Source organism: Oncorhynchus mykiss, chromosome 9, assembly GCF_013265735.2.
Source record: "Oncorhynchus mykiss isolate Arlee chromosome 9, USDA_OmykA_1.1, whole genome shotgun sequence".
Classification (NCBI taxonomy): Eukaryota; Metazoa; Chordata; class Actinopteri; order Salmoniformes; family Salmonidae; genus Oncorhynchus; species Oncorhynchus mykiss.
In genome coordinates, this window is record NC_048573.1 from 18,267,227 (window position 1) to 18,339,315 (window position 72,089).

Genomic DNA, 72,089 nt, shown 5'->3' on the forward strand with positions numbered 1-72,089 from the left:
ATTGTATCATATAACATATGGTGTGGCAGGCCAATGCTAGAACAGGCTAAATTGGCAGTGGAATTTAGTGTTAAACATGTGGGTCACACATCAAACAGTATGTAAAGCTGGTAGGAGTTGGCCGCAGGTACGCACATCTACGAGATGCTGCACCCGATGGGGTAAGAAGAAACTACTATCAGAGGCAGAGGAGACCGTTCACACGGTCCCAGAGTGTCTTTAATTTATCAAGCAAGATATTGAGCCCTGCCCATGTCTCTTTGCTTAATAAAGGGTTATCTTTTGTGCCTACAACACAGTGCAACGATTTTGATGTTAAGGTAGACATGTTTAAGTTTTTTAGAAATATCCGTTTAAGGGAATACTTTAGCTCCCCTAATTCTGACACTTCTATTGAACCAGTAGGTTGCTCTCCTGCACATACTCCGACTCCTTTTAGAAGCAAGAGTTATTTTATACCTCCAGCCAATCGCAATCACTCTATCGAGACATATTGCAGACTTGTGGAAAAAAGGGGTCCAAATCTTTCCATAATTTACCTAAGGATGAAAAATAAGCTTTCCTTGATTTACAATACGATATGTCAGTCCTTATTCGTCCTGCTGATAAGGGTGGGTCGGTTGTACTCATGGGTGGGACAGTGTCATAGACACCTGCTTGACAACACCTTTTACAAGAAACTCAGAAGTGACCCTACTTCCCAATTTCAGAATACTATCTTTACTGTCCTAGATGGGTATTCAAGTTCTGGTCAGATAACCAAAAAACAACATGATTTTTTGGCCATTCAACACCCTAAAATTGCCACTTTCTATACTTTGCCGAAATGACCCAAGAATGTTACAAAACCTCCAGGGCGCCCTATTGTAGCGGGCATTGATGCAGTAACAACCCCTATTGTAGCGGGCATTGATGCAGTAACAACCCCTATTGTAGCGGGCATTGATGCAGTAACAACCCCTATTGTAGCGGGCATTGATGCAGTAACAACCCCTATTGTAGCGGGCATTGATGCAGTAACAACCCCTATTGTAGCGGGCATTGATGCAGTAACAACCCCTATTGTAGCGGGCATTGATGCAGTAACAACCCCTATTGTAGCGGGCATTGATGCAGTAACAACCCCTATTGTAGTGGGCATTGATGCAGTAACAACCCCTATTGTAGCGGGCATTGATGCAGTAACAACCCCTATTGTAGCGGGCATTGATGCAGTAACAACCCCTATTGTAGCGGGCATTGATGCAGTAACAACCCCTATTGTAGCGGGCATTGATGCAGTAACAACCCCTATTGTAGCGGGCATTGATGCAGTAACAACCCCTATTGTAGTGGGCATTGATGCAGTAACAACCCCTATTGTAGCGGGCATTGATGCAGTAACAACCCCTATTGTAGCGGGCATTGATGCAGTAACGTCCCTATTGTAGCGGGCATTGATGCAGTAACAACCCCTATTGTAGTGGGCATTGATGCAGTAACAACCCCTATTGTAGCGGGCATTGATGCAGTAACAACCCCTATTGTAGTGGGCATTGATGCAGTAACAACCCCTATTGTAGCGGGCATTGATGCAGTAACAACCCCTATTGTAGCGGGCATTGATGCAGTAACAACCCCTATTGTAGCGGGCATTGATGCAGTAACAACCCCTATTGTAGCGGGCATTGATGCAGTAACAACCCCTATTGTAGCGGGCATTGATGCAGTAACAACCACTATTGTAGCGGGCATTGATGCAGTAACAACCCCTATTGTAGTGGGCATTGATGCAGTAACAACCCCTATTGTAGCGGGCATTGATGCAGTAACAACCCCTATTGTAGCGGGCATTGATGCAGTAACAACCCCTATTGTAGCGGGCATTGATGCAGTAACAACCCCTATTGTAGCGGGCATTGATGCAGTAACAACCCCTATTGTAGCGGGCATTGATGCAGTAACAACCCCTATTGTAGCGGGCATTGATGCAGTAACAACCCCTATTGTAGCGGGCATTGATGCAGTAACAACCCCTATTGTAGCGGGCATTGATGCAGTAACAACCCCTATTGTAGCGGGCATTGATGCAGTAACAACCCCTATTGTAGCGGGCATTGATGCAGTAACAACCCCTATTGTAGCGGGCATTGATGCAGTAACAACCCCTATTGTAGTGGGCATTGATGCAGTAACAACCCCTATTGTAGCGGGCATTGATGCAGTAACAACCCCTATTGTAGCGGGCATTGATGCAGTAACAACCCCTATTGTAGTGGGCATTGATGCAGTAACAACCCCTATTGTAGCGGGCATTGATGCAGTAACAACCCCTATTGTAGCGGGCATTGATGCAGTAACAACCCCTATTGTAGCGGGCATTGATGCAGTAACAACCCCTATTGTAGCGGGCATTGATGCAGTAACAACCCCTATTGTAGCGGGCATTGATGCAGTAACAACCCCTATTGTAGCGGGCATTGATGCAGTAACAACCCCTATTGTAGCGGGCATTGATGCAGTAACAACCCCTATTGTAGCGGGCATTGATGCAGTAACAACCCCTATTGTAGTGGGCATTGATGCAGTAACAACCCCTATTGTAGTGGGCATTGATGCAGTAACAACCCCTATTGTAGTGGGCATTGATGCAGTAACAACCCCTATTGTAGTGGGCATTGATGCAGTAACAACCCCTATTGTAGTGGGCATTGATGCAGTAACAACCCCTATTGTAGTGGGCATTGATGCAGTAACAACCCCTATTGTAGTGGGCATTGATGCAGTAACAACCCCTATTGTAGCGGGCATTGATGCAGTAACAACCCCTATTGTAGTGGGCATTGATGCAGTAACAACCCCTATTGTAGTCGGCATTGATGCAGTAACAACCCCTATTGTAGTGGGCATTGATGCAGTAACAACCCCTATTGTAGCGGGCATTGATGCAGTAACAACCCCTATTGTAGTGGGCATTGATGCAGTAACAACCCCTATTGTAGCGGGCATTGATGCAGTAACAACCCCTATTGTAGCGGGCATTGATGCAGTAACAACCCCTATTGTAGTGGGCATTGATGCAGTAACAACCCCTATTGTAGCGGGCATTGATGCAGTAACAACCCCTATTGTAGCGGGCATTGATGCAGTAACAACCCCTATTGTAGTGGGCATTGATGCAGTAACAACCCCTATTGTAGCGGGCATTGATGCAGTAACAACCCCTATTGTAGTGGGCATTGATGCAGTAACAGCCCCTCTATCTACTTGTGTTGACTTTTTTATTAGATCACTCTGCAGAACAGCTCCTCTCCTTTGTAATGGACACCAGCAGTATGATCTCTATCATTGAATCTCTTGATCCTCTCCCTGAGAATACCTTGTTAGTTACTTTTGATGTTGAGTCATTATACACAAATATTCCACATGAGGGCGGTATTGAACCTATGGAACATTTTCTTCTGCAACATGACCCTAATGAACTACCTTCCAGTGCATGCATTATAACATTGGCTGAAATAGTACTCACACACAACTACTTCATGTTTCTAAATTATTTCTTTATTCAGACGAAGGGTACTGCTATGGGATCCCCCATGGCTCCTAACTAGGCTAATTTGTATGTGGGTTACATGGAGAAACTTTTTTTTCAATCCTCTCAAAAATGTTTTCTTGCCTCACATCATTATTTGGAAACGGTATATTGATGATATTTTTGTTCTATGGAGGGGTGAATCAAAACAGCTCCAGGCATTCCATGCTTTTGTCCTGAGTCTGCACAACTCTGGCAGGACCTAGGATCAAGAGAGACACTCAAGTGTTTTAGTACTATATCTCTTGACACAATGATGAAAATAATCATGGCCTCTAAACCTTCAAGCTGCATACTGGACCCTATTCCAACTAAACTACTGAAAGAGCTGCTTCCTGTGCTTGGCCTTCCTATGTTGAACATAATAAACGGCTCTCTATCCACCGGATGTGTACCAAACTCTTCTACTTCCGGCGCCGACAGAGATGGCCGCCTCGCTTCGCGTTCCTAGGAAACTATGCAGTTTTTTGTTTTTTTACGTGTTATTTCTTACATTAGTACCCCAGGTCATCTTAGGTTTCATTACATACAGTCGAGAAGAACTACTGAATATAAGATCAGCGTCAACTCACCATCAGTACGACCAAGAATATGTTTTTCGCGACGCGGATCCTGTGTTCTGCCTTACAAACAGGACAACGGAGTGGATCCCATGCAGTGACCCAAAAAAACGACTCAGAAAAAGAGGGAAACGAGGCGGTCTTCTGGTCAGACTCCGGAGACGGGCACACCGTGCACCACTCCCTAGCATTCTTCTTGCCAATGTCCAGTCTCTTGACAACAAGGTTGATGAAATCCGAGCAAGGGTAGCATTCCAGAGGGACATCAGAGACGTTCTTTGCTTCACGGAAACGTGGCTCACTGGAGGCGGTGCACACTCCACACTCCAAGACTGCTTCCATCACGTGGACTGGGACATGTTTCGTATTGCGTCAGACAACAACATTGACGAATACGCTGATTCGGTGTGCGAGTTCATTAGAACGTGCGTTGAAGATGTCGTTCCCATAGCAACGATTAAAACATTCCCTAACCAGAAACCGTGGATTGATGGCAGCATTCGCGTGAAACTGAAAGCGCGAACCACTGCTTTTAATCAGGGCAAGGTGTCTGGTAACATGACCGAATACAAACAGTGCAGCTATTCCCTCCGCAAGGCTATCAAACAAGCTAAGCGTCAGTACAGAGACAAAGTAGAATCTCAATTCAACGGCTCAGACACAAGAGGCATGTGGCAGGGTCTACTGTCAATCACGGACTACAGGAAGAAATCCAGCCCAGTCACGGACCAGGATGTCCTGCTCCCAGGCAGACTAAATAACTTTTTTGCCCGCTTTGAGGACAATACAGCGGCCTGCAACGAAAACATGCGGTCTCTCCTTCACTGCAGCAGAGGTGAGTAAGTCATTTAAACGTGTTAACCCTCGCAAGGCTGCAGGCCCAGACGGCATCCCCAGCCGCGCCCTCAGAGCATGCGCAGACCAGCTGGCCGGTGTGTTTACGGACATATTCAATCAATCCCTATACCAGTCTGCTGTTCCCACATGCTTCAAGAGGGCCACCATTGTTCCTGTTCCCAAGAAAGCTAAGGTAACTGAGCTAAACGACTACCGCCCCGTAGCACTCACTTCCGTCATCATGAAGTGCTTTGAGAGACTAGTCAAGGACCATATCAACTCCACCCTACCTGACACTCTAGACCCACTCCAATTTGCTTACCGCCCAAATAGGTCCACAGACGATGCAATCTCAACCACACTGCACACTGCCCTAACCCATCTGGACAAGAGGAATACCTATGTGAGAATGCTGTTCATTGACTACAGCTCAGCATTCAACACCATAGTACCCTCCAAGCTCGTCATCAAGCTCGAGACCCTGGGTCTCGACCCCGCCCTGTGCAACTGGGTACTGGACTTCCTGACGGGCCGTCCCCAGGTGGTGAGGGTAGGCAACATTATCTCCTCCCCGCTGATCCTCAACACTGGGGCCCCACAAGGGTGCGTTCTGAGCCCTCTCCTGTACTCCCTGTTCACCCACGACTGCGTGGCCACGCACGCCTCCAACTCAATCATCAAGTTTGCGGACGACACAACAGTGGTAGGCTTGATTACCAACAACGACGAGACGGCCTACAGGGAGGAGGTGAGGGCCCTCGGAGTGTGGTGTCAGGAAAATAACCTCACACTCAACGTCAACAAAACTAAGGAGATGATTGTGGACTTCAGGAAACAGCAGAGGGAACACCTCGCTATCCACATCGATGGAACAGTAGTGGAGAGGGTAGCAAGTTTTAAGTTCCTCGGCATACACATCACAGACAAACTGAATTGGTCCACTCACACAGACAGCATTGTGAAGAAGGCGCAGCAGCGCCTCTTCAACCTCAGGAGGCTGAAGAAATTCGGCTTGTCACCAAAAGCACTCACAAACTTCTACAGATGCACAATCGAGAGCATCCTGGCGGGCTGTATCACCGCCTGGTACGGCAACTGCTCCGCCCTCAACCGTAAGGCTCTCCAGAGGGTAGTGAGGTCTGCACAACGCATCACGCCCTCCAGGACACCTACACCACCCGATGTCACAGGAAGGCCATAAAGATCATCAAGGACATCAACCACCCGAGCCACTGCCTGTTCACCCCGCTATCATCCAGAAGGCGAGGTCAGTACAGGTGCATCAAAGCTGGGACCGAGAGACTGAAAAACAGCTTCTATCTCAAGGCCATCAGACTGTTAAACAGCCACCACTAACATTGAGTGGCTGCTGCCAACACACTGACACTGACTCAACTCCAGCCACTTTAATAATGGGAATTGATGGGAAATTATGTAAATATATCACTAGCCACTTTAAACAATGCTACCTTATATAATGTTACTTACCTTACATTATTCATCTCATATGCATACGTATATACTGTACTCTATATCATCGACTGTATCCTTATGTAATACATGTATCACTAGCCACTTTAACTATGCCACTTTGTTTACATACTCATCTCATATGTATATACTGTACTCGATACCATCTACTGTATCTTGATTATGCTGCTCTGTACCATCACTCATTCATATATCCTTATGTACATATTCTTTATCCCCTCACACTGTGTACAAAACAGTAGTTTTGGAATTGTTAGTTAGATTACTTGTTGGTTATTACTGCATTGTCGGAACTAGAAGCACAAGCATTTCGCTACACTCGCATTAACATCTGCTAACCATGTGTATGTGACAAATAAAATTTGATTTGATTTGAAACTCACTAAAAGTGGCAGTAATAAAGCCTCTCTTGAAAAAGCCAAACCTTGACCCAGAAAAAATAAAAAACTATCGGCCTATATCGAATCTTCCATTCCTCTCAAGATTTTTAGTAAAGGCTGTTGCGCAGCAACTCACTGCCTTCCTGAAGACAAACAATGTGTACGAAATGCTTCAGTCTGGTTTTAGACCCCATCATAGCACTGAGACTGCACTTGTGAAGGTGGTAAATTACCTTTTAATGGCATCAGACCGAGGCTCTGCATCTGTCCTTGTGCTCCTAGACCTTAGTGCTGCTTTTGATACCATCGATCACCACATTCTTTTGGAGAGATTGGAAACCTAAATTGGTCTACACGGACAGGTTCTGGCCTTGTTTAGATCTTATCTGTCGTAAAGATATCAGTTTTGTCTCTGTGAATGGTTTGTCCTCCGACAAATCATCTGTACATTTCGGTGTTCCTCAAGGTTCCTTTTTATGACTATTGTTTTCACTAAATATTTTACCTCTTGGGGATGTCATTCGAAAACATGTTAACTTTCACTGCTATGCGGATGACACACAGCTGTACATTTCAATGAAACATGGTGAAGCCCCAAAACTGCCCTCGCTAGAAGCCTGTGTTTCAGACACAAGGAAGTGGATGGAAGTTTTATTTTATTTTATTTGATGCTTTTCTTAACTCCTGTTCTGATCATTTGAGATTTACTATGCAATCTGATACACATCAAATCCGTGTTCTTGATCTTCTGATCTTGTGTGAAGATAATGTTCTATACACTGATCTTTACAGGAAGCCTACTGATCGTAACAGTTTGTTGAGGGCTGATTGTTGTCACCCACTTCCCTTGAAAAGTACTTTGCCCTTCAGCCAATTCTGTCGAATCAAAATAATTAGCAAAAAACAATGATAGTATCGGTAATGTGTTTTCGGACCTTCTCTTGGTCGTATTCTCGCGGGGCAGATATCTCAGAGACCAATTGGTACACTCTGATTTACCACCCCAAGATATTCCTGAACAACGTCTATTTGCGCCCCTACTGGATGGAAATTACAAATGTAATGGCTGTGCTCAATGCAAGGGCACTTATAAATGTAGATCCTTCAAACACCCACAAACAGGGAAATCGATCCCAATCAAAGGTGTTCTTAACGCAGTTATTTACCTTATAACTTGTCCTTGTGGTAAAAATTATGTGGGTAAAACAAAGCGCGAATTAAAAGTACGTATCTCAGAGCATCGTAGCACCATTAGGTGTAAAAACTTTACTTACCTAGTTGCGGCCCACTTCTTGGAGGCAGGCCACTCGATTTCGTCTCTGCGTTATATTGGCATCGAACATGTCACCCTACCTAGGAGAGGGGGTGACCTTGATCATTTATTGTTAAAATGAGAGGCTGCCTGGATCTTTAACTTAAAGACCCTTGTTCCCTTCGTTCTCAAGTAGACTTTGATCTGAAGCCATTTTTGTGATTATTGTGACTTTGCCATTGTAATTGTTTGTAAGCTTGTGTAGTCAAATTAATTTATGATCTTATGCTATGATCTTATGTTGTTTGTATGCTGTTCTTTGTATGACATTTTAATATTTGATAATTAACCAATGATATTAGGCCACTCTTGGCCATGATTAGATGCCTGTGTCTTTTGACACTACATAAACGAGTCATCCCGCAGTGTTTGTGATTATACCCTGATGAAGACAGCTTGGCTGTTGGTAATTGCATTTTTGCATCTGAGCTCCTAGAGTGTGCGGCTCTCTTTTATTTTCAAAGCTAGTAGGCAAACAAGCCAGCAGTATTAACTAAAGCAGGCCTTGATTTGCATAAAAACAAGTGCTCGAAAGGGGCAAACAATAACGTGTCAATTACATGTAGCATCATGAAAATTGATAAATGAATCAAAATGGCTGTTTGGCTCGGACTATTAGCATTAACGGCCGAAATGCTACACAAAACAAAACACTCTTGTTAGGTGAATTCCTTTTTCTTTTTCCTTCTTTAATGTGATAAACTTGAGAACACAATGTTTTGTTGACACATACTTTCTTGGATTGTTTTGGAGAGTTTCATCTGTGTGTTTGGTGTGCTCTCACCCAGAGGCGTCATGCCCATAGCGGGTACAAGGGCATGTGCCCTGTTAGATTTGTCCTGTTTTTTTAAATGTATTTGTAAAACATATAGAGTGACATATCAGACAACTGCAACCTGAAAAACGTTCCAATCTTGTGGCTAGCAAGTAGCAACTAATGTCAGCTAAGCATAGCTAGAAATGTTAAGCCCAAAGCCAGCCAGCTAATAACTTTAGCTTGCGTGCTAGCAGCTTGAAATTAGCTAGCTAATTAAATGTGTTTTAAATATACAGTTTCTAGTTAGCTAATTATAGGCTGAACATTTCCTTACTCAAATGAAGTTATTTACAGTTGAAGTCGGAAGTTTACATACACTTAGGTTGGAGTCATTAACAACCCCTCGGTCCAGAAAGCTCTAGTCGGCGCCTGAATCGATGAGAACAGGCAGAGGAAAAGCCTGGCTCTGCCACACAAGGTTGGCCTCAAGCAGGGGTCTGGGAGATGATGGGCAGGCGATTTGGCTCAACAGTATATCCCCCACTACTGCTGAGCCCCCTCTTTTGCTGGACACAGGGAACAAGTGGAGACCAGGTGACCAACCTGGTCACAATATAGACAGCTCCTAGTACTGATACGCTGCTGCCTCTCCTCTGGAGATAGACGGGTCTGGCTGAGCTATATGGGTTCAGGATTAGAACATGCCTGGAGATGTGATGCATTCGGAGAAGGAGAGCAAGGCACTGAAGCAGATGTTATGGGGCATGCAAACCTACCTACCCTCTCCCTCCGATGCTCAAGGAAGACAGTTGTCAATGCGGATAGTGAGAGAAATGAGTACATCAAATCCATCAGGCTCCTCTCTGGACAACAGAGAGGGTCTCAGTGAGTGCGTTCCGGAATGTTCCCTGAAGAGCTTTGTCATTCCAGCCACTCTCTGCAGCGAGGGTGCGGAACTCCCATGCCATTTCAGCCACACTCTGGGAGCCTTGACGAAGGGACAGAAGTTGTTTAGCGGCATCCTTTCCGCGGACCGTACTCATCTCATCGTGAATCCACTGTAGGAGAAGCAGATTGGTGACCGTCTCTCCCACAACTCAGTGGCCCAGGAAAGCGCTGCTCCACGAAGGCAGCCAATCAAGAAATACATCTTGGCTCATTCACTAGCATAAGAGTAGGGCTGTTGCTCAAATACTAGTGAACATTGCACAAGAAAGGCTCTGCAAGCGCCAAGATTACCATCAAAGTGCTCAGGAGTCGCTGAGTAGAACAGGGTAAACAGGTCCTGATGTGACAGATGTAGGGTGTTTTTAGCTCAGTGTGCCCTCATTTTCGAGGTTCAGACCTCCTTCCCCTTGGATTGTTCCAGAATAGCCTACCTCTTCACGCTGATGTCTGAAAGTGCTCTCACCCGGGCTACCACCGTATGGGAACAGCAGCTGACCATATGCATGAGCCTGGAGGGGTTCGTGAGAGAAGAAAGGAAGGTTTTTGATGCCCCGCTCTCCGGGAGAGAAGCTGCCCGGAAGCTAATCCAGCCCGCACAGTGGCCTACTATGCGGTGGATTTCCTCACGTTGGCAGTGGAGAGTGCATGGAACCCGGAAGCATTGTTCGACATGTTCCTGCAATGCGTCTCAGCAGAGGTTAAGGACAAGCTTGCGGCTCGGGAGTTGCCCACGGATCTTGACTCCCTCATCATTTTGACCATTCTCATCGATGGGCGATTGCGGGAAAGACGGATGGAGAGGGAATTCGACGTCACTCGCATGTCCAGGAATTCCACCTCGCCTCCAAGCCATCCCGCAAGTTCCCGACGGTCTCGTGGCCGAGAGGTTACCCGGCCTTCTTCGAGAGTCACCGAAGAGGGCCAAGGCACTATTTTCCGAGTCCATGCAACTATGCAGGACTGGGCTGTTGCCAGCAAAGCGGCAACACAGGATCAGCACAAGGAGCTGTATGTATTGCGGGATTTTTGGTAATTTTGTGTCCTCGTGCCCGGTGAAGGACCAGGCTCACCAGGGAGCGAGTACTTTGGTGGACCTCTCCGCCATTCCCGTGGAGTACAAGGACCTCCGGGAGGTGTTCAGCAAGGCCAAGGCCAATTCCCTTTCGTCACACCTTCTCCCTAGTACCAGGGGACGTCTGTACTCGCTGTCAGTACTAGAGACCAAGGCTATGGAGAACTACATTGGGGATACCCTAGCTACAGGATTTATGCTTCCCTCCTTCTGTCCCGCTGGCGCAGGGTTCTTCTTTGTGGAGAAGAAGGACAAGACCCTTGCATTAACTACCGGGGTCTCAATGACATTACTGTGAAAAACCGTTTTCCGCTACCACTCACTCATTTGAGTCACTCCAGGGGGCCACGATCTTCTCCAAGCTGGATCTACGAAACGCATAGCACCTGGTATGGATATGAGAGGGGGACGAGTGGAAGACCGCCTTTAACACGGCCAAGGTCACTACGAATATCTGAACATGCCCTTTGGCCTCACCAACGGCCCTGCCATGTTCCAGGCTCTGGTGAATGAATTTCTCCGTGACATGCTGAACCAGTTCATCTTCGTCTACCTTGATGACATCCTCGTCTTCTCCCGCTCCCCCAGAACACGTAATCCATGTCTGGCAGGTTCTCCAGCGCCTTCTGGAGAACCAGTTGTTCGTTAAGGGGGAAAAGTGTGAGTTCCATTGCTCCATCAATCCCTTCCCGGGCTACATCATCTCTGCTTGGAGTGTCCAGATGGATCCCAAGAAGGTGAAAATGGTGATGGATTGGCCTCAGCCTACGTCGAGGGTGCAGCTGCACCAACGTTTATCGCCACTTCATCCGGGGTTACAGCACCCTGGCCTCCCCCATCTGCCCTCACCTCTGCCAAGGTTCGGTTCACGTTGTCCATGGCCTCTGTCCGAGTGTTCCGGGACCTTAAACACCGCTTCACCACAGCTCAAATCCTGGTTCATCCGGACCCTTCCCGTCAGTTCTTAGTGGAAGCCAAGGATTTGGATGTCGGAGTGGGGGCTGTCCTGACCCAACGTTCTGCCCTGGACCTGAAGCTGCATCCCTGCGCCTTCTTCTCCCACCACCTCAACGCCACGGAGAGGAATTCCCATGTGGGGAATCGCGAGCTCCTCACGGTGAAGACAGCATTGGAGGAATGGAGGCACTGGCTCGAAGGGGCGGAACATCCATTCATTGTGTGGACCGACCACAAAACCTTGAGTATCTCCGCACCGCCAAGCGCCTCAACCCTAGGCAGGCGAGATGGGCCCTGCTGTTTAACAGGTTCAACTTTTCCCTCTCCTACCGGCCGGGGTCCAAGAACGTCAAGCCGGATAACCTGTCTCACCGCTATAACCTCACGGCTACCACCCTTGAGCCCGAGACCATCCTTCCCACCTCGTGCCTGGAGACGGCACTCAGCTGGGGTATCGGGAAACAGGTCCGGGAGGCGCAGCGGTCCCTAACAAACCTTGGGGGGAGGCCCAGATAACCCGGATGTTTGTGCCTGACGCTGTCCGATCCGTGGTCCTGAAGTGGACCCATTCCTCCAGGCTTGCCTGCCACCCGGGCTCCCGGTGGACCCTGACTTGCGACAATGCATTTGGTGGCCTACCATGTTTCCAGATGTTGACACCTTTGTCGCTGCCTACGCTGTCTGTGCACGGAACAAGACCCCTCGACAAGCTCCGGCTGTCCTCCTCAAAGCTTTCCCATCCCTCCTCGCCACTGGTGTCACATCACTCTGGACTTTGCTACGGGTCTCTCCTCGTCTGGTGGCAACACCGCCCTCCTGACCATGGTGGATAGCTTTTCCAACCAGGATTTCATGACCACTCTGCACTGCCTGGTCTCCGCCAACCCAACCACCTGGAGCCAGCAGCTGTTGATTTGGAAGAATATTAATATGATAAATATCTCACATATTGTTGAACTATCTTTCTTTATCAATATACAAATGTTTAGTCATTTGATAATTTGCAAATAAAAGACAAAGCATTTAAAGCTTCAAAATCATGTCTTGGAAAAAGCGATTTTGTAAAATTATTATTCTGGACAAACTTAGTCTGTGTTTTCACAAAACAATCTCTTCTTGTGTCCTTTGTTTGAGCATAATACGGAACTTTTGACTTTTTGGAATTACCAATGAGGATTTAAAAACACACCATAGAAGAGTAGGGAATATACAGTAAAAGGAGGGACTCCCATTTACAGTATTTGGAAACTCCAGAAGAAGGAGTCGTGTCTATAGGTGGCAGGGAAGTCAGGCGCAGGAGAATCAAACTTAATGAAATGGCGTTGTTTAATGACTGTAAACAAAACATAACTCCAAAACTATGAATAATAATAAAACAAAGTGGGTACAAGGATCCGTCGCGCACCAATACAAACACAAAACTGACCAACAAACAATCTCTGACAAAGACATGAGGGGAAACAGAGGGTTAAATACACAACAGGTAATGAATGGGATTGAAACCAGGTGTGTAGGAAGACAAGACAAAACCAATGGAAAATGAAAAATGGATCAATGATGGCTAGAAGACCGGTGACGTCGACCGCCGAGCTCCACCCGAACAAGGAGAGGCTTCGACTTCGGCAGAAGTGATCCGGATGGAGACGGTGGAATTCTCGCAGCATGGAAGGATCTAACATACTCCTCCACCGGAACACAGCATCTCTCCTCCGGACCGTACCCCTCGCCCGACGCCTCGAATCCAAGATGCATTGAACGGAGTACGCAGGGACCCCCTCGATGTCCAGAGGGGGCGGAGGAACATCCCGCACTTCAGCCTCCTGGAGCGGGCCAGCCACCACCGGCCTGAGGAGAGACGCATGGAACAAGGGGTTAATACGGTAATTCGTGGGTAACTGTAACCTATAACATACCTCGTTCACTCTCCTCAGGACTTTAAACTGCCCCACAAACCGCTGACCCAGCTTCCGGCAGGGCAGGCGGAGGGGCAGGTTTCGGGTCGAGAGCCAGACCCTGTCCCCTGGTGCGAACCCCGGGGCCTCACTGCGGTGACGGTCTGAGCCAACTTTCTGGCGCACTATGGCGCGCTGAAGGTGGACGTGGGCGGCCTCCCAAGTTTCCTTCGCACGCCGGAACCAATTGTCCACCGCAGGAGCCTCGGTCTGACTGATGCCAAGGAGCCAGATCCGGCTGATACCCTAATACACATTGAAAGGGAGAAAGGTTAGTGGAGGAGTGGCGGAGAGAGGTCTGGGCCATCTCTGCCCAGGGCACGAACTTTGCCCACTCCTCCGGCTGGTCCTGGCAATAAGACCTACCCACATCCTGGTTAACTCTCTCCACCTGCCCATTACTCTCGGGGACCGAGACCCCCAGAAGCTCCATGAACTCCTTCCAGACCCTAGACGTGAACTGGGGACCCCGATCAGACACTATATCCTCAGGCACCCCATAGTGCCGGAAGACGTGTGTAAACAGGGCCTCTGCAGTTTGTAAGGCCGTAGGGAGACCGGGCAAAGGGAGGAGACGACAGGACTTAGAAAAACGATCCACAATGACCAGGATCGTGGTGTTACCCTGTGATGGTGGAAGATCAGTAAAGAAACAGGTGCGACCATGGCCGTTGTGGAACGGGTAAGGGTTGTAACTTACCTCTGGGCAAGTGTCTTGGAGCCTTGCACTGAGAAGCTTCGACTTCTAATTCTGCATTACACAGGACTCGAAACACCAGGTGTTTTCAACCTTTTCTGGGTTTGTGCTGCCAGACTCAGCCAAGGTGTTGCACAACTCTTGATTATGTGGTGTTACCACTGTTACTGTAATTTAATTATGCCAATGTGTTTTCATTAATTGAAAACCCTTAATCTATTTTATGATTATTTGTAAGATTCTTGTTTGCATAAAATAGATGGAGACCAGCCATTTCAATAATAGGTAACATAATTTATTCTCGGAGCGCGCTGCCACGTTACCACGAGCAACAGTTTATATACAATAACATGACGTCATTTCATTGCTTAACAGAATCCCCTCCTCTCGACCGGGACAAAGTAAGGTTAAAAGTTCATTCTAACTCACTAACACACTCACAGGTCACACAACATAACTGAATTAACTTTTGACCCCCCAACATTATCGATCACCACTTAGCTGACAGTTCTAATTAACAGCATAGGAATGCACTCACAGCCTTATCTAAAACACCCCAGAGCTCAGTTTCGTCGGTTCAACCATAGGTTAACTACCTTATCAGTTTACTTAATCCACAAACCCTTTCTTTCTTCCTAGTTGGAATGGTGTTCATTAACTTTAATCACGCCTTGTCTGTGTCACACAATCCCTTCTTATGAACTCATTGTCACGCCCTGGTCTTAGTATTTTGTGTTTTCTTTATTAATTTGGTCAGGCCAGGGTGTGACATGGGTTTATTATGTGATGTGTTTTGTCTTGGGGTTTTTGTAGGTATTGGGATTGTGGCTTAGTGGGGTTGTCTAGAAAAGTCTATGGTTGCCTGAAGTGGTTCTCAATCAGAGGCAGGTGTTAATCTTTGTCTCTGATTGGGAACCATATTTAGGCAGCCATATTCTATGAGTGTTTCGTGGGTAATTGTTCCTGTCTCTGTGTTAGTTTGCACCAGAATAGGCTGTTTAGGTTTTCACGGTACGTTTATTGTTTATGGTTATCTTTTTATTAAACATGAATCGAACTAACCACGCTGCATTTTGGTCCTCCTCTCCTTCGACGGAAGAAAACCGTAACACTCCTATTGTTAATCAGATATAATAAAACAGAGTATAAGTTTACTTAGTTACAGTTCCATTTAAAATGAGGATATTGTTTGTTCATAATTATTCTAACAACCACACACCATGTCATGTTTGAGAACACCTCAGGATGAATGTTTCAGTACATCTTAAATCTGCCCCAATACCCTCACAACCATGTGTTTCAATACTCCAGCCAAGTTAAGGTTTCGTCGTCTTTAAGGTGGTGACAGCTTAGTTGGCACTAGTTTTAGTGTCACAAAACACTTCATTTTAACAGTGTACTACCGTTTGGGTGGCAGGTAGCCTAGTGGTTAGAGCATTGGGCCAGTAACCGAAAGGTTGCTAGATCCCCGAGCTGACAAGGTAAACATCTGTCGTTCTGCCCCTGAACAAGGCAGTTAACTCACTGTTCCTAGGCTGTCATTGTAAATAAGAATCTGACTTGCCGAGTTAAATAAAAAAAACTGCCCCTACAAGATACTCCAGTCCTGGGGCACAGTGTATGTCTCCTTTGGGATGAACTCTGACCTCTATACGTCCAACAACAACCTCAATATAGCTCATATCTGGATGGGCCGGCCCCTAGGAGACCCCTTGGCCTTTATGGTGAAGCAGAGTAATAATGGTCACAATTTGTCTCCCTGCCCTCAGTGAGCCGTGATCAAAACATATGCACTGTAAATCTTGGCATGTTCTAAACCTAAGCCTGCCTATCTAACATTAATGCATACCATTTCTAACCTCTTGCTCTGAATCAGAAAGCATTTGACTTTTGTCATTAAAAGAAACAAACCAACAACAAGAAAATCGACAACAACGTCCAAAGTATAACCAATATATTTCTGAAGATAATGGTTTCTTTAAATGTAAAAACATTTTAAGTTTATTTGACAAGGATCACGTACAATTGCAACATACTTCTCACAGGAAATATGATGAATGAAACTCAAGTTGTCAGCCTTTTGTTTTCATCCTCTCATGACTGTGCCATGTTTGTGCTGCCAATGCAATAAAAAGCTTGATATTGAAATTTTGAACTGATAATTCAGTACGTTTATTACATCGGATGTTATGTGGTATTCAATGGAACCTATTTTTCTCTAAATATATCATCATTTAATACATTTTTACATAAGAACTGTTACTACTGTTGGAATAGCCTACCTTGTTTAAAGACATTCATAGCTAGAGTGTTGACTGTAACACGTCAACAAACTGGACCAGTTCAATGACAAACTGTTAAGATGATTTTTCATTGATATATTATATAAGAAAGTGATTAGTTGATTATGGAATATATTTGGTGGGAACTACTTATACAGTAAGAGGCATCAAGATGATTGTGTGTGTACTTCAGTTACAGTATTGTAAGTAACTACACAATCTAATCCAAATATTAAGCTACTACAATAGTACTGATATTTCATGGGGACAATAACGCAATAGACTATAATTATAGTCTCAGAGAACACCACAATTTTCAAATGTAATTGTTTCTCAACACTTTCCTGAATCACCTAAGTGTAAGTAAAATAAAAAGGTCAGACCAAATGCTTGATTTTACCAAACCCAATGAATGTTACAGAGGAATGAAATATGAATCCCATTCACCACTTACATACTGTAAGAACCCACACATTAAATGGCTGCTATTTATAGACAGAGCTGTGGATGTTTGAGGCTATATAGTGTTTGTTCAAATGTTCTTGGTTTACAAACGTTGGAGTAAAACAAGCTTATATTTTGGTTTCTGATGGGACACGACAGTTGAACTAAACCCATGAGGCATAAGTTACTGTATATTCTTCAAGAATCAATGGGTACATATGATGATTAATTTCAAAGGTGAAGTCCAAAAGTGGATATACCAACTGCTGATTACCACTTTAAAGCATTGGAAAACAGATTACTCAATGATCGTTGTCAGTGCCTACCAAGTAAACACATCAAGTTCAAAGACTGATGTATCTTTTGCGAATTGCTTTCAAGCAATGCAAAACAGAGTAAGTGACAAGTAGTTGTGGCACAGTGGTGTATAACAGATTATCATTCCAGCCCCCTTCAATTTAGAGAACATACTGCTCATGAAGCAGATGGCAAGGACCATGATTTGAGTATGAAAACGTGCATAAACAGATTCAGAAAAATTCATATTTGAAATCTGATATTAAATCTGACATTTATTCCTGCAGGTAATGTATTTTATTAGACTACGGCCCGACACCATTGTTCATTATATTACAATTCCTCTTTGAGGTAGAGGCTCTCACTTGATGCTAAAAGACTCTTTGAGGCTTTTTTCTGCCTGTTCCTTTGTGATCAATTTCCAGGCAGGTGGTGTTATTGCTGGGAGTGCGTCATACTTTTTGGCAAATTCATTGTTGAATTTTGCCATTACATATTTCCAGTAGTCTGAGGCCTCGATGCTGGGATCAGCCGGGATATTCCAGTTGGGAAAAATGTCTCTGTACTTTTTGTAAGGATGGTATTTTTGATTTGTCTCGTAGCATTGGAATTGTTGCTCACTGAACACAGAGGAGGAGCAGATATCAGTCACGAGTTTCCTTGAGTACACAAACCTGTACTGACCCAGACCCTGTGGTCTGTGTATTGAGGCACAGTGGTCTGTGTGGGCCTCTCCTCCTGCCTCGCATGGTGCCTTGCAGAATGGACATTGCTTCCCACAGCCAAATACTCTTTTGAAAAGAACATTCTGTGGTTTAATCCTCAATTGTTCCAGTTTCCTCTGTGCATCCACTCCCTCTTGGAACTTGGTCCTCAGGGATTGTTCCATTTCTTCAACAGATGTTTTGAGACAATGGGAAAACTGCTCTTGTTCAGCATTATTGAGAATCATGAAGGCACTCAGAGCATCCTTGGGAATGACCAGTGTATCTCCTAGCTCTGTGCAAATGTCCTGAATTAATTTCTCAAAGTTGCTGTTTTTCTTGGTTTGGGCCTTTGTAATGGCATCCATTATTTTCTTGACGATTGCTTTCAGATGTTTATCTTCCAACTGAAACATTTTTTGCCCCTTTGAAAAGCGCGCCCTGATTTGATCAAATATCCAATTCTTGACAAACTTTTCATACGAACAAATGTAGCTGTCATAGCTCTCAAAGTTAAATTCTGTAAGCAAATGTTTCAAGATTGAGTACTGGAAAAATGCACGAGTGCTGAATTGAAGGGCATTTTTTCCTGTCAGCATTTCATCAACGATATCTGGACCCAATGAATGGGCAACACTTTCTTCCACTGCAGGTCTGAGGCAGAGGCATGTGAATTCCTCTGCTTTTTTCTGACACTGGTCTCGTTCATTGAACAAGTCCTTGAAGTCAGAGCAGTACTTGTCTTTGTACAGATCAAGGCATCGGCGTGGGTCATTAACTTGTATGAAATGTTCATGCATTTGCTGAAATGCCCTGGCTGCAGCTCCACAGATATGTAGTTTTAGTAAGGCTTCAAATAGGACATCCGTCTCAAGATCTTTGCTGGCTTTTAATCTTTCCTCAATCATGTGTAGGATCTCCAGAATATAATTCTCATGGTAATCTGTTTCCCTTTCCACCTTCTCCAACACAAATTGTCTGCAAGTCTCTATGAGGTTGTCAGCCATCAACTGGGTTTTCTGTGTGTGTTGATCAAAGTGAAGCCATTGTTTTACTTTCCTTAGAAACCCATCAGAAGGCACTTTGAATGGCTCTTTTCCTAAATTTTCCAACTTTACTCTAGCTATCATTTCATTCACAGAACTTCCCTTTTGGTACATGTTTGAACGGAGCTGCCGAGAAATCTTTCCAAAAATGTTTTTCTTCTTCAATCCTGGGAAGGACAACTTCTGCACAGTTTCATTCCACATCTGATCAAAATCTCTCTCGAGTTCCTGATCTGACTTCTCAGATTTGCTCTTCCTGCATTTATCAATTAATCCCAGAACACTCTCTTCCAGTCTTGCTGTGTGGGTCTTCTTTATTGTGTCCAAATTGTTCATTCCCTGTCTGATCTCAGCAGCTGCTTCCAGTTGATTCAGCACAGAGTTCTCCATTTCTCGCCGAAGGCTTTTTGCACTGTTTGAGAAGACCTCTCGGTACCCCTCCACTAGATGCACATGGCCTTCTGTCTGTTCATAATACTTGGTCAAGTTGTCAAGAATGGTCTTCTCCCATTTGGAAAGCTCAAACAAAGCTTTGTTTTTCAATTTGCCAATCAAGTCTTTCATGTCTGATGCCTCAGATTTCACAGTGATTGTACCAAAGTTGGAGATCCTTGTTTCAGCATTTGTTACCCAAGTATACATGTGCTTTTTGAATGACCATTCCCATTTGTGGAACTCAGTGCACAACTTCATGTAGGCATCAGCCACCAGGCTGTTTCTGAAGCTAAAAATGAAGTTTTCATACTTCACAGCATTCCACAAGCTTTTTGTCCACTCCAGAAACTCTGTTATGTTGTTTCCAGAGGCCTCACATTTCTCCAAGACTTCAATCATGTTTTTTTTAAACTCGTAGACGGACTCGCTGTACCCGGCGTTGACAGGTGCCATTGGAGGGTTTCCATGCCAAAGTCCAGGGATGTACCAGTTACCAGTCTCTGGGTTGTACTCCATCACATCTGTGAAGATCTTGTTCTCTTCTTTGTTTTCCATGCTGGCTGCTGCCTGGGTCATCTCGTTCAATTGCTCCAAGAGCATTTTCCGGTCTCTCATGTTCTTGTCGTGTGCCGAGACATCTGCCACATTCTGGTGGACGAACTGACACTTGGGCTTCTTTCCCACCTCTTTCATCCGGAGAAAAGCATGGACAACAATTTGAAGGATGTCCTTCATCTCGGTTGAGTTCTCCATGGCAATATTGATTATTGTGACATCACTCAGCCCAACAACTAGAGTGGCTAGCTCGTTGTCGTGCTCAAAGCTGTCATCTAACTGTGCCAGCTCTGGCGACTTCAGCCCTTCTGTGTCGATGATCACTACAAAGTCGCAGTTCAGCTCTTTCTTGAAGTCTTCTTTGACTTTGATGAGAAGCATGAAGGCCCCTCTTGTGCATCTGCCGCTACTGACTGCGAACTGCACTCCAAACATTGTATTCAGTAGAGTGGACTTTCCTGTGCTCTGAACACCTAGAACAGTTACCACCCGGATCTTGTTCTTTGGCTGCACCAAGACATTGAGCTGATGCAGCACATCACTCACCCATCTCAGAGGTATGTTAGACGCGTCTCCGTCCACCAACTCCAGAGGAAACCCATCCAGAAGTAACTCAGCACATAGTCTGGGCAGGTGCTGCAGTTGTTGCCGTGACTCTTCAGTTTCGCTCAGTAAGACCGCAGATTCGTACAGTTGACCCATTTCCCGTAGGAAATGTTCAGTTCCTAAAGAACTGTTTGAAATCTGTCTATCAAGGTCTGCAATTTCATCTTGGTTTTCAGATGAGTTCTGAGACTTTTCTTTGTACAGCTCCCTAAGGCCTGAAAGGTTTTTACGAGACAGATTGTCCAGGTTCATTCGCATCCATTTCAAGAAGTAGGACCTTTCTAGCCCTGTGCTTGATATTGCATGTATGAAGCAGGTCATTGCCTCTGACATGTCATACCTCCTTTGCTGTTCCCTAAGTTGTCTTTTCTCTGCTTGCAGTTCACTTTTGTACGTCTCAATGTTCATCTCCCCAGCTTTCCGCAGTCTGCATTCCTCCTTCTCTAAACGTGCCAGCTCCTTCCAGATCTGCCCTTGCAAAGGAAGCTGACTTTCCTTATACTGTGGGGTGTCATTAATTTTTGACGTGATTGCATCAGCATTTTGCTTGGCAATCTGACATTCTTGGCAGTCCTCGTCAACCAAAATCCCAAGCTCATGTGCCACTTCAGCCATCTGCTCCAATGGCATTTTAGAATATGAACTCTTGATCACCTCACCAACTGTGTTTCTCAGGTTCTTCACAAAGTCTGCATCATTCATCTGTTTGGTTTTCAGGATGATGTTGCTTTTCTTCAAGTTCAACTCTGCTGCTGTTTTCTTCAAAGCATCAATGCTGAAGCTCTTGCTCTGTGGATTACCCACCAGAAACAGCTGTGCCTTGGTGTGTTGGCTGGTCAGTAGCTTGTACTTGTTGTCCAAGTTGTCGAAGAACACAAAGACTGCTGCAGAGGTCTGACAAAGAAAGGAGTACTGGGTCTCAAAGGAACTGATGTCCCCTCTCAGATTGGTTACAGCAACAGCTTCACCAAAAATGTCAATGTTTTTTTTCCCACTTGGGAGGTACCAGCTTATCTCAACCAATCCATTGGATATCCTCCTTGGACTATCACCACATTCCATATCATGGTGGACAAACGTATCGTGATACTGTTGGGGATTACTCAGAAGCTTGTTCAGAATCTGCGACTTGGACAGAGAGCACTCACCCAATCTGACAAAAGAGACCATGGGGAGGTCAGAGAGAACAATCCTGTCTTCAACAAATCCTCTTGGGTCTGCCAATGAATGAGGCCTAAACTTCTTGACAATGTCTCGCATTGCCCAAATCATCATCATGCACTGTTTTGTGTCACAATTGGGGAGAAGCAGGGGCACAGAAAACTGACACATTGACATTTTCAAGACCATCTCTTGCTGCAGAAAACTGTTAGAGCACAGAAAGAGAGCAGTAACAATGTCTAAGGGGTTTACAACATTACTAGAGTCCATGTTATCAACCAGACTCTCCAGATCTAGGTCTATGTTGCAAAATGAAGCATCACAACTTGCCTCGCCTCCTGATGAGATGCATTTCACACTCCTAGCTGTTACATTAACCATCATTAACCTCTTCAAGAAAGTCCATGGTAGGGCTGAGAGGGTCTGAGCGGGTTCATCTGTGACGGTCTTCTCATCGATCTGCAGCACGGTGCTCAGGGCGAGCTTCTCTATGTAGTGTTTCTCCAACCCCAGGTCCAACAGCAAGCTCTCCAGGTGGGTTTCTGTGGGGGAACGAGAAGGGTTTCAGATCTGAGCGCCTTTGTTGACAATCAATCCATTAGAAAGCATCCTGTCAAAGTAACACAGTGAAAATTCTTAATACACTCACTTGTGCATACATATGTCACAGCAGACTTGCTTTGTGTCCCGTTTTTCAGCACCGTAGCGACGTGGAAGGAGTATTTGACACCTGGACTCAGACTGGAGAACGTCAGGGTGTTGGATTCTGTTGTTATCTTCTGCACATCCTCTCCATTACAGGAACAGGTCACGAGACATGCCTCAGGAACACCAACACGTTTGTCCCAACTCAGAGACACTGATTCACTGCTGACATGATCTATCTTTATCTTTTCAGGTGGCACAGGTTCTGCAAAAAGGAAAAAGGACCCAATCCAATTATAACTGAAATAATGAAAACACAAGTTAAACATAATTCTCCCTGTAATGCAAGAGGCCATGTTTGAATCAAAGCACTTACTTGTATACACGGACATTGGGACCGATGCTCTCTGATTCCTATCGTCAGTGACCGATGAGATGCTGAAAGTGTACTCTGTCCCCGGGTACAAGCCTTCCACGTCAGTGCTGTTGGATCCTTGGATGGACAGGATCTCTCTCTGGGTGTAGCAGGAGTAGGTCAATTTGTACCTCCATGCCGGGTCAAAAGGAAGCCAGCTCAGAGAAACAGAGTCACTGCCAACATAGTCAACTGTTATTTCTCCGGGGGAGGACAGCTCTGTGAAAGAGAGTAAAAAGTTCAGTTATAAATAATGTTCATCTCTGGGAAAGAGTTGTAGCAGCTAAGGATGGGCACAGTTATTCGAATATCCAAATGGAGTTTAGTATTCGATTACTTGTGTGAATGTTCATTTTAGGAGAAAATGAATATTAGGCCTATTGTAACAATGAAAAGCTTGTGTTATTAAATGATATTATCATTGTGACATTGTTACACACAGGGATATACCATGACATTTGAAATTCTTAATTGAATAAAACAAGTTTTTATGATGATGGTATGAAAAGGTTATAAATTAATACTTTTTCTGTATACTGTATTATCGCTACTGTTGTTATGCTAGCAGTGAAAAACAGATACAACCGCTGACGGTTATTAACAAATACAACTGATGTAGTGGTAAATCAAATTGGTGGGTAACTGCTTATGGTTGTTCACAGTGAATAAAATAATGCTCCCTATATTTTATGCACTTTTCCATGATATGCGAGTAAACTCTTGAACATAATACTAATCATTTACGTGTGTTTTCCTCCCACTACACCACTGCTTACAACATAATATCACTACAACTCCCTAATATGCATACAGAAGCAGTGTTTTCATGTGAATGGAAAGAAACTGATATTCATTTTATGAAATGATAAAAAATACTCTAAGCTTGACAATAATTCAGAGATACAGTATTTTGTAAATTATATACATTTCTCTAATATTACTGAAGCACCTTCTACAGCAGCCTCCATCTGTTGAGCTGGCTCTACCTCCAGACCGTCAACTTGTACTCTCTGACATGTGTCCTCATCTTCCCCAAGTTTTAAGTCAAGGAATTGATCACTTGCATCATGAAAGTCCTTCAAATGAATAGAAAAACGTTCACAGCTAGAATGAAAGGTTTTACACGTTCAAATTTCTGTCAATGTAATGATAAAAAAATGTCCCCACATTGCAAATTGCAAAGCAAATTACTTGATAAAAGAGGGCACATTTTAAGGACAACTACAGAAATTATTCACACCCCATGATTTTTTCCACATTTTTTTGTGATACAAATTGAGATTGTAATGTATTTAATTGTCATTTTCTGTCAATGATTTACACAACATACTCTGTAATGTCAAAGTGGAAGAAACATTTTAACATTTGTAAAACATACAACATATTAAAAATAATAAGAATATATACAGTGCATTTGGAAAGTATTCAGACCCCTTTACTTTTTCCAAATTTTTGTATATTTGTATTCTTCTTTTCAAATCATCAGTCATTATTGTGGAGTCACTACAATGTGTTTGATCCATCCTCAGTATTCTCCCATCACAGCCATTGAACTCTGTACTGTAACTGTTTTAAAATCACCAATGGTCTCATGGTAACGTCCTTGAGCAATTTCATTCCTGTCCCACAGCTCAATTCAGAAGGACGACTGTATCTTTGGCATGTGCCCGTGGTTTAATTCATAATCTTACAGCATATTAACTTGAACATGCTTAAAGAGATATTCAATCCCTGATTTGTTATTGCTACCCATCCACCAATCACTGCCCTTCTTTATGAGGCTTTTGAAACAGCTCTCTGGTCTTTGTAGTTGAATCTGTGCTTGAAATTCAGTACTTGACTGGGGGACCGTACAGCTGTTGCATGTATGGGGGACAGATGAAGGGTTAGTCGTTCCAAAATGATGTCCACCCCTATTATTTCACACAAAGTCCATGCAACTTATTATGTTATTTGTTAAGCCAAATTTACTCTTGAACTTATTGAGGCTAAGGAATAACTAAACAACGACTACATTTTGGTTATCACATTTTCGTTAATATTTTTTTAATGTGATATGTTCTTCCACTTTGACATGACAGAGTATTTTGAGTAGACAAAAACATACAATTAAATCCATGTAAATTCCACTTTGTAACACAATAAAATGTGAAGAAATCGAAGGGGTATGAATGCTTATGCAAGGCACTGTATGTACAGTACCAGTCAAAGGTTTGGACACACCTACTCATTCAAGGATTTTTCTTTATTTTTACTATTTTCTACATTGTAGAATAATAGTGAAGACATCAAAACTATGAAATAACACATGGAATCATGTAGTAACCAAGAAAGTGTTAAACAAATCAAAATATAGCCACCCTTTATATACCAACCCTTTGCCTTGACGACAGCTTTGCACACTCTTGGCATTCTCTCAACCAGCTTCACCTAGAATGCTTTTGCAACAGTCTTGAAGGAGTTCCCACATATGCTGAGCACTTGTTGGCTGCTTTTCCTTCAATCTGCGGTCCAACTCATCTAAACACCACCTCAATTGGTTTGAGGTCAGGTGATTGTGGAGGCCAGGTCATCTGATGCAGCACTCCATAACTCTTATTCTTGGTCAAATAGTCATTACACAGCCTGGAGGTGTGTTGGGTCATTGTCCTGTTGAAAAACAAATTATAGCCTCACTAAGCGCAAACCAGATGGAATGGTGTATCGCTGCAGAATGCTGTGATAGCCATGCTGGTTAAGTGTGCCTTGAATTCTTAATAAATCACAGACATTGTCACCAGCAAAGCACCCCCACACCATCACTCCTCCACGCTTCACGTTGGGAACCACACATGCGGAGATCATCTGTTCACCTACACTGCGTCTCACAAAGACATGGTGGTTAGAACCAACAATCTCAAATTTGGACTCATCAAATAAAAGGACTGATCCACCTTTCTAATGTCCATTGCTGGTGTTTCTTGGCCCAGGCAAGTCTCTTCTTTATTATTGGTGTCCATTAAAAGTGGTTTCTTTGCAGCAATTCGTTTATGAAGGCCTGATTTCACGCAGTCTCCTCTGAACAGTTGATGTTATGATGTCTGTTACTTGAACTCTGTGTCTGTGAAGCATTTATTTGGGCTGCAATCTGAGGTGCAGTGAACTTATCCTCTGCAGCAGAGGTGACTCTGGGTGTTCCTTTCCTGTGGTGGTCCTCAAGAGAGGCAGTTTCATCATAGCGCTTGATGGTGTTTGCGACTGCACTTGAAGAAACGTTAAAAGTTCTTGAAATGTTCCACATTGACTCACCTTCACGTCTTAAAGAAATGATGGACTGTTGTTTCTCTTTGCTTATTTGAGCTGTTCTTGCTATAATATGTACATGGTCTTTTACCAAATAGGGCTATGTTCTGTATACCAACCCTACATTGTCACAACACAACTGATTGGTTCAATTGCATTAAGGAAATACATTTTCAAGGCACACCTGTTCATTGAAATGCATTCCAGTTGACTACCTCAAGAAGCTGGTTGAGAGAATGCCAAGAGTGTGCAAAGCTGTCATCAAGGCAAAGGGTGGCTACTTTGAATAATTTCAAAAAGAAGGTATATTTTGATTTGTTTAACACTTTCCATATGTGTTATTTCATAGATGTAGAAAATAGTAAAAAGAAAGAAAAACCCTGGAATGAGTAGGTGTGTCCAAACTTCTGACTGGTACTGTATATTGAACTGACAAGGTTTTTGATTCTGTATGATAAGTTATACAATACATATCTATCTTAAAACCTTTTGGTGAAAGAGGAACAGAAAACCCTACCTCTTCATCTGAAGAACTGTCCATTGGCAAGGTGTCTTCAGCCGCCCCACTCCTACCCAGGTCATAGGTCACATCTTTCAGACTGCCTGGCTCTGCAATACATTTGGGATAATAGATGAGCTCATGTTGCAGCACATCAAAAACATATAACATTATAAGATGCTTTATTTTCCATTATAAACTGGGTGGTTTGAGCCCTGAATGGCTGACAGCTGTGGTATATCAGACCATATACCACAGGGACGAGAAAACATGTATTTTTACTGCTCTAATTACGTTGGTAACCAGTTTATAATAGCAATAAGGCACCTCAGGGGTTTGTGGTATATTGCCAATATACCAAGGCTAAGGGCTGTATCCAGGTACTCTACGTTGCGTCGTGCATAAGAACAGCCCTTAGCCGTGGTATACTGGCCATGTACCACACCCCCTTGGCCCTTATTACATAATTATATAGAGTGGGGAGAACAAGTATTTGATACACTGCCAATTTTGCAGGTTTTCCTACTTACAAAGCATGTAGAGGTCTGTAATTTTTTATCATAGGTACACTTCAACTGTGAGAGGCGGAATCTAAAACAAAAATCCAGAAAATCACATTGTATGAGTTTTAAGTAATTAATTTGCATTTTATTGCATGACATAAGTATTTGACACATGAGAAAAGCAGAACTTAATATTTGGAACAGAAATCTTTGCAATTAGAGATCATTCGTTTCCTGTAGTTCTTGACCAGGTTTGCACACACTGAAGCAGGGATTTTGGCCCACTCCTCCATACAGATCTTCTCCAGATCCTTCAGGTTTCGGGGTTGTCGCTGGGCAATACGGACTTTCAGCTCCCTCCAAAGATTTTCTATTGGGTTCAGGTCTGGAGACTGGCTAGGCCACTCCAGGACATTGAGATGCTTCTTACGGAGCCACTCCTTAGTTGCCCTGGCTGTGTGTTTCGGGTCGTTGTCATGCTGGAAGACCCAGCCACGACCCATCTTCAATGCTCTTACTGAGGGAAGGAGGTTGTTGGCCAAGATCTCGTGATACATGGCCCCATCCATCCTCCCCTCAATACGGTGCAGTTGTCCTGTCCCCTTTGCAGAAAAGCATACCCAAAGAATTATGTTTCCACCTCCATGCTTCACGGTTGGGATGGTGTTCTTGGGGTTGTATTCATCCTTCTTCTTCCTCCAAACACGGGGAGTGGAGTTTAGACCAAAAAGCTCTATTTTTGTCTCATCAGACCACATTACCGTCTCCCATTCCTCCTCTGGATCATCCAGATGGTTATGGCAAACTTCAGATGGGCCTGGACATGCGCTGGCTTGAGCAGGGGGACCTTGCGTGCGCTGCAAGATTTTAATCCATGACGGCGTAGTGTGTTACTAATGGTTTTCTTTGAGACTGTGGTCCCAGCTCTCTTCAGGTCATTGACCAGGTCCTGCCGTGTAGTTCTGGGCTGATCCCTCACCTTCCTCATGGTCATTGATGCCCCACGAGGTGAGATCTTGCATGGAGCCCCAGACCGAGAGTGATTGACCGTCATCTTGAACTTCTTCAATTTTCTAATAATTGCGCCAACATTTGTTGCCTTCTCACCAAGCTGCTTGCCTATTGTCCTGTAGCCCATCCCAGCCTTGTGCAGGTCTACAATTGTATCCCTGATGTCCTTACACAGCTCTCTGGTCTTGGCAATTGTGGAGAGGGTGGAGTCTGTTTGATTGAGTGTGTGGACAGGTGTCTTTTATACAGGTAATGAGTTCAAACAGGTGCAGTTAATTCAGGTAATGAGTGGAGAACAGGAGGGATTCTTAAAGAAAAACTAACAGGTCTGTGAGAGATGGAATTCTTACTGGTTGGTAGGTGATCAAATACTTATGTCTTGCAATAAAATGCTAATGAATTACTTAAAAATCATACAATGTGATTTTCTGGATTTTTCTGGATTTTTTTGATTTTTGTCTCTCACAGTTGAAGTGTACCTATGATGAAAATTACAGACCTCTACATGCTTTGTAAGTAGGAAAATCTGCAAAATCGGCAGTGTATCAAATACTTGTTCTCCCCACTGTAACACCAGTGACAAAAAGCACTAAACTGACCGTCCTCATTCTGACAACTGTTCATGATATAGCCCTCCCACTCCCTCATCCTCATGCACAGCATACACACACACACTATAAAATACACTCACACACATACACATGGATTTTGTTTTGCAGATACACTAACGTTCAAAAGTTTGGGGTCACTTAGAAATGTCCCTGTTTTTGAAAGAAAATACAAGTTTTTGTCCATTAAAATAACATCAAATTGATCAGAAATAAAGTGTAGACATTGTTAATCGTAGCTGGCAGATAGCAACCATTACTTCTGTGTTTCAATGGCACAGTTTTTTTTTATTTGACCTTTATTTAACTAGGCAAGTCAGTTAAGAACAAATTCTTAACTTCAATGATGGCCTAGGAACAGTCAGTTAACTGCCTTGTTCAGTGGCAGAACGACAGGTGGACCTTGTCAGGTCAGGGATTCAAGTTTGCAACCTTCTGGTTACTAGTCCAATGCTCTAACCACTAGGCTACCTGCCGCCCTGTGTTAGCTACTCCAAGTTTATCATTTTAAAAGGCTAAGTGATCAATAGAAAACCCTTTTGCAATTATGTTAGCGCAGCTGAAAACTGTTCTGAATAAAGAAGAAATAAAACTGGTATTCTTTAGACTAGTTGAGTATCTAGAGCATCAGCATTTGTGGATTCGATTACAGGCTCAAAATAGCCAGAAACAAAGTACTTTCTTCTGAATGAGTGGGAGGCCCCGGTGCACAACTGAGCAAGAGGATAAGTACATTAGAGTGTCAAGTTTGAGAAACAGAAGCCTCACAAGTCCTCAACTGGCAGCTTCATTAAATAGTACCCGCTTATTCACTGTTGACCTTGAGACTGGTGTTTTGCGGGTATTACTTAATGAAGCTTCCAGTTGAGGACTTGTGAGGAGTCTGTTTCTCAAACCCTAATGTACTTGTCCTCTTGCTCAGTTGTGCACCAGGGCCTCCCACTACTCACTCCTCTTTCTATTCTGGTTAGGGACAGTTTGCGCTGTTCTGTAAAGGGAGTAGTACACAGCGTTGTACAAGATCTTCAGTTTCTTGGCAATTTTTTCATGGAATAGCCTTAATTTCTCAGAACAATAGACTGATAAGTTTCAGAAGAAAGTACTTTGTTTCTGGCCATTCTGAGCCTGTAATCGAACCTACAAATGCTGTTGCTCCAGATACTCAACTAGTCTGAAGAAGGCCAGTTTTATTGCTTCTTTAATTAAAACAACAGTTTCAGCTGTGCTAACATAATTGCAAAAGGGTTTTCTAAAGATCAATTATCCTTTTAAATGTTTTACCTTTATTTAACTAGACAAGTCAGTTAAGAACAAATTCTTATTTTCAATGACAGCCTAGGAACAGTGAATTAACTACCTGTTCAGGGGCAGAACGACAGATCTCTCACCACTAGCTTACCCTGCCACCCCCCAAAATGATGAACTTGTATATCTAACACAACGTGCCATTGGAACACAGGAGTGATGGTTGCTGATAATGGGCCTCTGTACGCCTATGTAGATATTCCATTAAAAATCAGCCATTTCCAGCTACAATAGTCATTTACAACATTAACAATGTCTACACTGTATTTCTGATCAATTTTATGTTATTTTAAAGGACAAAAAATGTGCTTTCCTTTTAAAAACAAGTGACACCAAACTTTTGAACAATAGTGTATGTGGTAGTAGAGTAGTGGCTGAGTTCACACACTTAATGTAATGTAATGTTTTTTAATTGTATATAGCTGCCTTAATTTTGCTGGACCCCAGGAGTAGCTGCTGCCTTGGAAGGTACTAATGGACATCCATAATAAATACATACTGTATACAGACAATGGGCCAATAGTTTATCGGAATAGGGTTAAATGTATGTAATATGATATTCTAGCAGACTATTTTATCTAAAGAGACGCAGTCGTGCGTGTATACATATGGGTGTTCCCAGGAATTAAACCCACTATCCTTTTGCAATCGTCATAGCCTACCAACTGAGCTGGAGGACCACTATTGACACTGATACAGGATAAGATTGAATTGAAGAAATAGGCCTCCAGCCGACAGGACTCATCACTCGTCTCGAAAAGGCCGACGCTACTTACCTATCTCTTCTTCGACGATTGCGTTGCATCTCAAGCAAAACTGCTGTCCCTCCTCACAAAGGGTGTTACATCGAGGACACTTCATTATCTGAAAATGTCTGGAACACAACTCAATAGAAATATGTGCCTAACAGTAAAGTGAAATGTTGTACTAATTTAGACACCCCATAGAATGAATAAAACTGTTTATCAATGCCGCATCATAAGATCATAAGAATGTTGGGAAAAAAGGACATCTATTAGGCTACCCTTTCAAACATTTGCATTCGTAAAAAGTATTGGCTTTCAGCAACCTTGGTTTATAATCAGCTAATGTGATATTAGATTTACAATTTCGTTGGCTTACAGGTTGTATTATCTTTCACTTCGTTAGGATAAAAACATAAGTGGCCCTGTGATTTAAGCTATTAGACAGTTTGATAAGCAACACTTTACGAGACACGACTCACCTGCATATCACAACGCAGCTCAATGACAACGCATGATCAAACGTTCCAGCTACAGCACTAAATGCCATTGGGATGAACCATGTGTAAGTATGAAACTGTCTACTGTGCCAGACTGACAACATTCATGCCATCACATTTATAAAATGTTCAGTAGTTCACTGTATTCACATATAACTTTAGCCTACACTTTATTAGAATGTAGTTAACGTTAAAAAAAAAATATATATATAGCCTGATTTTGTTATCATTTGGTTCAGTCCGTCTATACTTTTATTTCAGTTTCATTTCACTCAAATGGTAAGGGGATAGAATAGAATAGACTAGGTTGAGTTTCGTTTTGACAAGGCAGACTGCAGAACGTTTTCAAAGGCACTTAATGAAGAATGGTCTTGAACATTAATGAACATTTAGCAGACTAATTGGTGTACTGGTTCAAATGTGTGTGGCTTGAATCCGAGCCATTGAACACTTTCCCTTCAAAGTCTGCTTGGTCCCAAAAAATTAAATGGCAAATGTTCTCTAAGTAGCCAACAAACTTTTAAAACTAGGGCTCAAAAGTAGTGCACTATAGAAGAAATAGGGTGTCAGACGCAGCCATGTTTAATTGTATTGTTTTACTGTAAAGTGTAGAATTACCTCCAGGGAGAGTGCAGTGTCCAGCCCGTTGTAGCTGGGTCTGTGTCACATGTATCATGGCAGCCCAGACAGGTCTTGTAGACTAATGTAAACGTTTACTATCAAATCAAATAGATTTTATTTGTCAGATGCGCTGAATACAACAGGTGTAGGTAGACCTTACCTTGAAATGCTTACCAACAATGCGCTTCTAGAAATAGAGTTAAAGAAATATTTACCAAATAAGCTAAATAAAAAAAATGCAATAAAGTAACACAATAAAATTACATAACAATAACGAGGCTATATACAGGGGGTATTGGTACCTAGTACAGGTTAGTCGAGGTAATTTGTACATGTAGGTAGGGGTAAAGTGAGCATGCATAGATATTAAACAGTGAGTAGCAGCAGTGTAAAAACAAAGGGGGTGGGGGGTCAATGTAAACAGTCCGGGTGGCCATTTTATTAATTGTCTAGCAGCCTTATAGCTTGGGGGTAGAAGCTGCTAAGGAGCCTTTTGGACCTAGACTTGGCACTCCGGTACCGCTTGCCATGCGATAGCAGAGAGAACAGTCTATAACTTGGGTGACTGGAGTTTTTGACATTTTTTTTTTGCCTTCCTCTGACACCACCTAGTATATAGGTCCTGGATGGCTGGAAGCTTGGCCCCAGTGATGTATTGGGCTGTACACACTACCCTCTGAAGCGCCTTACAGTCGGATGCCGAGCAGTTGCCTTGCCAAGCGGTGGTGCAACCTGTCGGGATGCTCTCGATGGTGCAGTTGTAGAACTGGTTACCTTAGGTTACTTAAGGCAGAAACTAAAGGAGGGTGGTTTGTTCTTTACATTTATTTGATTTTTATTTCACCTTTATTTAACCAGGTGGGCTAGTTGAGAACAAGTTCTCATTTACAACTGAGACCTGGCCAAGATAAAGAAAAGCAGTGTGACACAGACAGCAACACAGAGTTACACATGGAATAAACAATAAACAAGCCAATAACACAATAATAAGTCAATAACACAGTAGAAAAAAAATAAAGTCTACATACAGTGTGGGCAAAAGGCATGAGGAGGTAGGCAACAAATAGGCCATAGGAGCGAAAAATTACAATTTAGCAGATTAACACTGGTGTGATAAATGAGCAGATGATGATGTGTAAGTAGAGATACTGGTGTGCAAAAGAGCAGGAAAGTAAATAAAAACAGTATGGGGATGAGGTAGGTAGATTGAGTGGGCTATTTACAGGTGGACTATGTACAGCTGAAGTGATCGGTTAGCAGCTCAGATAGCTGATGTTTAAAGTTGGTGAGTGAAATAAAAGTTGGGTTGAATGGATGGGCATGAATGTATAGCAACCCGAACGGCTACCAACCCAAAAGTTGCATGTTCAAATCTCATCCCAGACAATTTTAGCTAATTAGCAACTTTGCAACTACTTACTACTTTTTAGTAACTTTACAACTACGTGTGTCCAAACATTTGACTAGTACTGTGTATATCTATGTATGTCTTTTAATTGGCTAAATATTTTATTGCCTTCCGTTGTCATCAATGAATACATGCCACTGTCGCGTCTTCCTGGTGAAATAGAGAGATTATGGTCACCATCCTGAGCTGTGATCAGAACACACTGTAAAGATTAAAGCCTATATATCTATACCTATATATATATAACCCTTCTTTCCTTCTCTGTAAACTGTTGGTCGAACCAAAACTGCTTGCTTCCAATTTACAGAAAAACGAAAGTGAAAGAATATTGGACGGACTGAACCAAAACTTTATCCTTGCTTTTAAACTGTTAATTACAAAATCAAACTTCGGCAATGTGATCGTGAACACTAGAATATTTACATTTTCCATCCTATTGTCTCTGTATGACATGTTGGATAAAGGAATAAAGACAGACACCAATGTCAAGTTCAATAGCCTTATTTGTGCATTGTACAAATCCCTACACGTGGAGACCGGGGGAACAGTCCGGCTAGTCGGATACCTATCAACTAGACTCCATAATACTTATTTGATTGCAAATGTGGTCAGAAACAGTCAGTCATGAAAGATAGTCTTTCTCGTTTCATATGGTTCCTCCCACCACCTCCGAGAGCATTTTATGGTGAAAATGAAACTCATTTTTATTAGATTGCTGAACTCTCTGGAAGATGTATTGAGGTGAGCTGGTTCGCGGAAAGTATGTGATATGCCAGGGAGAATACATTAAGCTTTCAAATAATAGTTTAAATAATTCAGGCAATAGACAAGTTGTTTGTTTTATGTTTTAATAACGTCAATAGAAGCCTTTAAAATAAATGGTGAGGCTTGTTGTTAGGCTATCATTAGCATAATCGGTGCGCTCTGCATCATCAATTCCAACAGTCATATTTTCTGATTTAACTGAGTGATTGCACGTGTGCACACATGCATGATGGCGAATGTAAATATTAATCATATGCTACGTGGGCTAGAGTTACACATGCAATGCAAAAGAGTTTCAGCTTGAGATGTAGTAGCGTACTTCTTGTTGTGTGGCAGGTTATTTTCTGTAAATGAAGTGTCCTCGATGTCTCACGCTTTGTTGCTTGAAATGCAATGGAGGAAGAGAGGAGAGTCATGGCTGTTTTATGAGTGAAAACTAAATATGTACCCAGCTAGCACGTTAACACTCCGAGAACCATATGCTTATTCGAGCTTGGTGAGAGCCATGGTTGACCTATGGTTATTTTGCGTACAGCCTTCCCATAATACAACCTTCCCACAATATTCTGGGAATAGTGCTGAATACCCAGCTAGCACATAGCGTTCTGAGAACCATGTGTTTCTTAGATGGAAATATTTTTACTTTAGCATAATGCTTCCTACAGGTTTCTTCATGGTTCTATTTGAAGTAATCTTCTCAAATTATCCAGAGAAGGTTAAGAAACAACCATTTTTCTGTGGGAATTTCATTACTTCAGCATAACATTTTCTGCAGGTTTCCTTGTGGTTCTATTTAAAGTCATTTTCTCAGAACATTAAGAAACATACCATAAACCACAAGAAGACACTAGTAACGTTATAAGAATGTTATTTAAAAACTTTCTGAGCTTCAATAAAAGCTTCAATAAAACTCTATAGCCTTGATCTTGTTAAGTGTCTTCAGGTGTGTTGGCTTCGTCCAATTATTGATCTTAATGAGTACTTGTTTCCTCTGAAATAGGGTCTGTTTGAATAGAATAAAATGAATGGATTGAAAAAAAGATGGCATGCTAACTACATCCTGGTGGCACAGTGGAATAATCCCATGAATAGGGAACAGAAGATCATAGGTTTGAATCTCACTGACCATGTGCCACAATAAAACTTTTTGGGGGTATAATTAATGCCTAACTAAATAAAGTTCCATGTGTCCTATCTGTGCTTGGAGTTCAAAACAGTTAAGCCAAACTAAGCTGGCAGTGTTATTAAAAGCGTTATTGAAACATGTTCTCATAACGTTATTCATTATTTTCAAATAACCTATCATTTTAATTCTCAGAATGTTAATGAAACCTCCCTGGAAAACTTTCAGGGAACCATAGTAAAACATTTACTCCCTGCAACCAAACAATGTGTGTTCCCAGAACAGGCTAAATGTTTACTTTCGTTCTCAGAAGCTTTAAAAAACGTTCAGTTTTACCGGTCAGGAAACTTATGGCTTCGTTCCCAGAACCAATGAGAAAGCAAAAATGTACGGTCCCTCAACTTCCAAGGATCCAAATGTGCTGCCTGGGTATTTTGTCATACTGCTACCTGTCAGTGAAGTAAATTCTGGCAAAATGGTTAGTGAGTGCCACAATAACATACCATTCCAGATCATTAATTCATTTGATAATACTGGTTCCCCTTTACCATGTCATTTTGGGGCGGCCCAGTTAAAGTTCCCCTTAGACACAGATCTAGGATCAGCCTACCATCTCCAAATCTAGGGGGGGAATAGTATTATATAATCTAAGATCAGTAAAACAAGGTCAGATCTAGTGCTTTCTCTCTTCAGTGACATACCATTTACCATAAAGCATCTATTAATGTTTTTACCAACACTTGTAATGGAAGTTTATGCAGTTTTTTTGATCCTAAGGTCATTTAATTAGCATTGTTACATTGGTTAACTTATCTATTATCCCATACTTATTTCAGATCCAGGCCATCTGAAAGTTTTTGACCTTTGACCCGGTGTAAGAGGCGTGGCTGAAAACACCCTGCTAATGGATATAAATGAAGAGGTAGGTTGTGACACTTGGAGTTGAACCTTAAATCTTTTCTCAATTCCTCACGTCCTCTCTCCTCACCCCCTTCCTTAAATGCAATGCAATGGATCTCTGATGCGTTTTGAGAAAGGAGGAAAGGAGATAGAATTCAAGGAAAGACTTTTGATGCTTTTACATAGGTACAGGAGGACAGTGTCCAGATTGGAGGGCATTCATATTTGTTCAGATAGCTAGATGCTTTGCATACTGTCAAGATCGTGTAAAACTATAGCACCACCAAGGATACCCCTTCAGGCAGACGGAGCAGAGGCTAAAGTTGTCTATTGCCCAGAGACTGAGAGGAGGGTGGAGAGAAAAGGGACTGGAAATGTCAATGAGAGGCCTCACTGCTGGTTAACTTGGTCGTCTGACCATGTTGGTGAAGATGGACAGATGAAAGGCAGAGAAAAAGAGAGGTTGTTTTGGTGCCATCATCAACTGCACCTTTCTGTTACACCATTTTTGCAACTCTGCTAAGGCTGAAAAGGAGGGCAATAGCGTGGAGGCGAGCTGACCCTGTATGCATGTAGCTTCCTGTTGAAATGAGCTATACCGCTTCCTGCCTTTGACTATTTTGAAGCTGAACGTTGCTAATAGAGAGTGAATTTAGACCGAGCTTGACAAGTGTCTTGTTACCTTGTTTGAACCTGATGAGCTAAAGTTGTAGCTTGGTTTGAGCTGTTCTGTTTTGACATGTTCTAAACACTCGTTTATAGATGGTTAAACGATTACATCTTAGCCTAGAGGTTAAGAGTGTTGGGCCAGTAACCGGAAGGTTGTGGGCTTAAATCTGTGAGCCGACGAGATGAACAATGTGTTGATGTGCTCTTGAGCATGGCACTTAACCCTAATTGCTTCTGTATGTCTGCTAAATGACTAAAATGTAGTTTTAAGCTGGAGGTTTTGAGCCCTGAATGCTGATTGCCTGAGAGCTGTGGTATACAAGACCGTATACCATGAGTATGACAAAACTTTTATTTTTCTTGTTGTAATTAGGTTTGTAACCAGTTTATAATAGCAATAAGGCACCTCGGGGGTTTGTGGTATATGGCCAATATACCACGGCTAAGGGCTGTATCCAGGCACTCCGCGCTGCGTTGTGAGTTTGAACAGCCGTTAGCCGTTATGTGGTATATGGCCGTATATTGGCCATATACCACATGCCCCTGTGCCTTATTGCGTTGTTGTGGTGTGGTTAGTGTTATAGTAGACCTGGGAAGATAAACCGAATTACCAGCACCGACATTGCTTTCCTCTTACCTAAGCATTTAGCTTACATCAGTAATTTTCTGTGATTTAAAGAAAGAAAATATACACAACGCTCCCGTAAATTGTTCAAAAATCCATTATTTGGTCAGCTTTAATAGCCTCTGCATTATGTTAATTCCTGCTATGAAAGTATCTGCCTGTCCCTGTTACGCTGTCGGCTGCTGACTCTCACTCCTTGTCCGCACGTATGAGGGAGAGATGCATTCTAAGAAGCACAAGCATATGACCGTTGATCAAAATGCTATTGTGGGAAAATACAGCTTTCAAAGATCAAAATACTATTGTGGGAAAAATAATGGTCTATACGAGATAGTAAACCTAAATCGGGTGAAGAACATTGCCCACCTTGCATGACGCGGATTCAGTCTCCTAGCTGACCGGATATACTCCAGATTCCGGTGGTCAGTCTAGATGAGGAAAGGGTGCTTAGCCCCCTCAAGCCAGTGTCTCCACACCATCAGGGCCTTTACCACAGCTAACAACTCCCGGTCTCCCATATCATAGTTACGCTCCGCCAGACCGAGCTTCCTCGAAAAGAAAGCGTTTCAGTGGCGTACCTGAGCGCTGTGATAGCACGGCACCCACCCCAGCCTCGGACGCGTCCACCTCCACTATGAACGCTAAAGAGGGGCCCAGGTGCGCCAACACGGGCGCATCAGTGAACAGCGCCTTCAACCGATTCAAGGCTCTGTCAGCCTCTGCCGACCACCGTAAATGCACCGGCCCCCCCTTCAGCAGTGAGGTAATGGGCCTGTGAGGTAATTGGCTACCTGGCCAAAACCCCGGATAAACCTCCAGTAGTAATTGGCAAACCCTAAAAACCGCTGCACCTCCTTCACCGTGGTTGGAGTCGGCCAATTACGCATGGCCTTAACGTGGTCACACTCCCATCACCACCCCCGAGATGGAAATGCGATAACCCAGGAAGGAGACGGCTCGTTTGGAGAACACACACTTCTCAGCCTTGACGTATAGGTCATGCTCCAGCAGTCTACCAAGCACCCTGCACACCAGAGTCACATGCGCGGCGTGTGTGGCGGAATAGATCAGGATATCATCGATATATACAACCACGCCCTGCCCGTGCAGGTCCCTGAGAATCTTGTCTACAAAGGATTGAAAGACGGCTGGAGCATTCTTTAACCCATACGGCATGATGAGGTACTCATAGTGGCCCGATGTGGTACTCAACGCGGTTTTCCACTCGTCTCCCTCCCAAATACGCACCAGGATAATAATACGCGCTCCTGAGGTCCAGTTTTGTGAAAAAACGCGAAATGATTCCACCGCCGTAGCGATGAGAGGTAGCGGGTAACTAAACCCCACTGTGATGGAATTGAGACCTCTATAATCAATGCACAGACGCAGACCTCCCTCCTTTTTCTTCACAAAAAAGAAACTCAAGGAGACGGGTGAAATGGAGGGCCGAATGTACCCCTGTTCCAGAGATTCCATGACATATGTCTCCATAGCCAACGTCTCCTCCTGTGACAGGGGATACACGTGACTCCTGGGAAGCGCAGCGTTTACCTGGAGGTTTATCGCACAATCCCCCTGTCGATGAGGTGGTAATTTGGTCACCCTCTTCTTACAGAAGGCGATAGCCAAATCAGCATACTCAGAGGGAATGCGCACAGTGGAAACCTGGTCTGGACTCTCCACCGATGGAAACTCCCATACACCTACCCGAACACTCCTCTGACCACCCTTGGAGAACCCCCTGTCTCCACGAAATCCTGGGATTGTGACTGGCTGGCCAGGGAACCCCCAGCACCACTGGAAACGCAGGTGAATCGATAAGGAAGAGACTAATCCGCTCCCTATGATCCCCTGCGTTACAATGTCCAGTGGGACCGTGGCCTCCCTGACCAGCCCTGACCCTAATGGCCGGCTATCTAAGGAGTGCACGGAAAGGGGGGATCTATCGGCACCAGCTGAATTCCCAGCTTGAGGGCGAGTCCGCGATCCATAAAGTTCCCAGCTGCGCCTGAATCGACTAGCGCCCTATGCTGGGAAGAGGGAGAAAAATCCAGGGAAAAAATGTACGCAAACATGTGACCAACAGGGGGCTCTGGGTGAGTTTGATGCTGACTCACCTGGGGTGACCGAGAAGTGTTCTGCCTGCCGTCTCGACTCCCTGCCGAGCTCCTCCAGCACCAGTCGGCCGTGTGTCCTCTCCGACCACAGCTGGTGCAGGAGGAGCCTCGACACGGCCCCCCCCAACTCCATAGGAATGGAAGCGAGAGGGCTAGGAGGTGGAACTGACAGAACCCATTCTGAACGCCAGCGGGCAGCTAGCAGATTGTCCAGACGGATTGACATGTCTATAAGTTCGTCGAGGGAGAGAGTGGCGTCCCGACACGCTAGCCCCCTCGGACGTCCTCCCGGAGGCTGCACCGGTAGTAGTCCATCAGGGCCCTATCGTTCCACCCGGGCCCCAGCGGTCAAGGTCCGGAACTCGAAAACGCAAAGTCCTGCGCGCTCCTCGTCTCCTGCCTAAGGTGGATTAGTCGCTCACCCGCTGCTCGGCCCTCCGGAGGGTGGTCGAATACACCCCGGAAATGGCGGGTGAACTCCGGATAGTGCTCTCTCGCCAAGTCCGGGCCATTCTACACCGCGTTGGCCCACTCCAGAGCTATACCCGTCAGGCAGGAGATGAGGACACTCACACTCTCCTCCCCCGAGGGAGTCGGCCTCACGGTAGCCAGGTACAACTCGAGCTGGAGTAGAAACCCCTGACACCCAGCTGCCGCTCCATCGTACTCCCTCGGGGGCGCAAGACGAAGTGCGCTGGAGCCGGACGCCGGGGAAGGAGTAGGTAGACTTGTCGGAGGAGCCGGAGGTGAAGTGGGGAGACCACTCCTCTCCCATCGGTCCATTCGCTCCATCATCTGGTCCATCGCGGACCCAATCCGAGGATGATGGAGGATGCATTCCTCCATCGATGGAAGGGGGGTGGGCGCTGCTCCTGCTGACTCCATTTGGGGTGCGGGCTTCTGTAACGCACTGGGTGTGGTGGAGTAGCGCTTTATTACGCACCGGGAAAAATGTACTCGCCAAGAAACTGGCCGCACATAAACAATCGCCCAAAACCAGGACCACACCAGTCCGGAGGGAAAATCCAAAACAACCAGCACTACCACACAAAATACACAGTTGGAAATGACATAAGCCCGCACAAAGAGCAGGCGGGCCTGCCGGCTTAAATAGTCCAACTAAACGTAAACAAGAAACAGGTGTTACTAATCAGACAAAAAAAACAGAAAAGGGAAAAGGGATCGGTGGCAGCTAGTAGGCCGGTGACGACGACCGCCGAGCGCCACCCGAACAGGAAGAGGGGCCACCTTCGGTAGGAGTCGTGACAGTCGGACTATTGACCGAACTGCTGTATTTGTATCACTCTGATGGTAATTACTATTTTGAAATAACTTTAAATATTTTATAAAGTATTATTTGTGTTAGAAGGAATCTCCTCTCTCAGCCCACAAAATGAACGAACAAGAAGTCCTCAAGAGTTAGACCTGGCTCGAGGGGCAGTAATGTCGCTGTTAAAGAGTGAGTGGGGCAATTTGGGATGAAAATTCCATAGTTCCCACTTCCAGGTGGGAATAGCATGTGACAATACAGACTAGATTGCATTTCCAGCTGAACAAAGTCTCCCTGTTTTTGTCTCAAAGAGTCCCCTGTGTGAAATTCTGAAATTATTCTATTGGCTGACATTTCAAAAGATTAAACCATTCATTTTAACTTGTTAAATCTTGGATTTTTTTTCTTAATTTGCAGGACTGTGACTTATACCTTGGGGAAGAAGAGGATTCTTCTCACAGAGCACAAACTGACGGTCTAAAGTCTGAGCCAGCTCAACCAATGGATGCTGCCGTAGCAGGTATTAAACAGACATCTAAACAGGGCCATGTTCAGCAGGACACAACGTTGGCCAGCTTTCAGATAGACATTTATTTTGTATAAGAAACATGCCTCTCTGGGATGTAGAATAAGGAATCACGACAAGTTAGTTCCTGGGAATAGGCCATGAGACTGCAAGCTGCAGAGTGTCATGGAAACTTCCTCTCTGTGACCTAGTCATGATGTATTTAAAAGTCCCGCCAACCCCACCAGAACAAACGTTGCCTTTCATCAGTCTTAAGCATGATTTAAAGTTTGCTGTCCAACATCAAATTGTCCTTGTCAATCACAAATCTTCACATAAATGCTTTTAATGCATTTATTTTCTCAATTTAAATGGACTGTACGTATCAAATTATCTTCAAAGGGAAAGGTGCACATCCCTAGTATTCTACTATTCTAACTCTCAACTCTAAGTTTAGACGTCGACTAAGTTTCCCCCCCCCCCAATTCATTTTTACATTTTTTGTTGTTATTATTCTTTTGGGAAATTGATCCGCAGGGCTACAAAACGGAGGGCCGCCAGTTGCCCATCCCTGGGTATCCCGGGGCTTTACCAATCTAAAAATGTTTAGCTGACATGGACTAATTCAGTGACTGTCAGTGACTGTCATAAAAAAATAACATTTCTGATGCACAAGCAAATTTCAAAATTGCACCTACCTTGTGTTTACTACTATTCTATCTCTCAACAATAAGTTGATTACCCAAATGAGTTCCAAAAAAATACAAATAAAGATCCGAGGGCCTACATTTCCCTTTTACTCCATACATTTCCCTTTTACTCCATACATTTCCCTTTTACTCCACTGTGGCGAGATTGTCGTGGCGCATTGTGTTGACTAGAATGCAGTGGTATAAAGTACTAAACTAAAATACTTTAAATTACTACTTAAGTAGTTTTTGGGGGTATCTGTACTTTCCTATTGACTACTTTCACTTTTACTCCACAACATTCTTATAGGGCTCCCGAGTGACGCAGCAGTCTAAGGCACTTCATCTCAGTGCTAGAAGCGTCACTACAGACCCTGGTTCGTTTCCAGGCTGTTTCACAACCGGCCATGATTGGGAGTCCCATAGGGCGGCGCACAATTGGCCCAGTGTCGTCCGGGTTAGGGTTTGGCCGGGGTAGGCCGTCACTGTAAATAAGAATTTGTTCTTAACTGACTTGCCAGATGGACAAGGCATATTGACATGAAGGAGAGGCATGCTCAGTCGAGTGATCAAAAGGGTCCAGTGAGTGGAGAGGTTGGTTGGGGGTCACGGCGATTTAGACAGCTAAATCGGTAGCAAGCTAGCATAGGAGCAAGCTAGCAAAAGATGGAGGTCTGTTATTAGCCAACTCTTGCGTTCCGTCAGTAGATTAGTGGGTTTCCGTGTGGTAGAGGGGATGAATCCAAATCACACAACAACAACAAAAATAAAAACAATAGATATAGTTATAGAGGCCCAAGAAGAAAAATAAATAAATAAAAATTAAATAAAAATTGTCCGATTGTCTATTCAGATAGCAGCCGATAAGATAGCCAACGGCTAGCAGGCCGCAGATGGGCGCCCAGGCAACGTTGCGCCGGAGGAGCCAGCCGGACAGTTCCCTCGAGTAGACAACGTCGGCAGTCTAGCCGTGAAGGCCCGGTGGGGCTCCACGTAGGCAGCAAAACGGGTCCGGATAGGTGACTGCAGCCCAGGAGTGATTGATGGAACTCTTCAGCTGGCTAGCTCCGGAACAATTGATGTTAGCTCCGGAATCGACGAAAGCCGATAGTCACACGGATAGCAGCTAGCTAGCTGCGAGATCCAGGCATGGACGTCCAGAGCCAGCGGCCGAAATCCAGGGACATGGAGAGAAAAAATTGGTCCGATATGTTCCGCTCCGAGCCGCGCTGCGCTGCACAGCGCCGTACAAAACTGGCGATAGATTCTCGAGCCAAAGGACAGCCGATGACCACAAACCGTGGTCAGCTGAGTACCAACGATTAGCCAGTAAATAAGCTAGAGAGTAGCTTCTGGACCAGCTTCTGGCTAGCTCCCGGCTAGCTTCTGGCTAATTTCTGGCTAGCCTCTCGGAGGATCATAGATCTGAGGTAAATAATACTTTTTTATATAAATATAAATTGGTGAAACGGATTGCAGGAGAGTGTTCTGAAGATGAGTTATTGGAAAATTAAAAATGTATGTGAAAAAAAGTTGTAAATATATATATATATATATATATATATATATATATATATATATATATATATATATATACGGGACACGACAGGACGAGGACAAAAATATGTCATCTGCTATGCCATCTTGGGAGAATGTGACAAGTCTCATGACAAGTCTCTGAATATCCTTGAGTGGTCCATCTCTGGAGAGACGTGAAAATAGCTCTGCATCGACGCCCCCCATCCAACCTGACAGAGCTTGTGAGGATCTGCAGTGATAAAGGCACACCAAATACAGGTGCCTTTAACAACGTACCGAGTAAAGGGTCTGAATGTAAATGTGATATTTCATTTTTTACATTTGCGAATGTATAAAAATGAACCTGTTTGTGCTTTTTCATTATGTGTTATTGTGTGTAGATTGATGAGGGAGAAAAAACGATTTAATCAATTTTAGAATAAAGCTGTAACTTAACAAAATATGGAAAAAGTGAAGGGGCCTGAATACTTTCTGAATGCATTGTGTAGTTTCTTTATAAATTGTATTTTTTAAATATTTATTTTTCTATATTACAATCCCTACCATTGATAGGTTTTGATTTCCATTTCATTTTGAATAGCCATGGAGTGGTCTTGGTTTCTTGAAACAGTTATCAATGTATGTATAGCTTGTTGACTATGAGAGCTACTCGTCTGCCTTTTAGTCTATTGTCTTTGAAGATGGGTACAGTACTTTGCGTCGTTCTGCTATTCCCTTTGGGAACGGATCGTTCAGGCCTTTTTGAAAGCCGGCAAGTTTTTTGCCCCGGCTTTTAACCAATATTTTATCTTTAAAGGGTGCGAATTTGGCAATGATTGGCACTTGTATCGATGCCCTAAATTTGGTCAACAGTATCGCCTGGGATCTGCACCGCTTTAACCATGAATTCACCTGATTTTCGTGCATTGATCTAGTCTGTATAACAAGTTCTCTTAACAACAGCTCTCTTTTTTTTAGGTTCATTATCGTCAGCTTCGATAACATTAAGTGTACCCTTCAACTTTTTAGTTTATTTTTCAACTGTTGCGGCTTTCTCAACACTCATTTCAAGGCTCGCCTTCATCTCTTGTATCAAATCAAAATGTATTTGTCACATGCGCCGAATACAACAAGTGTAGACCTTACATTGAAATGCTTACTTACAAGACCTTAACCAACAATGCAGTTTTAAGAAAAATAAGTGTTAAGTAAAAAATAGAAAAGTAAAAAATGTAAATAACAAATAATTAATGAGCAGCAGTAAAATAACAGTAGCGAGGCTATATACAGGGGGTACCGGTACCAAGGACCAGTCAATGTAAGCACGGAGAGTTGGCTCAGGTCTCCAACCTGATTCAGCCACACTCCCTGTGTGCCCCCCAAAAATGTTTTGGGGGCTGCCTCTTGGGCTTCCTTGCCAGCTGTATTCCCTCATTCTGTTGCCGCTCCGCCTTAGCTGCCTCCAGTTCCTCCTGTGGACGGCGATACTCCCCAGCCTGCCTCCAGTTCCTCCCGTGGACGGCGATACTCCCCAGCCTGCCTCCAGGGTCTCTTACCATCCAAATCAAATTTTATTTGTCACATACACATGGTTAGCAGATGTTAATGCGAGTGTAGCGAAATGCTTGTGCTTCTAGTTCCGACAATGCAGTAATAACCAACAAGTAATCTAACTAACAATTCCAAAACTACTGTCTTGTACACAGTGTGAGGGGATAAAGAATATGTACATAAGGATATATGAATGAGTGATGGTACAGAGCAGCATAGGCAAGATACAGTAGATGGTATCGAGTACAGTATATACATATGAGATGAGTATGTAAACAAAGTGGCATAGTTAAAGTGGCTAGTGATACATGTATTACATAAGGATACCGTCGATGATATAGAGTACAGTATATCCGTATGCATATGAGATGAATAATGTAGGGTAAATAACATTATATAAGGTAGCATTGTTTAAAGTGGCTAGTGATATATTTACATCATTTCCCATCAATTCCCATTATTAAAGTGGCTGGAGTTGAGTCAGTGTCAGTGAGTCAGGATCTCCTCCCATGTCCATGTTAACTGTTAAAGTCTCAAATATATGTCATGAAACTTTAGACACAGTTTGTTACGATAAAAAAACATTTACAACAGGTATAACTGGGTTCAGCTGGATTTGACTGAATAAAAGTATGGTTGACACAAATGCAATGTGTTAAGCTGTTGTGTTTCTTGTTGGCAGTGGAAGCTGGAACACACATCACCCGAGACCAGCCGCTCAACAATAGACCAACAGGCAGTTCTGGGAAACAGATGAACATTTCTGAGAAGTCACACCCTAAACTTTGTCTTGACATATAAAATATTGTTTGGTTATGTGCAAGCTATGGCATATAAATGCAGAATCCAGTGTGGTGAAAAAACTTGGTTTGAGCTTTTCTCTGCATTCGTCACACACAGTGACACAGTGCATCCAGTTTAAGAGACCAGGCTGTCTACACACAGTGACACAGTGCATCCTGTCGGTACTTGTCATAACTCTCCTGTGAAGGTTAGAAGGATCAGGTTACAGTGGGTCTGCTCTACAGCGTGCTCTCTCTCATAGAGGGGGAGAGCAGGAAGTCGGCTGTAAGCCGGTCATAAAATACACTGCCCCTATGCTCTGTAGTGTTTGAGATTGGAATGTAAACTGTGGAACACAGAGAAACACTTGGACATCAAAAGTTTGAATAATTTACTGCAGCGCCAGCTGTGCCATCAGAGTCCTGGGTTCGCGCCCAGGCTCTGTCGTAACCGGCCGCGACCGGGAGGTCCGTGGGGCGACGCACAATTGGCCTAGCGTCGCCCGGGTTAGGGAGGGCTTGGCCGGTAGGGGTGTCCTTGTCTTATCGCGCACCAGCGACTCCTGAGGCGGGCTGGGCGCAGTGTACGCTAGCCAGGTGGCCAGGTGCACGGTGTTTCCTCCGGCGCATTGGTGCGGCTGGCTTCCGGGTTGGATGTGCGCTGTGTTAAAGAAGCAGCGGCTTGGTTGGTTGTGTATCGGAGGACGCATGACTTTCAACCTTCGTCTCTCCCGAGCCCGTACGGGAGTTGTAGCGATGAGACAAGATAGTAGCTACTACAACAATTGGATACTACGAAATTGGGGAGAAAAAAGGGGTAAAAATTCAACAACAAAAAAAAAAAAAAAAAAAAAAAAAAAAAAGTTTTTTGAGAATGTGGGAGTGGCCGTGGACACTTAAAGGACAGTCATGATGAGTGTTTCATTTAGTGATCTCATGAAGGACAGGAAACCCACATTACTGTATCTGTTTGTGTACACTTTTCAATTATCAGATTTACATCTAGATGTTGGATAAAATGAATGAGTACATATTAAACTATTTGTGAAAAAATGTAATGTGATGTTAGCCTTCTAAATGAGAATTGTTCTTCATATAAACGTTTTAACTAGGACTCACTCTGTGTGCAATAATAGTGGTTAACATGAGCCTAAAATTATTCATTTGGCTTTGGATGGTGTACAATACACCCAGTCACTACAAAGATACAGGCGTCCTTTTTAACTTAGTTGCCAGAGAGGAAGGGAACCACTCAGGGATTTCACCATAAGGACAATGGTGACTTTAAAACAGTTTAATGGCAGTGATAGGAGACTCCTGAGGATGGATCAACAACATTATAGTTACTCCACAATACTCAACTAAATGACAAAGTGAAAAGCAGGAAGTCTTTACAGAAGACAAATATTCCAAAACATGCATCCTGTTTGGGTATGCTTGTCATTGGCTAGGACTGGGGAGTTTTTCAGGATAAAAAGAAACAGAATGGAGCTAAGCACATACAAAATCCTAAAAGAAAACCATGTTCAGTCCACTTTCCAACAGACACTGGGAGACAAATACACATTCAACGTCAAGATGACATTGAATGTTCCAAAATGGCCAACTTAAAGTTTTGACTTAAATCTATTTGAAAATCATTGGCAATACTTGAAAATGACTGTCTAGCAATTATCAACAACCAACTTGACAGAGCTTGAATAATGGGCAAATATTGTACAACCCAGGTGTGCAAAGCCCATAGACTTACCTAAAAAGACTCACAGCTGTAAATGCTGCCAAATGTGTTTCTAACATGGTATTTACTCGGGGGTGAATACTTATCTAATTAAGATATATTAGTGTTTTCTTTTTCATAATTCTTTGAGGCTCACAGTATAAGCCAGATAATGATAATTAGACAGGCCCACTGGGCTCAAAATGGACCAGCTGGCATTTTCTCGAAATGGCAGCTGGCCAGTCTGCCCCTGTTCTGATATGTCATCTATAAAATAAGGGTTGTACTTTACAGATTTAATTAAAAAAAAAATGTATTAAATTCACCTGATCATAGCAAAAAAATATCTATCTTTCCCCCCACAGAAACCCACCTGGAGAGCTTGCTGCTGAACCTGGGGTTGGAGCAACACTACACAGAAAAGCTCACCCTGAGCACCGTGCTGCAGATCGATGAGAAGACCGTCACAGATGAACCCGCTCACACTCTCTCAGCCCTACCATGGTCTTTCCTGAAGAGGTTAATGATGGTTAATGTAACAGCTAGGAGTGTGAAATGTACCTCATCAGGAGGCGAGGAAAGTTGTGATGCTTCATTTTGCAACATAGAGCTAGATCTGGAGAGTCTGGTTGATAACCTGGACTCTAGTAATGTTGTAAACCCCTTAGACGTTGTTACTGCTCTCTTTCTGTGCTCTAACAGTTTTCTGCAGCAAGAGATGGTCTTGAAAATGTCAATGTGTCAGTTTTCTGTGCCCCTGCTTCTACCCAATTGTGACACAAAACAGTGCATGCTCATGCTTTGGGCAATGCGAGACATTGTCAAGAAGTTTAGGCCTCATTCATTGGCAGACCCAAGAGGATTTGTTGAAGACAGGATTGTTCTCTCTGACCTCCCCATGGTCTCTTTTGTCAGATTGGGTGAGTGCTCTCTATCCAAGTCACAGATTCTGAACAAGCTTCTGAGTAATCCCCAACAGTATCATGATACATTTGTCCACCGTGACATGGAATGTGGTGATAGTCCAAGGAGGATATCCAATGGATTGGTTGAGATAAGCTGGTACCTTCCCTGTGGGAACAAGAACATTGACATCTTTGGTGAACCTGTCGCTATAGCTAATCTAAGAGGGGACATCAGTTTGTTTGAGACCCAGTACTCCTTTCTTTGTCAGACTTCTGCAGCAGTCTTTGTGTTCTTCGACAACTTGGACAACAAGTACAAGCTACTGACCAGCCAAAACACCAAGGCACAGCTGTTTCTAGTGTGTAACTTACAGAGCAAGAGCTTCAGCATTGATGCTTTGAAGAAAACCGCCAAAGAGCTAAACTTGAAGACGAGCAACGTCATCCTGAAGAACAAACAGATGAATGATGCAGACTTTGTGAAGAACTTGCGAAACGCAGTTGGTCAGGTGATCAAGAGTTCAAAGTCCAAAATGCCATTGGAGCAGATGGCTGAAGTGGCACACGAGCTTGGGATCTTGGTTGACGAGGACTGCCAAGAATGTCAAAGTGCAAAGCAAAATGCTGATGCAATTACTTCAAACATACATGACATACCACAGTATAAGGAAAGTCAGCTTCCCTTGCAAGGACAGGTCTGGAAGGAGCTGGCACGTCTAGAGAAGGAGGAATGCAGACTGCAGAAAGCTAGGAATCAGAACATAGAGATGTATAAATGTGATCTCCAATCACAGAAGATACAACTCAGGAAAAAGCAGAGAAACTATGACATATCAGGTGCAATGTCTTGCTTCATAAATGCAATGTCAAGCACTGGGCAAGAAAGGTCCTACTTCTTGAAATGGATACGAATGAACCTGGACAATCTGTCTCGTAGAAACTTGTCTGGCCTCAGAGAGCAGTACAAAGAGAAGTGCCAGAACTCCTCTGAAAACAAAGAAGAAATTGCAGACCTTGACAGACAGATTTCAAACAGTTCTTTGGGAACCGAGCATTTCCTACGTGAAATGGGTCAACTTTATGAGTCTTCTGTCTTACTCAGAGAAACTGATGTGTCACGGCAACAAATGCAGAACCTGCCCAGACTATGTGCTGAGCTGCTTCTGGATGGGTTTCCTCTGGAGCTGGTGGATGGAGACGCGTCCAACATACCTTTGAGATGGGTGAGTGATGTGCTACATCAGCTCAATGTCTTGGTGCAGCCGAAGAACAAGATCCTGGTGGTAACCGTTCTAGGTGTTCAGAGCACAGGAAAGTCCACTCTACTGAATACAATGTTTGGAGTGCAGTTCGCAGTCAGTAGCGGCAGATGCACAAGAGGGGCCTTCATGCTTCTCATCAAAGTCAAAGACGACTTCAAAAAGGAGCTGAACTGCGATTTTTTAGTGATCATCGACACAGAAGGACTGAAGTCGCCAGAGCTGGCACAGCTGAATGACAGCTATGAGCACGACAATGAGCTAGCCACTCTAGTTGTTGGACTGAGTGATGTCACAATTGTCAATATTGCCATGGAGAATTTGACCGAGATGAAGGACATCCTTCAAATTGTTGTCCATGCTTTTCTTCGAATGAAAGAGGTGGGAAAGAAACCCAAGTGCCAGTTTGTCCACCAGAATGTGGCAGATGTCTCGGCACACGACAAGAACATGAGAGACCGGAAGATGCTCTTGGAGCAATTGAACGAGATGACCCAGGCAGCAGCCAGAATGGAAAAAAAGGAAAAGAACAAAAGCTTCACAGATGTGATGGAGTACAACCCAGAGACTGGTAACTGGTACATCCCTGGACTTTGGCATGGTAACCCTCCAATGGCACCTGTCAATGCTGGGTACAGCGAGTCTGTCTACGAGTTCAAAAAGAACATGATCAAGGTTTTCCAGGACTGTGAGACCCCTGGGAACATCATGGACTTTCTGGAGTGGACAAAAAGCCTGTGGAATGCTGTGAAGTATGAAAACTTCATCTTCAGCTTCAGAAACAGCCTGGTGGCTGATGCCTACATGAAGTTGTGTGTTGAGTTCAGTAAGTGGGAATGGTCATTCAAAAAGCACATGCACACATGGACAACAAATGCTGAAACAAGGATCTCCAACTTTGGGACAGTTGCGATGAAATACCAGATGGACAACATGAGGGATTTTCACAGCAAATTGAAAATGGAAGCCTCAATGGAACTTATCAAATGGGAGAAGACCATTCTTGACAACCTGACCAAGTACTACGAGCAGACAGAGGGCCATGTCTATCTTGTGGAGAGATACAGAGAGGATTTTGCAAACAGCACCAAAGGTATGAAAAGGGAGATGGAAAACTCTATAATGAGTAAACTGGAAGCTGCTTTTGAGATTCGAAAAGGAATGATCAAGCTTGACACAATAAAGAAGAACCACACAGCTGTGATGGAGAAAAAAGTGCTGAGGTTGCTTGAGGACTGCAGAAAGAGTCAATCTCGGTGGTCTGAGCAGGACCTTGATAAAGAATTTGAAAAGGTATGGGAGGAAACCGTGTATGAGCTATCCAACTTTGAAGGATTGAGGCCACGAGATGTTTTGAGTGATGTTTTCAACCAGCTTCGGTCTAACATGGTGCAGAAGGGAAGTTCAGTGAATGAAAAGCTGAACCAAGTGAAACTTAAAGATCATGGAGAAGAACCCTTCATAGTCACTCCAGAGGGGGTTTTCAAGAGATTAGTAAAGGCGTTTTACATGGATGAGCACACAAGAAAAACCCAGGCCATGGCAGACAACCTTATAGCCAAATGCAAAGAGTTTGTGTTCGAGAAGGTCCAAAAGAAAACAGACTACCATGAAACATACATACAAGAGATTCTGCACATGATTGAAGAGAAGTTGGATGCCAACAAAGAACTTGACAAAAGCCTCAAATTTGAACTGAACATCAAATTGCACATTTGTGGGTTTGCAGCCAGGACTTTCCAGGATCTGCATGAAACGTTCATAACTGACAATAATCCTCGTTTGTGCCTTGAACAGTTCAAAGATAAATACTTGGAAGACTTCAAAGACTTGGTCAGTGGACAAGATCAGTGTCAGAAGAAAGCTGAGCAGTTCACCACCCTGTGTCTCAGACCAGCAGTAAAAGCCTATGTTGCCAGTTCCCTGGGTCCGGAAATTGTTGATGTAATGCTGACGGGACAGAATGCCTTTCAATTCAGCTCTCGGGCATTTTTCCAGTACTCTATCTTGAAGCAACTACTGTCAGAATTCAACTTTGCTAACTATGTGAGCTACATTTGTGACTACGAAGGCTTTGTCAAGAATTGGATTTTGGATGAAATCTTGAAGCGCTTCTCACAAGAAAACAACATTTTTGATTTGGAAGACTGTCAACTCAAAGGGATCATCAGTGTCATCACTGAGGCAATCACAAAAGCACAGATGAATGAGAAGGGAAACATAAAGGAATTCATTAAGGACATATGCAGGCTCCTTGGAGAGAAGCTGGTGCTTCCCCAAGATGCGTTGGAAGCCACCATGATCTTCAACAATTCCAAACAGGAATCGTTTGCCCACTGGCTTACAATATCTGTAGTGGATATGGAACAGTCGCTGAGAGAAGAGTTCCAAAGAGCAAAGGATGTGAAAACGAAATTGGAAAGACAGAACATCAAGCCACAGAACGAGCTGTTCACAAAAGTGTTTGGCTGTGGGAAGCAGTGTCCATTCTGCAAGGCACCGTGCGAGGCAGGAGGAAAAGCCCACACAAACCACTGTGCCTCAATACATCGACCAGAGGGACTTGGTCGTTTTAGGTTTGAGGGCTCAAGAAATCTTGTCACTGACATCTGCTCCTCTTCAGTGTTCAATGATACCGCCTTCAGATGCTATAAAACACGTGGACAGTGGCATCCTTACAAGAAATACCGGGACATTTACCCTGACTGGCTTATTCCTGCGGATTCCAGCATACAGGCCTCGGACTACTGGAAATTTGTGATGGCAAAATTTAACAAGCACTTTGCCGAAGAGTATGATGCACTGCCTGCAGATATTCCCCCTGCCTGGAAATGGATCTCAAAGCAACAGGCAGAAAGAAGCATAAAAGAGTCTTTTAGCATTAAGTGAGATTCTCTAAATTGCCTCAAAGAGCAGTAGCCTTAACTTGGTTTGACTGAGTCCCGAAACATCAATACTTCTCAAGAGACTGCATGGAACATTCTTAGATTAAACACCAAACAAGTATTCTTAGTTTTCAGTCAAGACATGGGCCCTTGAAATCTACCAATAAAAAAAAGCCATGGAATGGTGTCTGGTATGATAATCTGTCTTGCACTTGGCCTTAGATACTTGTCTGGCCATATTGTGGGTTTTATTTGCTAAATAATGAATCCTACTGTGAATCAGTCTACCTAGGGTACTAGGCTCTGAGGCTAAATCAGTTTTTTAATGCTTAAGAACTTCACTTCTGTAAGTAAAAAGAATTCAAGTTTCAAAATTGTACATGTTCATTGCATTTTATTCATGCCTTATACGTTTTGGGAGTCAAAATGTTCCTATATATATTTCAAAATATATATATTTTGGTTGTTATGTGGTGAATAGGGTTAACATTTTCATTTAATTTTGTTACGGATCAAACCACACATTGTTATTACCCTATTACTGATGTGATTCAGTGTTGAAAAGGATCATCATTGAAATGGCAATGTTCTCTTAGATTCTAACGTACCTACACATTTCATTTAATGAAAATAAACTTACTCAAGTCTGCTTGTCTGTTTGTTTCTCTGTAAGAAAGTAGTACTTAATAATATTATAGGAATATTTACTAGTGTCTGTTAATACCTCAAAGTAATATAAAAACAGAGGTTCTCACAAGTTTCTTGATGTATATATATGTAAATATATACAGACTAACTCAAAACATTTCTGGTAAAAAAACAACATAATTTTTCACCCGCTATTTTTTATTGTTCCGATGGCTCAGGCAAGGGGACGTCAAGAGGCAGTTTGGCTCAGCTCAGTCGCAACTCATGATGAGGAAGGACTTTGCAGTTGTTTCTGATTAATAAACAATGTCATGCTCTCGCCCCCCCCCATGGAGACTTAACACATCTTTACTTTCGAACAATTCATTCTGCACCGTTCTATCGAATGCAAATTATGTCTTTATTGAGACAAATAACAGATTACATTTTTCCATTGACACTTTGGGAAACTCTCAATAAACAACAACGCCATTCTGGAATTAGACTAACAATACTCCGCCTCTCCATCACCAGAACTTTACAGAGATAGGCTTCAAACTCAGTAGAATTTGCTATCCACAGATAAGGCTGAGCAGCAGCTCCTCCGCAAGCTCCGTTTTGTTTACGAGCATGGAGAAAATGCTGGTCGACTTCTAACTCATCAATCAAGTGCAAATCTGCCTCTCTCCCTCAAATTCACAAAACCTCGGGTGTTTTAACAGTTAGTCCCATTGAAATGAATAATACTTTCAAAACATTTTACTAAGATTTTTACACATCAGAATCACCTGAAGACAATTCCATTTTGAATGATTTTCTTGACAATTTGTAAACTCCTACCATTTAGTACAGAGAAGAGAGAGGAAATTGATCAACCTTTGCGGTTAGAGGAGATTATTAATTATATTACAGCCATGCAAAGTGGGAAATCCCCTGGCCTAAATGGCTACGCAATCAAGTTTTCTTCCAAACTGGCACCCCTCCTGCTTGAAATGTTTGAAAACGCCCTGGACCAGGGTGGTTTTACCCCAAACCCTGACAGAGGTGTCGATCACACTTTTGTTAAAACCCGGCACAGATGCATCTGAGTGTGCCTCATACAGACCGATCTCACGGTTAAATGCAGATGTAAAAATGTGAGTGAAATTGCACACCTCTCGAATAGTCTACTATGACAGACATCATCTCAACGGCTCAGAAGGGGTCTATTAAGGGTCGTCACTCCTTTTCTAACATTCAACATCTGCTTAATGTCATACACTCTCCTGCAGTAAATATCTCTTTAGATGCGGAGAAGGCATTTGACAGGGTAGAATGTGAATATTAATGCTCTGTACGGGGAAAATTTGGCTTTGGTGCAAACTTAATTTCCCGTGTCCGACTGTTGTACTCATCACCCAAGGCATCAGTACTTACAAATAAACTTTGTTCACAGTATTTCCCATTATCAAGGGCCAGACGCCAATAATGTCCAATGTCCCCTCTGTTACACCCCTTTTATTGTGCTAAAGGCCACACCCTCAATACGTGGTATCTACAGATGGGGACTGGAACACAACGTTTCCTTGTATGCAGATGACTTGTTTTTATACATCTCAGACAATGAAGTGTGTGTCCCTGATATAGTAGACCTACTACGTAGGTTTGGTGTGTTTTCTAGTTTTAAATTGAATTTCTCAAAGTTTATGTTTTCCTATTAATGAATTAGCTTTACACATTCCACAGGAAACTATTCCATTTCCTATGTCCAAGTCTGGCTTTAAATATGTAGGGATCAATATCACCCGTACCATGTCCTCCTTCCATGAGGATAACTTTATTCCCCTGATAAGCAAACTTAAACTGGACTTTCAGAGATGGAGTATTCTCCATTTGACTTTAGCTAATAAATTGTGTCAAGATGAATGCATTGCCCAGATTTCTGTATTTGTTCCAATGTCTTCCTCTTTTTCTACCAAAGTCTTTGATCACTTTAGTGGATAAGTGTAACTTTTTTTTATGGGGCGGTGGGAGTCCAATAATACGTAAAGCATTCCTCCAGAGAGAGAAAACACATGGAGGACTAGGCCTTCATAACTGTTTGTATTATTAATGGACAGCGAATATACAAAAGATTGTTTACTGGCTTCGCACCCCAGTAACTGACTGGTGTCAACCAGAAGCCAACTCCGGTTTCTCTTCCTCTTCGTCAGCTGTAGTCACCTCCAATTTCCACTTACATCCAATCAAATTGTTGTCAATACTCTTAAAATGCTGGCTCAATTATGTGAACATTTTAAATTCTGTGATTTCTCTATTCAAGGTCCTATACAGTACCTTCAGAAAGTATTCACACCCCTTCACTTTTTCCACATTTTGTTACTTTACAGCTTTATTCTAAAATGGATTAAATTGTTTTTTCCACCTCATCAATCTACACACAATATCTCATAATGACAAACCAAAAACAGCTTTAGAAATATTTGCAAACTTATGAAAAAAAACTGAAATCACTGTCGTGTCTTTACTATCATTAAATTGAATTGACTTATAGTTTTTATCAAAGATTCTCTGTAATTAGTATCACGCGATCAACTGATTAATCATGTAACTGTAATTAACTAGGAAGTCGGGGCGCCAAGGAAAAATATTCAGATTACAAAGTTATCATTTCCTAAAATAACTTCAGATATTTTATCTGATCAATTAGTCTTCGAATTAATGAATTATTTACTTTACCTCATGTTAGTCTTATTCCAAACGTCGTAAATTGTTGGTTATCTGCACGAACCCAGTCTTCACTATGAGTCGTCCATACATCAATTGTTTTAAATCATTTATTTATTACTAACTAAGTAATTCACAGAAATTCATAAACAAACAGTAAATGTGGTTACATGAAATGATAGGAGAATGTGCCCTAGTGGGCTAAACCGGCATGGCGGCTTGTTAGACAAAAGGGGAAGTGGGGGTTGACTAAGAAGTCACTACAGAGTGATAATTATAACAATTGAAATGCTAATCCTTTGCACATGAACACTCACTCATTCTGGAACAATTGCAATCAATATACAGTGCCTTGCGAAAGTATTCGGCCCCCTTGAACTTTGCGACCTTTTGCCACATTTCAGGCTTCAAACATAAAGATAGAAAACTGTATTTTTTTGTGAAGAATCAACAACAAGTGGGACACAATCATGAAGGGGAACGACATTTATTGGATATTTCAAACTTTTTTAACAAATCAAAAACTGAAAAATTGGCCGTGCAAAATTATTCAGCCCCCTTAAGTTAATACTTTGTAGCGCCACCTTTTGCTGCGATTACAGCTGTAAGTCGCTTGGGGTATGTCTCTATCAGTTTTGCACATTGAGAGACTGACATTTTTTCCCATTCCTCCTTGCAAAACAGCTCGAGCTCAGTGAGGTTGGAGGGCATTTGTCAACAGCAGTTTTCAGTTCTTTCCACAGATTCTCGATTGGATTCAGGTCTGGACTTTGATTTGGCCATTCTAACACCTGGATATGTTTATTTTTGAACCATTCCATTGTAGATTTTGCTTTATGTTTTGGATCATTGTCTTGTTGGAGGATAAATCTCCGTCCCAGTCTCAGGTCTTTTGCAGACTCCATCAGGTTTTCTTCCAGAATGGTCCTGTATTTGGCTCCATCCATCTTCCCATCAATTTTAACCATCTTCCCTGTCCCTGCTGAAGAAAAGCAGGCCCAAACCATGATGCTGCCACCACCATGTTTGACAGTGGGGATGGTGTGTTCAGGGTGATGAGCTGTGTTGCTTTTACGCCAAACATAACGTCTTGCATTGTTGCCAAAAAGTTCAATTTTGGTTTCATCTGACCAGAGCACCTTCTTCCACATGTTTGGTGTGTCTCCCAGGTGGCTTGTGGCAAACTTTAAACAACACTTTTTATGGATATCTTTAAGAAATGGCTTTCTTCTTGCCACTCTTCCATAAAGGCCAGATTTGTGCAATATACGACTGATTGTTGTCCTATGGACAGAGTCTCCCACCTCAGCTGTAGATCTCTGCAGTTCATCCAGAGTGATCATGGGCCTCTTGGCTGCATCTCTGATCAGCCTTCTCCTTGTATGAGCTGAAAGTTTAGAGGGACGACCAGGTCTTGGTAGATTTGCAGTGGTCTGATACTCCTTCCATTTCAATATTATCGCTTGCACAGTGCTCCTTGGGATGTTTAAAGCTTGGGAAATCTTTTTGTATGCAAATCCGGCTTTAAACTTCTTCACAACAGTATCTCGGACCTGCCTGGTGTGTTCCTTGTTCTTCATGATGCTCTCTGCGCTTTTAACGGACCTCTGAGACTATCACAGTGCAGGTGCATTTATACGGAGACTTGATTACACACAGGTGGATTGTATTTATCATCATTAGTCATTTAGGTCAACATTGGATCATTCAGAGATCCTGACTGAACTTCTGGAGAGAGTTTGCTGCACTGAAAGTAAAGGGGCTGAATAATTTTGCACGCCCAATTTTTCAGTTTTTGATTTGTTAAAAAAGTTTGAAATATCCAATAAATGTCGTTCCACTTCATGATTGTGTCCCACTTGTTGTTGATTCTTCACAAAAAAATACAGTTTTATATCTTTATGTTTGAAGCCTGAAATGTGGCAAAAGGTCGCAAAGTTAAAGGGGGCCGAATACTTTCGCAAGGCACTGTATATATTTACGCTCAGTGTGTCGTCTTGATCGCTGGTGAAAAGTTAGTTTCTGTTGGAGAGTTTCGTCCTCTCTCTCTCTCTCTCTCTCTCTCTCTCTCTCTCTCTCTCGGTTAGAGGGGATAGTTCAGAGTGACATTCATTCATTCATTTGTTATAGAATGAATGTTTCAGCGGTTGTCGTTCTTGTCTCGGAACTCTTTCGTCGACCTCATTACTTGGTGTTTGCTCTGACATGCACTGCCAACTGTGGGACCTTATAGACAAGTGTGTAGGCAAGTTGTAGAAACATCTCAAGGATGATCAATGGAAACAGGATGCACCTGATCTCAATTTCAAGTCTCATAGCAAATGGTCTGAATACTTAAAGATGAAGTCAGGAGCTTTACATTGTTAACAAACTATAGTGTTGGCAAGTCGGTTAGGACATCTACTTTGTGCATGACACAAGTAATTTTTCCAACAATTGTTTACAGACAGATTATTTAACTTATAATTCACTGTATCACAATTCCATTGAGTCAGAAGTTTACATACACTAAGTTGACTGTGCCTTTAAACAGATTGGAAAATTCCAGAAAATGATGTCATGACATTAGAAGCTGATAGGCTAATTGACATCATTTGAGTCAATTGGAGGTGTACCTGTGGATGTATTTCAAGGCCTACCTTCAAACGCAGTGCCTCTTTGCTTGACACCATGGGAAAATCAAAAGAAATCAACCTCTGAAAACAAATGGTGGACCTCCACAAGTCTGGTTCATCCTTGGGAGCCATTTCCAAACGCCTGAAGGTACCACGTTCATCTGTACAAACAATAGTACGCAAGTATAAACACCATGGGACCACGCAGCCGTCATACCGCTCAGGAAGGAGACGCGTTCTGTCTCCTAGAGACGGAAATCGTATTTTGGTGCGAAAAGTGCAAATCAACAACAGCAAAGGGCCTTATGAAGATCCTGGAGGAAACAGGTACAAAAGTATCTATATCCACAGTAAAATGAGTCCCATATCGACATAACCTGAAAGGAAGAAGGCACCGCTCCAAAACTGCCATAAAAAAGCCAGACTACAGTTTGCAACTGCACATGGGGACAAAGATCGTACTTTTTGGAGAAATGTCCTCTGGTCTGATGAAACAAAAGTAGAACTGTTTGGCCATAATGTTTGGAGGAAAAAGTGGGAGGCTTGCAAGTTGAAGAACACCATCCCAACCGTGAAGCACGGGGGTGGTAGCATCATGTTGTGGGGGTGCTTTGCTACAGGAGTGACTGGTGCACTTCACAAAATAGATGGCATCATGAGGCAGGACATTTCTGTGGATACATTGAAGCAACATCTCAAGACATCAGTCAGGAAGTTAAAGCTTGGTCACAAATGGGTCTTCCAAATGGACAATGACCCCAAGCATACTTCCAAAGTTGTGGCAAAATGGTTTCAGGACAACAAAGTCAAGGTATTGGAGTGGCCATCACAAAGCCCTGACCCCAATCCTATAGAAAATGTGTGGGCAGAACTGAAAAAGCGTGTGTGAGCAAAGAGGCCTACAAACCTAACTCAGTTACACCAGCTCTGTCAGGAGGAATGGGCCAACATTCACCCAACTTATTGTGGGAAGTTTGTGGAGGGCTACCCGAAACGTTTGACCCAAGTTAAACAATTTAAAGGCAATGCTTCCAAATACTAACTGAGTGTATGTAAACTTCTGACCCACTGGGAATGTGATGAAAGAAATAAAAGCTGAAATAAATCATTCTCTCTACTATTATTCTGACATTTCACATTCTTAAAATAAAGTGGTGATCCTAACTGACCTAAGACAGGGAATTTTTACTCTGATTAAATGTCAGGAATTGTGAAAAACTGAGTTTAAATGCATTTGGCTAAGGTGTACGTAAAGTTCCGACTTCAACTGTATGTAAATAAGATATCTGTTTTTTATTTTTACTAAATACAAAAAATATAAACTATTTTTGCTTTGTCATTATGGGGTGTTGTGTGTAGATTGATCAGGAAAGTCAAGGGGTCTGAATACTTTCTGAATGCACTGTATGTAATAATCACCTCTTCCTTCCAGGCAAACTGGATGTATCTTTTAGGCTATGGCAGATGAATGGCACTACTAAGTTTACTGACCTTTTATATTGATGGCACCTATGCCAATTTCAATGACCTCACTATCAAATGTAATCTACAGCATTCAAATGCATTTACGTATTTCCAAATCTGACTCAAAGCCCCACTTTTCCAATTCTATCATAAAGGGATTCATCCCATATTTTTTAGATCACCATGTCCCTTGACAAGCCATCATTCAATAAAATCTGATCTGAGTGGAAAAAGGAACTTGGTGGAGAGATCTGTGACAAAAGTCTGTAATAGTGCCTGCCTTCGGGTAAATGGAAGCTCTTCTTGTGCCCGGCTCAGGCTTATACAGTTTAAGGTACTTCACTGTATCCGTTCCAGTAAGGCCAGATTGTCCAAATTCTACCCAAATATTGATGGTACATGTGACTGGTGTAAAAGCTCCTTGGCGGACTTGACTCACATGTTCTGGTCCCCGCTTGGCAGACTATTGGTCCATTTTATTGATTTAAACCCCTTTCTGAAGCATGTAACATAGAGTTGCAGCCTCGCGCAGAAATGGCTATTTTTGGAGAACAAGACAGCAATAGACCAACAGACAGCTAGATGTCATTGCCTTTGCCTCCATGTTGGCCCGCAGAAGGATTTTATTGGATTGGAAATCTATCAATCCTCCCTTAGGCTCAAAGATTTGATGCTGTTCCTAAAATTGGAATAAAATTAAGTATACCATTCAAGGGTAAACTCATTTTATTCCACCTGGGACCTGATGATATCCTATTTTGAGCAGCTCCAAACACTTCCTACAGATTTGTGCTCTTGGCCTCACCCACCCCTTGAGGTTACTACTATATACAGTAGGCCTAGAAGGGGGGTGACAAAATAAAACAATGCCATGCTGGTGGGAGGTAACTAAATAAAACAATGCCATGCTGGTGGGAGGTAACTAAATAAAACAATGCCATGCTGGTGGGAGGTAACTAAATAAAACAATGCCATGCTGGTGGGTGGTAACAAAATAAAACAATGCCATGCTGGTGGGAGGTAACTAAATAAAACAATGCCATGCTGGTGGGAGGTAACTAAATAAAACAATGCCATGCTGGTGGGTGGTAACTAAATAAAACAATGCCATGCTGGTGGGTGGTAACTAAATAAAACAATGCCATGCTGGTGGGTGGTAATTAAATAAAACAATGCCATGCTGGTGGGAGGTAACTAAATAAAACAATGCCATGCTGGTGGGAGGTAACTAAATAAAACAATGCCATGCTGGTGGGAGGTAACTAAATAAAACAATGCCATATTGGTGGGTGGTAACTAAATAAAACAATGCCATGCTGGTGGGTGGTAACTAAATAAAACAATGCCATGCTGGTGGGTGGTAACTAAATAAAACAATGCCATGCTGGTGGGTGGTAACTAAATAAAACAATGCCATGCTGGTGGGTGGTAACTAAATAAAACAATGCCATGCTGGTGGGAGGTAACTAAATAAAACAATGCCATGCTGGTGGGAGGTAACTAAATAAAACAATGCCATGCTGGTGGGTGGTAACTAAATAAAACAATGCCATGCTGGTGGGTGGTAACTAAATAAAACAATGCCATGCTGGTGGGTGGTAACTAAATAAAACAATGCCATGCTGGTGGGAGGTAACTAAATAAAACAATGCCATGCTGGTGGGTGGTAACTAAATAAAACAATGCCATGCTGGTGGGAGGTAACTAAATAAAACAATGCCATGCTGGTGGGTGGTAACTAAATAAAACAATGCCATGCTGGTGGGTGGTAACTAAATAAAACAATGCCATGCTGGTGGGTGGTAACAAAATAAAACAATGCCATGCTGGTGGGAGGTAACTAAATAAAACAATGCCATGCTGGTGGGTGGTAACTAAAAAAACAATGCCATGCTGGTGGGAGGTAACTAAATAAAACAATGCCATGCTGGTGGGTGGTAACTAAATAAAACAATGCCATGCTGGTGGGAGGTAACTAAATAAAACAATGCCATGCTGGTGGGAGGTAACTAAATAAAACAATGCCATGCTGGTGGGTGGTAACTAAATAAAACAATGCCATGCTGGTGGGTGGTAACTAAATAAAACAATGCCATGCTGGTGGGAGGTAACTAAATAAAACAATGCCATGCTGGTGGGTGGTAACTAAATAAAACAATGCCATGCTGGTGGGTGGTAACTAAATAAAACAATGCCATGCTGGTGGGTGGTAACTAAATAAAACAATGCCATGCTGTTGGGTAGTAACTAAATAAAACAATGCCATGCTGGTGGGTGGTAACGTGCAAATAAAACAATGCCATGCTGGTGGGTGGTAACTAAATAAAACAATGCCATGCTGGTGGGTGGTAACTAAATAAAACAATGCCATGCTGGTGGGTGGTAACGTGCAAATAAAACAATGCCATGCTGGTGGGTGGGAGGTAACTAAATAAAACAATGCCATGCTGGTGGGTGGTAACTAAATAAAACAATGCCATGCTGGTGGGAGGTAACTAAATAAAACAATGCCATGCTGGTGGGAGGTAACTAAATAAAACAATGCCATGCTGGTGGGTGGTAACGTGCAAATAAAACAATGCCATGCTGGTGGGAGGTAACTAAATAAAACAATGCCATGCTGGTGGGAGGTAACTAAATAAAACAATGCCATGCTGGTGGGTGGTAACTAAATAAAACAATGCCATGCTGGTGGGTGGTAACGTGCAAATAAAACAATGCCATGCTGGTGGGTGGTAACTAAATAAAACAATGCCATGCTGGTGGGTGTTAACGTGCAAATAAAACAATGCCATGCTGGTGGGTGGTAACTAAATAAAACAATGCCATGCTGGTGGGAGGTAACTAAATAAAACAATGCCATGCTGGTGGGTGGTAACTAAATAAAACAATGCCATGCTGGTGGGTGGGAGGTAACTAAATAAAACAATGCCATGCTGGTGGGAGGTAACTAAATAAAACAATGCCATGCTGGTGGGTGGTAACGTGCAAATAAAACAATGCCATGCTGGTGGGAGGTAACTAAATAAAACAATGCCATGCTGGTGGGAGGTAACTAAATAAAACAATGCCATGCTGGTGGGAGGTAACTAAATAAAACAATGCCATGCTGGTGGGTGGTAACGTGCAAATAAAACCCAGCCCTGAAAAGAAACGTCGTCTGAAAAGTATTAGCACGTCATCTCAAAGGGGAAACACTTTCACACTTCGGATTTCCCACTTCAAACCCATATCATACTTTGACTAAAACAATGTTTAATTGGCTTAAATCATTGTGCAACATCATGGGTAAACTCTGGGGATTGTCTTTCAGCTGGAAAAAGTGCATTTTTACTTTTGTGGGGCTTTAATGGAAGAAGCAGTCTTCTGAATGAAGTTGAGGGGGTGCATTAGGTAAATGAAGAGACGTACTCGACTGGAAGAAGCAGTCTTCTGAATGAAGTTGAGGGGGTGCATTAGGTAAATGAAGAGACGTACGCGACAGCCTGGCTATGGACGTCTTTATGCGCCTCGCATCAGAATCACAGCATACAGTGTGTCATAACTAAACAGAAATATCATCACCTTGTTTATATCCTTTGATTTTACCTGTTTAATAATGCTCTTTTTTGAAATGAATTTTTAACATGTTTTCTTCATCTCAAGTCTTGGGTTTCTTAATTCAATAAAGAAATGTAAAAGAAGACAACAGGTGCAAATGTTGCTATGCAGGCCGAACTGACACCCAACTCTGAATGTTTCCCAGGGTTATTGGTCATGTGCTTCAGTGTACCTGGACTCACATCGACCAGAACATATACAAACCTTTCTTTGTTTTGAAGGTCAACCATGACACGTAGTCACAAGCGAGGCAGGAAGTTCACCTACATGAAACATTGTTACGTACTGCCCCTTTCCGGCAAATCTATAAAACTATGATAACTGCTTTATAATCATTTAACAACTGATTTATCATTGAAAATCAACACACCGTCAACCAAATTGGTTTAGGACCAAAAATAATGACTCTCATCGTGGTCTGAGTGCGAGGAATAATACATTAAAATCCAATATGGATTTTTTTTTGGGGGGGGGGTCGGTTCAATTGTTTGAAAGTCATCTTAAACTAACACTAGATATCTGCTCCCTCTGTGTCAGTCCAAACCAAGGCTACAACAAAATGGAGTACACACCTAACGCATACACAACACATTAGCTATCCTAACACATGCTCTCACTTATACACTCACAACCGTCTGGCCACTAGGCGTGCAGTGGCTAAAGCAACTCATTCCCACCACACCTCTCCACCTGGAAGGCAAGTGTAGCTGTACCAATAGCTTATGATGAGGTCATGTAGCACAACCTACATGAACAGGACACCTACACACATTGTACGTAACGCAGTGTATACAGGGGCACATGTGACCCACCCGCAGTATGTGATTTCCCATGAGGATAAGAGGTAGCCTGCTCCCAGATCTGTTTGTTCTGTCTAGTCAACTCCTAGTCGTGACAATGACTGTATTAGTTGGTAAGAGGGCAAAACCAGATCTGGGACTAGGCTAGATCAGAGGCATCTTAGGTTACGTAAAGCCCTCGTTTCTCTATCCCCCTGTGATTTTGGGGCTACACTACAATACGGAAGTCAACAGGGAGTGAATATCCGGACTCCAGAAGTCACAAGGTTGTTTTTAAAGGTGCACTCTGTAACTTTAATTTCCGGTAAAAGTGTCCCTGCATTGTAGTTGCCATAGGGGGAAGTGGGAACGACAGATTCTGTCTTTAAGGTATCCTGCATCATCGTACAGATATGCTGGTGTGGTAGACAGCTAACAAAGGCCTGCAGTTATCATTGTCCCATTTGAATGTGGGAGAGAGACCATATAAACAACAGCACAGGGTAAGAATGCGTCAGTATCCCTGCTACAGTGTTTGCTTAGTGCTTTCACAGGTTTTAGCAGTCAAGATGCTACATAGACAACTCTATGACTTTGTTCTGAATGTCCATTGTCTACCCACTTCTGCACAACTTGGTTACATCCTGCACTGACAACACGGGGCTAATAGAACTAGAATCTGAATATATTCAAATGGTGTACAGTGAAGGTACAATACTAGCTGGTGGCCCCTTGTCAACTTGCACCTGTTGTCTCTGGTGTTGTCACAAAGTCATTTCATTCACTCGAAAAAACAAACAAGAAACGTTATATTTACAAATATTTCTGCCTGTTTGTTTGTTCTTACACTTAAAAATGTACAGTTTTGCGCCTCTTTTTTGACGTGTCTCTATGTCACGCAACAATGTATTCCTCCACATTCCGAATGTTCAGAGAATGACAGGTACGTTGTTATGGTGATTGTGTGTCACCATGGCGCCCTCTCGTGTGTAAACCTATAAAATAGTCGAGGAAAAGAACAGAAAAAAATAAATAGCTTCTGTCTACTGGTTGAAGTTCTGTTTTGTTGTAGTTGTAGTAGTTTCCTCTGCGACATCACATGAATAAGTATAAAATATTTCACTAGAATATAATGGCACAGCGACTCTTCATAGGACAGACTCCGATTGCTCCCATCGATGAAATAAGTCTGTCCACTGTCCCAGTTGGCCAGTTACATCTCACAACCTTTCCCCTTTGTTTAAGGTTGTGATGATGACTTGGATGCTTTGAGTCTCTCTCCCAGGTTTCCTCTTCTAGTCCAAGAACACAGCTTGTGTTAAGTCTTCTCTAGCTCCCACTGACCACAACCCCAGTCCAGTCTATGTTACAGTATATTGTGCAGCTGATCATTTCCCCACCACACACTGTCTCTCTCAGTAGGCTAACACAGTCTGACTCTACCACTGTGTTCTCTCACATTCTCCCCTCAACTTCCATAATCCTCAAGTATTAATGAAATAGAAACCAAATAAAAAAACACAAGCATAGACACAACATGGTCTCTAACGGTTTCCCATAGAGGATACAGTGCACTGTGGGTTCACACTCACAGCTCTACAGTTCTGTTCAGTGGGATTAATCATATTAACCCGTCGGCCCCCTCTACTGGCCATATTAGAGCATTACAGCCGGGGACGTTCTCTATAGACTTTCCCTCGACTTTTATGTGTTTTTCCCTGTAAAAAAAAAATAAAAATAAGAAAAACTAAAACCCAGCAACAACTGATCACTTTGTTGCCTCTTGGTCTAAGGTCCTCTCCCAGCTTTGTTATCAAAGACCATGGCCTGGCTGACAGACCCCCAGTCTTGCTCAGTGTGCTTAGAGTTACATATACAGCAGTAGAGCTAAGGGGTTGTGGGAGCAACAGAGTCAGCAGGGTGAGGGGTCAGGGATTAAGGGTCAGGAGATGCAGGGTTGAATGACTGTACACAGCAGAGTTATGAGTTTAAAAGTATGTGAGTTCTACTCAACTCCTCACATTCATGTAGCTATTACGCCTAGTTAGTTAAATGTTGGTGTTTACTGGTGGAGGAAAGGAGAAAGGGATAGGAAAAATAGAATGTGTGTGTGTAAGCAGTTGGAGAAATGTTATTTTGGAGTACTGTTCGCATCATGGGGATGAGCCTCTGAGTTGAGACGTCTGTCTCTCTCTCCTCTCTCCCTCTCTGTCTCCCTCCATCATTCTCCATGCACTCTAATTACCCATGCCCCGGTGAAGCTGTGCTGACATGTACGTACACACACACACACACACACACACACACACACACACACACACACACACACACACACACACACACACACACACACACACACACACACACACACACACACACACACACACACACACACACATCAAACAGAATATGCATGTGCTGGAAATAGAGGTATAGGACAGAATAGGACAGAATGTGTGAAAGAAGGAGGGAGAGTGAGAACTGCCCGTCTTTTTCTTTCCTTCCTACTAACAGAATTAGGAAAGTAACATTCTATGAGCCTCCAAGACTTGAGTACTGTATCTCTTCAATATCTCTACCTGCAGCACCCTATCCCCTACATAGTACACTTCTTTTGACCAGAGCATAATGGACACCAATACCTCTAGAAATGTGTCCAAAACAACACACTAATGCCTATAAGGCACTACTTTTTGCCTGACTGGCCAGAAGTAGTGCACTAGGGAATAGGATGCCATTTCAGTGGCAGATTATGGCTTCCATGCCTGCCATAATGACTCACAGAGAGACAGGGGCCCAGGGCTCAGTGGATGGCCTGGTTATTACGAGACAAAGACAGAGCTGCTAGAGTGGCACCAATATCTCACATTACATAAGAGGGGCCCTCAGGGGCCCTGGCCTGATGATAGCAGAGCAGGGAGAGAGGGGTCTCTGTGTGACTGATATGTGTTGTAAGAATAAAGGTTGTTTTGATTTACTGGGGTAGTTGATTTGGTTGGGGTAGCATGTGGTCTATGGTGCAATAGTAGACAGTAAGCAATGAACATGGGAGATGGTGATGATACGCAATGTGTTGTATATTCAAGGTGTATGATCATTATTTTATTCATGTTTGTTCCAGTCAGGTTCTTCTTGTTGTAAAGGATAATTGTGCAAATCAAAGAAGCATCCGTGCAGTTTTTTTTAATTGCCTCCATTTTTTGTTTTTGAAGAATAAAATAGGAAGAAAAAGCGATAGAAATGGTTTAAAACAGGAGAAGTGTGGAAACATTGACTATCCAGTGTCCTTCCCCCATCATCATTTAAAAAAATAATTCATGCATAGGTCCCCCACTGAGAAAGCCATTTATATATCTTCTTCTTTGTACACATTTATATATAACTATATATCTATATACTTAAAATTCTTTCCACAAAAAAAATAAGAACTGAAAGCAACAATCAAACAATCAAAGAAAAAAGCACACAAGATAGGCCAAATTGGCACTTTTCATGAACACAGTCAGTAGGCTATCTTGATACAGCTCCACACTCTTGATTCTCTCTCAGTTCCCTCCTATGGGAAAACAACACAGTACTTGGCACCAAGAATGCTGGTAGAAAGACGATATCAGAATATCAATATTTTCATGATAGATGCTAACTGTATGTACTGTACGCCTTGTATGAAAAAGACTCCCAACAATTCCTAAGGGTGGGCTGAGGGGTTCATTTGAGGGGGGTTTAGAACTACAGAGGGAAAGAGATGGACGTAGAAAAGGGAAAACACTATATCAAGTAAGCAGATGACATGAGTAGAGAGATAGAGGTTTTCCAATATATCAGAGGTCACTTTACCCAACACCCCAAAAATCTATCTCCAGCCCTATTACAGCACAGAAACAGATAAAAAAGGGGGATGAAAAAACAACAAAATGAAAAGCACAGTAAGAGGATTGTCCTCTGGCAAGGTCTGGGGGCTGTCAGAGTCAGAGAATACGAGACCCCATCAAAATAGTTTCTAAATGTCTCAATGTCCCCCCTTAACATCTGCTGCCCCTGCAGTTCAGCTGCACTTCCACTTAACCTCAACAGGTGGCACTGTAGGAAGTACACAGCATCAGGGCAGCAGGCTGACGGTTGGAGAAACAGAGAGTAAGAGAGAGAGAGAGATATCCATACAAAGGGAGCCAGAGAGCGTAGTAGTTGGTCCACCGGTCCCCCAGGGGGAGCTCTAGCTTTACTATACGCGTGTGGTGGAGTGGGGGTGGGGCAGGGTGTTGTTGTGGCCGGTGCTGGGGAAGGTATTGAAGGGGTGGAGGGGCTGCATGCCGGTGATGGTGCTGGGGATCATAGTGATGGTGTTGGGGGTCATGAGGGGCACATCGTCCGGGGCCCTCCGCAGGGCCAGAGTGTAGTCGGGCGGGCAGGCGGGCCGCAGGATGTCGTGGGGCCGGAGGGGCTCCATGTCGTGGTGCGGGTCATGCTCCGAGTGCTTCATCTGCAGGGACATGATCTCTTCCTCCTGGCTGTGCGCCAGGTCGTTGGCGGGCCCGCCGTGGCGCTGCGGGGAGAGCCGGTGGCGCCTCATCTCCTGCCGCTTGTCCCGCTTGTAGTAGAGCGCGGCGAATGCCAGGATGTTGAGGAAGAGTAGCGACGCCCCCACCGCCACTGTCACCGACAGCTCTGTGGAATAATCCCGTGTGTCACCGGGGAAGAGGTCCAGTCTGGGCCGCTCTGATCCGTAGGGCTCCACGGGGTCAGGGAATGTGGGGTAGGGGTGGCCTGTGGTGCGGGGTTTGGGCTTCCAGGGGACCCCGGGGGGGCGGGTGCTGCCTGGAGGTAGCCTGGTGGTGGGGGGGAATTCGTCATGGAGGGAATGTAGGTGAGGGACCAGCTCCAGCCAGAAAGCCACCTTGTTGGCTCGGTAGTTGTCCCTGACGCGGGGCTTCAGACCGATGTGGAGGTACTGCTTGTCCTTGGAGTTGAACTTGGTCCAGATGACCTCCTCGAAGCGGTTGGGCTTGGTGTGGATGAACTTGGTGTCCTGAGGCACCGGCAGGTTGGGGTCCCTGGAGGAGAAATGAATACCAATCTCATTTAAATTATTTAAATCAAAGGTATTCCAAAGTTATTACACACAGACACTATATAGTATATTTCCCTGTTAAACAACCTCTTGAATTTGAGATTAAAACATGAAAAAAAATACCTCAAAATCGCAATACATTTCATAGCTTCATACATACAGTTCAAGTCGGAAGTTTACAAACACCTTAGCCAAATATATTTAAACTCAGTTTTTCACAATTCCTGACATTTAATCCTAGTAAAAATTCCCTGTTTTCGGTCAGTTAAGATCACCATGTCACGCCCTGACCATAGGGAGCCTTGTTATTCTCTATTTTGGTTAGGTCGGGGTGTGACTGGGGGGGGGGGGGGGGGGGGGGGGTGTGTGTGTGTTCCTATCTAGGTTAATTATTTCTATGTTCGCCTGGTATGGTTCCCAATCAGAGACAGCTGTTTATCGTTGTCTCTGATTGGGGATCATATTGAGGCAGCCATTTCCCCACTGGTTTTTGTGGGATCTTGTTTGTGTGTAGTTGTCTGTGAGCACTCCATGACTTCATGTTTCCTTTGCTGTTTTTGTAAGTTTCCTTTATTAAACATGTGGAACCCAAATCACGCTGCACGTTGGGCTGAGTATATTTCCAGTTCGTACGACGATCGTGACAGAAGATCCCACCACAACAGGACCAAGCAGCGTGCCCGGGAAGAGAAGGTATCTTGGGCTTGGGAGGTGATAAAGGAGGAGAAGACATCATGGACTTGGGAGGAAATTATGGCTGGAGACGAAAGCCTTCCATGGAAGCAGATGCAGGGAGAGAAGGGAGGACAGAGACAACGCCGGGGTTCGCAGCCACAGAGTAAGCCCAAAAGTTAGCCCTAGTTATTTTGGGGGCGGGGGCATCGACTGACTGGTCCATTGGGACAAAGCTCTTAAAAGAAAGGGAGTAAAAGGAGAATGGACTCTACCTACATGTGTATTTATCCTACTGTTTTTACCAAACAAATGCCACCATGGGGTGGTCGGCAGAGCCGAGGAATGAGCCAGAGACCGTCAGGGAGTCGAAGGAGGAACTCGACAAAAGATTCCGGAGAGAGGTGGTGGCGATGAGAGGGCTGCAGAGCGGGCGTGCTGAGGAGCGTGACACCAGTCCGGTGTCATCTGCACCAGTTTCACACATCTGGCCTACAGTGCGCCTCCCCAGTCCGGTACGTCCTGTGTCTCCTCCACGCACTCGCCCTAAAGTGTGTTTCACCGTTCCGGTACGATTTGTGCCGGCTCTACGCACCAGGTCTCCAGTGCGCCTCCACAGCCCAGTACGTCCTGTGCCTCCTCCTCGCACTCTCCCTGATGTGCGTGTCCCCAGTCCGGTACGTCCTGTGCCTGCTCCTCTCACTCTCCCTGATGTGCGTGTCCCCAGTCCGGTACGTCCTGTGCCTGCTCCTCTCACTCTCCCTGATGTGCGTGTCCCCAGTCCGGTACGTCCTGTGCCTGCTCCTCTCACTCTCCCTGATGTGCGTGTCCCCAGTCCGGTATGTCCTGTGCCTGCTCCTCTCACTCTCCCTGATGTGCGTGTCCCCAGTCCGGTACGTCCTGTGCCTGTTCCTCTCACTCTCCCTCAAGTGCGTGTCCCCGGTCCCGGTACGTCCTGTGCCTGCTCCTCGCATTCGCCCTGAAGTGTGCCGGCCCCCAGTGTCTTGTTATTCTCTATTTTGGTTAGGTTGGGTGTGACTAGGGGGGGTGTTCCTATCTAGGTTAATTATTTCTATGTTGGCCTGATATGATTCCCAATAAGAGGCAGCTGTTTATCGTTGTCTCTGCTTGGGGATCATATTTAGGCAGCCATTTCCCCACTGGTTTTTGTGGGATCTTGTTTGTGTGTAGTTGCCTGTGAGCACTCCATGACTTCATGTTTCCTTTGCTGCTTATTGCTCTGTATATAGTATGATACACTTGTTCTGGCTGGAAATCATAGACTTAGGGCTCGATTCAATCCGTATCGCTGAAGTTCAGCGGTATAGTGCAATTTACATTTAAAGGCTAAATTCCTGCCTAGCGGAGACTGCATTCACCCCTTAAGGTTGATGTCCACGTCCCCATAAATTGGATGCGTCTCAATCCACCACATTTTGCACTTTCGCATCTGCGGTGAAAGGTGACAGAGCTAGAGTGGTGTATGTCAGACCATGAGACATCTGGGGTGAAAGGTGACAGAGCTAGAGTGGTGTATGTCAGACCATGAGACATCTGAGGTGAAAGGTGACAGAGCTAGAGTGGTGTATGTCAGACCATGAGACATCTGGGGTGAAAGGTGACAGAGCTAGAGCGGTGTATGTCAGACCATGAGACATCTGAGGTGAAAGGTGA

At 43.5% G+C, this 72,089-nt stretch overlaps 3 protein-coding genes across 7 annotated transcripts in view; 1 reads left to right on the plus strand and 2 right to left on the minus strand.

The window, feature by feature from the left end:
* Window positions 1–16,501: 16,501 nt before the first annotated feature.
* LOC110531659 (interferon-induced very large GTPase 1) lies at window positions 16,502–31,591 on the minus strand. The gene is made up of 7 exons (XM_021614978.2): window positions 31,558–31,591; window positions 31,109–31,206; window positions 26,924–27,015; window positions 24,074–24,200; window positions 23,086–23,343; window positions 22,714–22,974; window positions 16,502–22,606 (listed from the first exon to the last, which is right to left on the minus strand). Exons 2-7 carry the CDS (start codon window positions 31,191–31,193, stop codon window positions 17,919–17,921), a joined length of 5,511 nt encoding a protein of 1,836 aa, XP_021470653.2. The 5' UTR covers window positions 31,194–31,206; window positions 31,558–31,591; the 3' UTR covers window positions 16,502–17,918.
* A 2,550-nt stretch (window positions 31,592–34,141) lies between these two features.
* On the plus strand, window positions 34,142–53,533 carry LOC110531660 (up-regulator of cell proliferation). 2 transcript variants are annotated; one of them, XM_021614979.2, is made up of 4 exons: window positions 34,142–34,345; window positions 36,329–36,414; window positions 41,491–41,593; window positions 48,201–53,533. In XM_021614979.2, exons 2-4 carry the CDS (start codon window positions 36,397–36,399, stop codon window positions 52,886–52,888), a joined length of 4,809 nt encoding a protein of 1,602 aa, XP_021470654.2. In that variant the 5' UTR covers window positions 34,142–34,345; window positions 36,329–36,396; the 3' UTR covers window positions 52,889–53,533. The 2 variants fall into 2 exon arrangements, with proteins under 2 accessions (XP_021470654.2, XP_036843395.1); XM_036987500.1 differs by lacking the exon at window positions 34,142–34,345 and adding an exon at window positions 35,908–35,970.
* A 10,246-nt stretch (window positions 53,534–63,779) lies between these two features.
* LOC110531661 (neuroligin-2) overlaps window positions 63,780–72,089 on the minus strand; it is a 275,217-nt gene continuing 266,907 nt past the window's right edge. For all 4 annotated transcript variants that reach the window (XM_036987504.1, XM_036987503.1, XM_036987502.1 and 1 more), the window contains one exon: window positions 63,780–69,726. In XM_036987504.1, the coding sequence (XP_036843399.1) occupies window positions 68,898–69,726 (829 nt within the window). In that variant the 3' untranslated portion in view covers window positions 63,780–68,897. The remainder of the gene's footprint in view (window positions 69,727–72,089) is intronic.

What these genes read in the sequence shown, in the direction of transcription:
- LOC110531660 (XM_021614979.2), top strand. An exon ending in AATGGATGCTGCCGTAGCAG is followed by an intron (nt 41,594 to 48,200) that starts GTATTAAACAGA and finishes TTCCCCCCACAG; the next exon opens with AAACCCACCTGGAGAGCTTG.
- LOC110531659 (XM_021614978.2), bottom strand. Translation starts at nt 31,193, where the DNA reads ATGAAGTGTCCTCGATGTAACACCCTTTGTGAGGAGGGACAGCAGTTT. An exon ending in GATGGAGGCTGCTGTAGAAG is followed by an intron (nt 23,344 to 24,073) that starts GTGCTTCAGTAA and finishes TCTCTTTCACAG; the next exon opens with AGCTGTCCTCCCCCGGAGAA. An exon ending in CCCAATGTCCGTGTATACAA is followed by an intron (nt 22,975 to 23,085) that starts GTAAGTGCTTTG and finishes TCCTTTTTGCAG; the next exon opens with AACCTGTGCCACCTGAAAAG.